Raw genomic sequence first — 66,382 nt, forward strand, 5'->3', positions numbered from 1 at the left:
TATACACCGAAAAATAGAGCCGAAGCACTACACATAAAAAAGAAACATTGTTCATCTAAAGCAATAAATCACATTTTAAAGTGTATGCAGTTCTTTTCCTTCATCAATTTTTGACTACATACTTACGGTAAGACACCAACAGGTTTCCACCAGACCAGAGTATAGTCCCTTCCATATTATCTTTCCCCCATCCCGAGCTGCCTAAAACATGTCAAACCTCTATAGTTAGTCGCGGTAAGTCAATCATCGGTTTGCTTATGTTGGATCATAACACAAATTGATTCGAGGAGAAACTACCTGCACTCGAGTTTTGATTGTATCAATCGGGTATAGAGCAGCTTCCACCACAACACAGCTAACCCTCCTGTTATCAAAGACTCTGCAAACAAGATCTAACTCTTACTCTATATACAAATACAATCATTCATTAACTTGAAGAAAAAAGCGGCTGGCTATATCAGTAAAAACACAGACACGTGCAACCATACCATAAATAACACGCAAGAAATGGCCTGGATCATCTTGTCTAACACAGATTGAACTACAACTATTGATCTGTTTCTTCATAGGACTCTTGAATGCCAACGTCTCTACAAGTAATATAAACATGACCAATCAATATATTGCTCTGAAATTGATTCGCTTTAGAGAAGAAAGATATCAAATTTCAATCTTTTTTTTTTTTTGATGCAATGTTGTGTTGATAACCACAACTACAAAAAGGGGGTTTATGAACAAGTTTCAAAAACAACAATGTCTCCAAAAAAAATCCAACCTTTTTAACACTAAACGTAACCAAAATGATCATAGAGTGGGACATTTATTGGAACAATGGTTGATTTAAAAGTAGAAACTTTTACCAGGCATAGCTGTCCGAGATTGATCTACGCTACTGGAAACAGTGTCACCGTCCATCTAAAACCATTAGAAGAAACAAAAGAATCAAATGAAGCTGAAGAAGAAGATCACATATTGAGTAGCAGATTAAAAAATCATACGTTAGATTAGAAGACGAAGATCTAAAACTAAGTGTGAGAGTGTAAAGCGAGGGTAGATCAACAAAATCCAGAGCTTTCGTCATAAACCTTTCATCTAAAAAGAACTTACTATTCAAACCGAACCGGACTGGCCGGTTCGGCCGGTCAAACCAATTTTTTGGGTGTTTTAGATAATTTTTAGATAAATTAAATTATGTAAAAAAAAGATCTCATATCACCAATATTCGAAATGTGTTTTTTTAATACAAATCTTCTACAAAATAAATTGAAAGATTGTGTTATTTTGACCAGAAAAAAAAAAATACAAAGATTTTTGTATTAGACAATAGGGAAAAATGCCAAACAAAATCTCAAGTTATTTTTATTTAGACATTTAATACCCAATGGTTTTCGGTTGGAATAAAAATACCTGATATGTTAAATTAGTGTCAAATAAAACCTTATTTTTTAAAGATTGATTGAATCGAATATACGACTTAGCAGACGTTAACTTGGGTGACGGAATGCTAAACCGGTTTAGTTTTTAGTCACACATTTTCGTAAATAGATATATATGATATGTTTACTAAACTAAACGATTATGTTAAAGTAGTCTACCGGAATATGGTATATTTACAACATCAGAATGCCGGTTTCGAACCCTACCAACAACACTTTTTTTTGTTTTTTTTTTTTTTTTTTAACGCCGATGTCATCGCCTCAACTGCCGGAAACAAGCAAAAGTCAACCGTTCCGTTGAATTCACAACCACTGGTTAACAGAGCTCCGTTGAATTCACAACCACCGGTTACCAAGTCTGCTGCTCCGTCGAAGTCGCAGCCATCAATTAACGATCCGTCGAAGTCGCAGCCACCAATAACGTTCCCTATCCAGATCTGCTGCTGACTTATTTGAATTTACCAGAAAAGCCTCTATATGAAGCTTCAGACCATAGCAGCATCCATCGTTATCATCAATCTAGGAAGAATGTTTCCGATCCATCGATTTGGCAGCTGTCGTATCAACCTATGAATCTCATCGCCATTTTCATAGCAACTCCAGCTCTGGCAATGTTGAAAAAAAAAATCTTAGAACAAAAAAAAATTCGAGGTTCAGGAAAAAAAAAAACAAAATCGAAAAGCATCCAGGGATGCAGGTTGAACCCACGTTAGGATGATCATAGAACAAACCCTTCACCACTAGACTACTATTTAGACAAACACGTTTATTCATGTAACCCTATTATATATATCTGTTTAAAAACGTGTGATTAAAACTTAACCCGGTTTAGCGATTCCGTTACCCAAGTAAACGTCTGTTAAGTCGTATGTTCGATCCAACCAATCTTTAAAATACAAAGTTTTATTTGACACTAATTTAATATATGAGGTATTTTTATTTCAACCGAAAACCATTGGGTATTAAACGTCTAAATAAAATAACTAGAGGTTTTTTTTGGCATTTTTCCCTTAGAAAATAACGATGACAAGCTATTTCCCCTCTATGCACATAGTTCCATCGAAGCATGTAAGCGGCCCAAATCCATAACCTTATTTTTTTGTCAACTGTCCATAACCTGGTAAAAAAGTCGAAAAATCCCCCAACTATCTTTTATTTGAATATTTAATATTGGAAGAAAAATACCTCATTTATTTATTTTTAGTCACTTTTTAATTCTTAGCAGATTCTCATCAACGATTTAACAGCCGTTACCGGCATTACATAAACAATAAACGCCGTTAAAATTTTATATATAGAGTTTCTATTTACAAAAGCAATGTTTATTGGAATAGTCTGTGGTATAAGTGGGTTTTTCCCTTGAGGGTAATAGGTTCGAACAATCTCTTAGACGATTTTTTTTTATTTTCTTCGTTTTTTTTGCTGATAATTGAGGAGCAAATAAAACTAAAACCCTAAATCCAGATTTCAGATCCTCTTTGTCTCTCCACCTCAAGCTTCTGACGCTCTTTCCTAGTTAAGTGGCATGATTGGGTGTTATGTTTCAATATGGAAAGCCACAACGGAAGAATCAATCTACATGAGAGACGGAAGACTGCAACTTGAGGTGGACGAACTCTAGCCGCCGCCACGAGTCTCATCGCCTCCGTTATTTTCTGGGTATTCTTCACGTTGTCGATCCGTTAACAACTCATGGATTTCAGATCGAATTCAAAGTGAAACTCAATGATTGAAACGAATAATAGCGAATTGGTTTCAAGGTGGCTATCAAAGAGATGAGTCTGAGCCTGAAACCGATATAGAATTCGAAGGAGACAACAAGAGCCAAGAGGTCGAGATCAAACCTGTCATTTTTGTTTGGGGGAAGAGAATTAAAACCAGAGTCAATAAAAAAAACCATTATCGGGGAACTCGTCGAACCTGTGACCTTCGAGGGAAATAAAATAACGCCTCTTATAACACGAGACTATTCCAATAAAACTGGTCAAATATAAATAGAAACTCTATATATATAGTTTAACACGCAGAGATAAAATTTTAACGGGGTTTATTGTTTAAGTAACGCCGGTAACGGCTGTTAAATCGTTGATGAGAATCTGCTAACAATAAAAAAGTTGAAGTATTTTTAGACCAAACAAAAATAAATGAGGTATTTTTCTTCCAATAAAAAAATAAAGTATTAAACGTCCAAATAAAAAATAGATGTGGTATTTTTCGGCTTTTTTCCCTTTAACAAAATAGTCATTAAAACATTAATTAACAAAGAACAAAAATTATGTTCATAATCAAAATTGAGGATTTATATATAACAATAAAACAAATGACCTGGACTATCAGCGATTGTCAATTTTACACAAGATTCTAATTTTCAAAGAATAAAATCTTACTAACTCACCAGATCATGACATTTGTCAATTTTAAAAAGTACTAACTCACTAGATCGTGACAAGTGTCAATTTTACACAAATTTCTAATTTAAAAAGAAAAAATCTTTAAAAAAAATTACTAATCATAAAATAAATTATAAAGATAATCTTACGATAAAGATACATGTAGTTCCTAAAAGAAATCCTTCTACAATAATTATATTTATACAAAAACAATCCTATGTTATATTGAATAAATGTCCTAATCTTAAAAGAAAAAAGAATCTTATTATATAAAATTGGGTTTTCAAAGCTAGTGATTAACAAGATCATGACACATGTCAAGTATACTGAAGAGATGTTGACATATGTCAAAAATTATTATTTTACAAAACAGCTAATTAAGAAAATAACATTAAATCTACATAAAAATTACATGTTTATATCTTAAAAATATTCCTAAATCAAAAAGAAAAATTAAAAAACTAATCTAGATATTTTCCATTGTACGCTAATTATATTATATCTTTTTCTCAATTAGATTTTAATATGTATAAACAAAAAAAATAATTCATTAAGCATGTATATTATTATTAATCAATAAATAGTGAATAACAAATTTAAAAAGAATAACATAAGTTATGTCATAAGAAATTATTATTTTTGAAACGTAATAGTACAGCTAATTAAGAAAATAACATTATATTTACATAAAAATTATGTTTGTGAAATGACCTTAGTGCAGTGACCATTGGTAAGTCCAATTGTGGAAGGCACCATCACTCCAGGGATCGACCTCCCGTTCTTTACGAATGTATGGATTTGGCTAATGGACCGGCCTGTTGTGGCCCTGATGTTGACCATTGGTAAGCTTTGATCTTTGATTTTTTTCTGATATAATTTTGCCGATCTATTATGTGGGTCTTTGATTTGTGTGGGTTCTTCAATGGAAGCTATCAGATGCAATGAAATGGAATCGAAGTATATAAAGCCAGCTAATTCAATCGAGGATGGAGACACTGATGGAGATTGCAAAAGTGATTTTACAGTTAGTAGCATTATAAGTTTGGAAGATAAGTCGGTGACTGATGTTTCTGGTCAAAATCTAGAGTTTTCTCTTCTGAATAATGTTGATGAATCCGGTACTGAAACAAGAGCTGCTTGATCGAGTAATTGAGAAGCGATTTTCAAATTTGGGAAGTTGGAATGGTAAACATTTTTAAAATTGGTTTCAAACAGGATTTATGTGGTTTTCTATCGGATTTGGTTAGTAAATCGTTTAAACCCAGGTATATGAGAAATATATGAGAACTTTTGATTCGGGTAGAAATAAGTTGAGAATTTACGATTCGAGAATATATGAGACGAGATCATAGTTTTAAGTAGTTTGGTACAATGTGATACTTCTGAGGAGTAAATAGGTCGTCGATCCTTAACGTGATTATGACATATGTCATGTTTGGATTGCTTATAAAGTTTTTTTTTGTATATTTGAATTATCTAAGACATATATATACCAACGTGATTATAATTTTCAAATTTAAATTTTTATTATGTTTTTTTTCAACCAAACATAAATAAATTAAAAGAAAACTCCACGATTGCTGCCCAAACACGAGGATAAGAATTTACAAAAGTAGATTCAGAAACTAAAGGTCTTGAAGACCGAGCAAGACAATCCGCCCTGATATTGGAATCTCGAGAGATCCTGGTTAGGGTGAAGGAAGGGAAGGATGTTCTGAGCAGTGAGAATTCCTCCAACAGGTTCATAAAGGCGGACCAATCATCCGGCGTCTGCACCATCGCAACTAGCTCTGCACACTCGATCTCAAAAACTTGACAAGCAACTCCGGCCACCAGTAGAGACTCCATAGCCCAGATCAAAGCTTGTAATTCCGCATGTAAAGGAGTAGGACCGCGTCTAAGACTCCGTGCTCCCAAAAGAAGCGTCGAATCTTCACCATTACAACACCACCAGCCCAGACCTTGAAAAGGGTCGGTACCTTTCCATGAACCATCAACCTGACAACGGGGAAAAGAACCCCTATCCTCCATTAAAAGTGGAGGATTCAGATAAAATTCTCTGAATAAGATTTGGCCTCCTCCCACAATAATTTATCATTAACCGCTTGATTTAAGATATCAATTGGCTCCATCTCTAGCCTGAAAAACATTTTTATTCCTATCTTTCCAAATTGACCATAAAATCCAGGAGAGACGAGAAGCTATATCAGGAACCTCGGATTGGGAAGAAGTTCACCAGAAAATAAAGTCTAAATTCGCATAGATGGAAGCGTATGGAAAACCCCCCGGGTCCAGCACCACTGAAGACATCTCCCATATACTTCGCGATCGAGGACACTCAAAGAGAGCATGATTTATAGTTTCTGACACAGAGGCATAACGCTTGCACAAAGTATCACAACGTACACCCCGATACGCAAGCCGTTCCACAACAGGAAGAGTACCCGAGGCAATCTGCCAGAAGAAGTGTTGAATCTTTGGGGGAACGTCTAGTTTCCAAGCCTGAGCCCGCAAAGCCATATACGTCGGCCCATACTCAACTTCCGTAATTAATTCCTGGGCTAGCGGATACCTTGATTTTACGAGTACCTCCCGGACTTAGTAAAGTGCCATAATAATCAATCCGGTTGATGAGTTTTACTGACCACCATACTCCGAATAAGTGGTATATCCACCGGATCGAAGAACTCCTCAAGGATAGGCAATGCTAATCCTTTGTAACTGGATTAATTAAATGGTTGACCATCAAGCTTGGGAGAAACAACTTCCCCCAACCGTTTGCTGGTCTTGGACGAATATCCGGTAACCACGGATCTCGCCAAACTGAAATAGAGCAGTCAGAACCTACCGCCCAATTTTTATTATGTTATATTAACTTTTTCTCACTTTCTCAACTTTTATTAGGTTGGTCATAAAATCATTGTGATAGAGTAGATAATTTTCACCATTAGTTCATCCAAAATACCTTTGGAGTAAAAAAAATTCATGGTTAAAGAATATGTCACAAAATGATTTTAGTAATTAGAAGAACTATAATTTTGCCAAAATGAAAGTAAAGCAACATAAAATTGTTTAAATTGTTCATAAGATATTTTATAGGTGGTGATAAAGAGCATACTTTATAAACAAAATAATTTTGGATGTAAGAACAAATTTTTAATGGTAAAACATAGAGTAAAATTGTACAGGCTTACTAATTAGATGTTGCTTTGAAGAATTATTTGCATGTAAAATATTTGTGAATAGTTGTGAAACGTTTTTAAAATTTGACAATAATAATATTCGTAATGATGAGTATTTGGCAAAAAAATATGTGGGATATAATTTAGCTTCAAATTATTGTAATAATTATTATAATATATTAAAAATATATAAATATGAATAAGTGTATGAAGATAAATACAAATATGATTTTTTCTCTAACTAAAATTATTTAAATGTTTAATTTAGGAAATAAAATTTCTTTTAATATTTTAAAATTTGTTTAAGATTTAAGATTTATTTTCTTCAACAATTATTTTAAACCCGCACATCTTGCGGACCCTTATCTAGTTAGTAATAAAGTGTGGATTTAAAGTATAGATTAATGTATATTATTACATTTTTTATTTAATTAAAAATAAATACTTTTTTATATAGAAATTAAAAGCTAAATAGATAAATAAAAGAGAGTGAAACGTTACTTTTGTATATATGATTAGAGCAAAAAAATAAAACTGCTTCAAAAAAAAGATAGGACAATATCTTTAAATTTTATTATTCGAATCACAAGGTGATTGATTATTCATATGGTTTGTAAAATCATAACAATCTTTTTTTTGTCGTCTAATCATAACAATCAAACAAAAGCAAACGTATTATTAATCTATGGCGCATTTTTTTTAGTGGCACGGCATGTAACGGGTTGGTCTTCTGCAGTGTGAGCCCAAGGTCTCATCCATGTCCAAATCTTCTGAACCGACGCTGTTTGGAAGCTTCCAGTCAAATGAATAGAGAAGAGAAGCAAGCATGAGAGGCACTGTTTTCACAGCCAAAGGCATTCCCGGACAAATTCTACGTCCGGTCCCAAACGATGTAAGCTCATAATCTCTACCTTTCACATCCATTTCCTTATCCAAAAACCTCTCTGGCTCGAACCTGTTTGGGTTTTCCCATGCATTCGGCATTCGGGTCTCTTCCTATGGCCACACGTTCACAAGAAACCTGAGTGTTTTTAGGCACATGGAAACCAAGAATATCAACGTCCGTTTCCGCTTTACGTGGGAGGAGAAGTGGAGTAGCCGGGTGTAATTGGAAATTTTCTTTAACGACCGCTTGTAAATACGAAAATCTGAAATATCAGACTCTTGAATGACACTGTTTTGGTCATCACACGATTGATCTCATCTTGAACTTTTGTCATTGTTTTTGGGAACGATCGAAGTATACCATTGCCCATTTATATGTGCCCGCTGTAAACAGATTCTGTCACATAAAAGCACATATTATATATCTATAATATAAGATCATGTTATGCAATATAAGCTATAAGACTTACGAGAAGTAGGTGTTCGATCTCGTTAATGTTGATTTCAGGTGATCTCCTTGGTGGAGATCGATAAGTGCATCCAAGAAGTCGTTGCTCCAACATCTTTCTCGTCTGTTCGAGATGATTTTTCAACAATTCGAGTATTGTAAAACTCTCGAAATACCTGAAACAACTTCTCCGAGCAGTGCTTCATCTTCTTACTATTTCCTTGCAAGTCAAGAAACCTCGTAAATGGGAAGAAGTTAGCAAGGTCTGGGTTTCCATAGCTTCCATTGATAGTCTACAACAACCAATGTTTTGGGCTCAAACCAAAACATCACAGGCCCAGCACTCAAAGGAGGTCCATCAGTCCAACAAGTTCTTCCCGCTCTGCAACTAGAAGGCAAAACAATGAAACATAGGAAGGAGGCTAAGAAAGTGACAAAAACACCAGCTGGAGAAGGCTGTGAGCCTGTACTATCCAACCGTTATGATTCTCTCCTATCATTAGAGGATGAGTAGATGATCGACACTTGTCAGCAAATCTTTAGGCTAGTCAAACAAGTCTAGAATGTTCTTTTTCATGTATAAATATAGCCTCTCTGTAATTGACAAGGTGTGGAAAATAATACAGTAAAATTCAGTCCTTAAAATTTTTCTTTGTTTCTTCTCATGGTATCAGAACATCTCTAAAACCCAAACAGGTTGCTGTCATGGCAGAGAGGCGCGATCCTTATCTGTTCCATCTAACATTCATGTGGCTAGCTCTGTCACCATCAAGCTGAGCGACACAAACTACATCTTGAAGACTCAGTTTGAATCTCTTCTCCGTTCTCAGAAGCTGCTTGGTTTTGTCAATGGTCAGATTCCCGCACCTTCAGCTACTCGTGTTACTACTGTCAACAATGTCCAAGTCACAAGTTCTAACCCAGAATATGAAGCATGGGTCTGTACTGATGAACTCATCAGATCGTGGTTGTTTGGAACCCTCTCTAAAAAGGTTCTTGGTCTAGTTCACGCTGTGTCTACCTCTGAAGAGGTATGGTACTCTCTCGCATCCAGTTTCAATCGAAGTTCTGTAGCCAGAGAGTGTGAGTTATTGCATCGTCTTAATCTTCTCAGTATGAAAGATAAGAGATTTTCTGTGTATTGTCGTGAGTTTCGTGTTGTTTGTGACAACCTCAGTTCGATTGGGAAGCATGTTAATGAATCGATGAAATTTGTTCTGTTTCTGAATGGTCTAGCTTGAGAATATGATCCCATAGCCACTGTTATCCAGAGTTCATTGTCTCGTTTACCATCTCCTACCTTTAATGATGTGGCTCTTGAGGTCTCTAGTTTCGATTCTAGGCTGCAAACGTATGAAACTGCTTCGGATGTGTCACCGAATCTGGCTTTTCAAACCCAAAGAGGCGGTTTCTCATGTTATCGAGGACGTGGCTCAAATGGTCGTGGTAGAGGTGGCAGAGGCAACTACTCTACTCGTGGCAGAGGGTTCTCTCAAAAGTTAACAACTCAGGCTGGAACTCATCTCAGTCTGGAGGATTATCTAATGTTCGTCCGGTTTGTCAAATATGTGTTTGGGTTGGTCATGTGGCTCTGAAGTGTTGGAATAGATTTGACAACTCCTACCAGAGTGATGATGTTCCACAAGCTCTTGTTGCTCTTCAGGTTTCAGATTGTGGTCGTGAATGGGTTACAGATTCTGGTTCATCAGCACACATCACTTCTACAACAACTCAACTGAACAATGATACACCATACAATGGTTCAGAAAAGTGATGGTCGCTGACGGTACTCACTTGCCTATCACTCATATTGGATCGTCAGTCCTCACCACTAATACAGGTAGTCTTCCTCTTCTAGATGTGCTTGTTTGTCCATCGATGCAGCAGTCATTACTTTCAGTATCTAAACTTTCTTTATGACTATCCTTGTGGAGTGTTTTCTGATGCTAATGTTGTGTATGTGATTGACCTCCGCACTCAGAAAGTGGTGACCAAAGGACATCGTCGTAAGACTCTTTATATGTTGGAGAATCAGGAGTTTGTAGCTTGTTTTTCAAATCGACAGTGTGCGGCTAGTGATATGGTTTGGCACCAACGTCTTGGACATGCAAACTTCCAAATTCTTCAACTTCTCAAGAACAGCAAGGCTATATCTATCAAAAAGAGCAGCACATCTCCTGTTTATAGTCCTTGCCAAATGGGAAAGAGTAGTCAATTACCGTTTTTTAGTTCTGATTTTAGTGCAAAGAAACTCATTGATCGAATACATTGTGATCTTTGGGGACCCTCTTCAGTTGTATCAGTTCAAGGCTTCAAATATTATGCAATTTTTGTTGATAACTTCTCTCGTTACTCTTGGTTGGTTCCTTTGAAAAAGAAGTCTAATTTCTATGATGTGTTTCTTGTGTTCAAAAAAAAGTGGAGACCTTGTTGGCAAGAAAATAAAGTGTTTCAAAGCGATGGTGGTGGAGAGTTTATGAGCACCAGGTTTAGAACACACTTGCAGAATCATGCATCAAACACTTGGTGTCATGTCCATCTACACCGCAGCAGAACGGAATTGCTGAGAGGAAGCATCGTCATCTGATAGAGCTTGGTCTTTCTATGTTATTTCAGAATAAAACACCTCTCCGTTTTTGGGTTGAAGCATTCTACCTCTGCAAACTTCATCAGCAATATGATTCATTCTTCTTCATTAAATCAGAAAAGTCCAACAGAGTGTTATACAACAAGCAACCAGACTACTCTTTTTTAAGAATCTTTGGTTCAGCTTGTTATCTGTGTCTTAGACCATATGCTCAACACAAATTTGAGCCAAGATCACTTCAATGCGTTTTTCTCGGCTATCATCCACAATATAAGGGTTATCGGTGTCTCTATCCACCCACTGGAAGAGTTTCTATCTCACGCCCATTTGATCTTTGATGAGCAGTGCTTCCTGTTTGAAAATCAATACAAACATCTGGTGACACAACATAACAATGGTTTGTTACAAGCCTGGCAACAAGCTACAGATTCTTCTTCCATTCCACATCTACTTCCGTCAGTTCCCACACAAGTTGTTGAGTATCCTCAAGAGGATCTAATGCTGCAGACATATCAGTTCGCCATGAGTTACAGGTTCCTCTTGAAGACAACAGAGTATTAGCAACAGAGAATGTTCTTGAATGTCCTGTGTGAAGACGGTTCTCACTCGATGATTACTAGATCTAAGCATGGGATTCGTAAACCAAATCCCATGTATGCTCTTGTTGCAAGCAAAACTCTGCATCTTTACCTCAAAAAGTCATTGAGGCACTAGCACACCCTGGTTGGCGTCAAGCTATGTTGGATGAACTTGATTCCATTATAAGAATCATACATGGATCTTGACTCCTGCTAATGCTGATATGAATATTCTTAATTGTCGCTGGGTGTTCACTGTGAAACTAAATGCTGATGGTTCCCTCAACAGCTCAAAGCTAGATTGGTTGCCAAGGGTTTTAATCAGGAAGACGGGGTAGACTTTAATGAGACTTACAATCCTGTGTTCGAACATCAACCATTCGCATTTTACTAGCAGTGGCTACCTCTAAAAGTTGGCGCATTACTCAACTAGATGTTAAAATGCTTTCTTACACGGTGATTTACAGGAGGAGGTTTTCATGATTCAGCCGCCGGCTTTGAAGATGCTGCTAAACCGGATCATGTTTGCTCCCTAAAGAAAGCCATTTATGGGCTCAAGCAAGCTCCACGAGCTTAGTTTGATAAGTTCAGCAACTTCCTTCTTGAATATGGCTTCGTGTGCAGTAAGGCAGATCCTTCTCTCTTTGTCTACCATCATAATGGTGATACTATGGTCCTGTTGTTATATGTGGATGGACATTCTGCTTAATGGCTTTAATCCTGCACTATTTAAGTCATTAATTTCAGAACTCAATAAACGGTTCTCTATGAAAGATTTGGGCAATCTTCATTACTTCTTAGGGATTCAGGCTCAGCTTTCTCAAACGGTTTGTTTCTCAGCCAGTCTAAGTATGCTGAGGAGATCCTTCATCATGCGAGTATGTCAACCTGCAATCCGGTTCACACACCACTTCCTCTTCGACTGGATAAGGTGTTTAAAGACAAACATTTGTTCTCTGAGCCAAGCTACTTTTGCAGTCTTGCAGGTAAACTCCAATATCTAACACTCACACATCCAGATATTCATTTTGCAATGAATTTTACTTGTCAGCGTGTGCATGCTCCAACTGAATCTTATTTTCATTTGTTAAAGAGGATTCTACGATATATCAGAGGAACATCTACAATGGGTCTACACATGTATAGAAACAGTGACTTGTCCGTGGTATCCTACAGTGATGATTTGCCATTGGTTTCTTATAGTGACAGTGACTATGCTGGTTGTCAGGAGACACGACGATCTACAACTGGTTTTTGTGCTCTTCTGGGCTCAAATATAATCTCTTGGTCTGCAAAAAGGCAACCAACAGTCTCTCGGTCTTAAACAGAGGCTGAATACAGAGCTCTTGCCACGGCTGCATCAAAATTAACTTGGATATTGTTTGTTCTCAGAGACTTGGGAATTGTTCAAACCATACATGCAGTTTTACGGTTTGATAATCTCTCTGCAGTGCATCTCTCCGCTAATCCTGTATTTCATAATCGCTCAAAACACATTGAAGTCGACTACCACTATGTTCGAGAGAAAGTAGTACTTGGTCTTCTTGAAATCCAACATGTCCCTGCTGCTTTACAACTTGCAGACATATTTACTAAGTCTTTGCCTCGACCAGCTTTCTAGCACCTACGTTACAAACTGAGTGTTGGTAAGTCTCCCACCATCACTTTGCGGGGGAATGATAGTCTACAACAAACAAATGTTTTGGACTCAAACCAAAACATCACAGGCCCAACACTCAAAGGAGGTCCATCAGTCCAACAAGTCCTTCTCGCTCTGCAACTAGAAGACAAAACAATGGAACAGAGGAAGGAGGCTAAGAAAGTGACAAAAGCACTAGCTGGAGAAGGTTGTGAGCCTGTACTATCTAACCGTTCTGATTCTCTCCTATCATTAGAGGATGAGTAGATGATCGATACTTGTCAGCGATCTTTCGGCTAGTCAAACAAGTCTAGAATGTTCTTCTTCATGTATAAATATAGCCTCTCTGTAATTGACAAGGTGTGGAAAATAATACAGAAAAGTTCAGTCCTTAAAATTCTTCTTTGTTTTCTCTCATCCATGACACCAGTCATCAACTCTTGAAACACAATAGAATTTTTCGAATCGTAGCTATCGGAACCCAGACCTTGCTAACTCTAAGAGTTTTTGAACGGGAATGACATGTATGTAACAGATTGTTTTTATGCAATGTGAGACCGAAGCTCTCGTCTATGTCCAAATCCTCAGAAGTGATAACATTTGGAAGTATCCAATTAAAGGAATAGAGAAGAGAAGCAAGCATAAGAGGCACTGTTTTCACAGCCAATGGCAAATCCGAGTCAATTCTCCTTCCGGCTCTGAATGGTGTAAGCTCATAATTTCTACCTATCACCGTCTCACGTCCGTTTAATTTCTTTTCCCAAAAACCTCTCTGGCTCGAACTTGGTTGGATTCTCCCACACGCTTGAGTCTCGTCCAGGTCCACACGTTCATAAATTAATTTGTATGTTCTTTAAAACACTTTCAAATTTTTAAAATAAAAATAAAAAAAAATGCATATTTCTACACAATTTACCGGTTTACCCTCATTCAAAAGGTAGTTAATTACAATTTTTAATTGTAATGTTTTCATTATGGATAATTAGGGCTTTCATGAGGAAGAAACTGAGATCAAAAGGAAGAAGAGCAAGACAGTGGGAGAAGAAAGACCAAGAGAAAAATGGCTAAGGGTGAAAGAACCTCGGAGTGAAGCAGAGGGTTCGATAATAAAGTAGTAGAAGCTTTGTTGTGTCTCTTACCAAAGCGGTGTCGTTTTATTAAAGTTTAATGTGTTAGAGTATTAAACATTGTATCCCCTTTAGGATAAGGTTATCCAAAGGAAATAATATCAACATTTATCCTCCTGCCTCCTTCCCTTCTCTCTCTCTCTCTTCTTAACCTAATCTCTCTTCTCTCTCCTTCCTAATCTTGTTCTGGTGACGTTTCGTTAGGGGTCCACTCTAACACATGTGCATTGAAGGTTTCTCACAAAAGTTTCTCAGTTAAAAAATAAATAATAAAATATAGTATAATATTTTTTTATTATGAGAGTTTTTTATAGAAGTTGAGAATGATTCTCAAATGAGAATTTTCGAGAAACTTTCTCCTTTGGTTTGAGAAACTTTTATAATAAACAGTTATTTTTTTATATTTTATTATTTCTTGTGTTAATGAGAAACTTTGTAAGAGACTAATGTAGAGAGACTAAACCAATGCACATAGTCGTTACTATGTTTTACATCAGTTTTCAACCAGAAAGTTTTGTTACCCTATTAAATTCACTTGTCAAATACTTCCTCTGTTTCAAAATATAGGATGTTTAAAGTAAGGCACAAATATTAAGATAGTTTATTTATTTTTTTAAAAGTATCATATATATATATTTAAATTAAAAAAGAATCAACCAATAATAAAGAAGACTGCATAAATAATGATTACAGATTATTAAATATATATTAAATTTTGCATAGAAAGTTACAAGACATCTTATATTTTGAAACAGAAAAAGAGGCCAAAACATCTTATATATTGAAACGGAGGGAGTATTAAATTTTAGTTTTTTTTTTCTTTTTTTTTTCCAACCAAACATTAATTAAATTATATTTCAGTTTTTAGTGTTTGTAAGTTGTAATTAACGTAATTACTCTTTTATCCTTTGAATTTAGGGTTTTAGTTATAACTTAGAAGACATGCACCTAAAATTTCGGCTGGAATATATAACACAGTGACATATAGACATAGACAGTGAATTAAAATTCATCTCGGCATTGAAACAAGGATTACCCTTGTTCAACTGATTGCCTTCTCAATCCTTTTCTTTTTCTCTTTATAACTCCCAATGTTTCGGAGAGCAGAGAGCTTCTGTCGTAAACTTCTTACAATTGCGGAGGAGACAGAGAACAGAAATGTTGGGTTTGATCCCAATTTCATCACCAGACAGTCTAAAGAAAGTACTTCAAAACACTGTCTGGAAAATGGGGAGACGTAGTGGAAGATCTCGAGAGTCTCTCAAGTGAAACCCATTGAAAGGTGCAATGACCAACGAAGTTTACATGGTGAAATGGCCAACAAAGGATAATAATTTGCGCCATAGGAAGGCTTCTCGTTCGTGTTTATGGCGAAGGAGTTGGTGATCTGTTGTTCAACAGGAAAGATGAGATTCGTACGTTCGAGGTTGTCTCTCGTTACGGTCACGGTCCTAAGCTTCTTGGCCGATTTGCTGGCGGTAGAATCGAGGAGTTTATTAATGCCCGGGTATTCTATATGTTTCTTGTGCAATAATTCACCAAACCCATTTGATTTTAGATGCATTAAGTTGCGACTTCCCAAGATATAATAGTGTTTGGTCTGAATTTAATCATGAGAAAGATAGAACATTAACAACCTCTGATTTGTGTTTTTTTAGAAGATTTGGTTTTGGGATTAATGTTGAAACAGAGTGGACTTCATCACCATGACTTGAGTCTATCTATTTCAATTTGAGTAACTCACTTATATGATTGTCACAACATATTTTTGTTACATGTACACCTCTTCAACAGACGTTATCAGCGGCGGATCTACGTAACACCGAAGTATCTGCTCTCACTGCATCTAAGCTAAGAGAATTTCACAGTATAAACATTCCCGGTGATAGAAACGTGCTCCTTTGGGATAGGATGAGGTGAGCAATCGATCTATCTCCCTAATATGAAGCATAAAAGTGGGCAGAGCAGAAGAGCATAACAGAGTCTTGCATAACATATGAACAGGAATTGGCTTAGACAAGCCAAGAGTCTGTGTACACCTGAAGATTCAGCAGAGTTTGGTCTTGACAACATTGAAGCTGAGATAAACTTGCTGGAACATGAGCTGCACAATGAGTATAAGCAACAGAAGATTGGGTTTTGTCATAATGATTTGCAGTATGGTAACATTATGATTGATGATGACACCAATGCCATTACTATCATTGTAAGTTTCTCATTACTCTTTAAGGTCAAAATATCATCACATGTAGACCAATATGAGATTTCTCTAACAGGACTACGAGTACGCTAGTTATAACCCAGTTGCATACGACATTGCAAATCACTTCTGCGAAATGGCAGCAAATTACCATTCTGAGACTCCCCATATCTTAGATTACACTCTATACCCAGGTACTCAACTCACTGGTTAACCCTGTCTGAGATCTCGACAAGTCGGAAAGTGAAAATTACATTTGTATTTGACTGATTGGTTTGGGAATTGCAGGAGAAGAGGAACGAAGAAGATTCATCCATAACTATCTCAGCTCTTCAGGTCAGTTTCTCAAAGAAACATACAATAGTTCCTTCTTCTTCTGATCATAACAAAGTCTCATGGACTAATACGCCTTCTTCTTTTGTCAGGCAAAGAACCAAAGGAAGAAGACATTAAACAGCTCTTGGAGTGTACTGAGAAGTACACATTGGCAAGTCATCTCTTGTGGGGCTTATGGGGAATCATCTCTGTAAGATTCTTCCTTAATCCATTCCTTACATAAAGTAATGTAAGAGAGCAATCTAAAAACAGTGAAATGTGCAGGGGTACGTGAACAAGATCGAGTTCGATTACGCTGAGTACTCAAGACAGAGATTCAAACAGTTCTGGCTTCAAAAACACAAGCTCTTATCTTCCTTCTCCTCTTAATCATATGCTTCAAACACCAAATGTTGTAACCAAATCTAATCAATTCTAGAAACCAATCCAAAAACCTGAAACGTTCCCAAATTGTAAATTGAATGCTCTCAAATTCCAACAAAATTATCCATACAACAGGACATTAAACTAACACTGATACTTCTAAATATGTACAAGAAATCTCAAAACCTTACCAACAAATTCTCAACCAAATTTGACCTAAATCAAGAAACAAGAACAAGAAACACAATCACCACTGGTTATGAAGAAGAAGGCTTTATAAGAGGCTGAGATGTTTTCCCCCATTCTTCAGGACTACACTTTACCTCCATTAACAACGTCACAACTTCCTTCATCGTTGGTCTTTCCACAGGCGACGGGTTCACACAGAACATCGCGATCCCCAATGTCTGAAGCATCTCTTGAACTATCTGATCCGGTAAGCCCTGAAGCTTCACGTCAAGTACAGATAAAGCTGGTTCGAAGCTTCCCATCTTCTTCTTCACCCATTCCACTATGTGAAGCCCGTCGCCGATCTGAGGCGCCACGGCGCTCCGGCCACTCAGATAATAAAACGACGCCGTAGCTGTAGACGTCACTCTTCTCTGTTATGTTCATCGTGTATCCATATTCTGCGGAAATTACACAAAATCCTCTTACTTTTAATAACTTTATCAACAAACCCCAATACTTTTAACAAACTCATTTGCAAATCCCCCCAATATTTTGTAACAATGCAAATGAAAACCCTGATTTTTAACACCCCAATATTTTGTAATAATGCAAGTTGAAATCCTGATTTTTAACAATTTATTAAAAATACCTAATTTGTCAAAAAAAAAAATATATATATATATATATATATATATCATTTGTAATAAATAATAATGCAAATGAAACCGTCAATTTAAACAAATTCAGTTAAATTTCCCCCAACATTTTGTAACAATGCAAATGAAACCCTAATATTTTGTAACAACAATTTATTACAAACACCTAATTTGCCACAGACACAAAAAAAAAACCCTAATATTTTGTAATAATGCAAAATAGACTCTTATTTTTTTCAAAACAAATTAATTTTAAATTTCCCCTAATTTCTTGTAATATTGCAAATGAAACCTGCACTTTAGCAAATATATCTTTTAAAAGAGTGCAAAACAACCCTCTATGACAAAAGGGAGAAACTTGCCTGGTGCGATGTAGCCATAAGAACCAGCGACACGAGACATGGCATTATGATAATTCGGCGAGTTCATCATCAGCTTCGCGAGTCCAAAATCCGCAAGAATCGCTTCGTACTTGGAATCCAAAAGTATATTATTACACTTGACATCTCTATGAAGAATCGCCGGAACACAATCATGGTGAAGATAAGCCAAACCCTGGGCAGATCCAATCGCGATCTTGTACCGTGTTTCCCAATCCAAGTTTCGATTCCCTTGCAACAACTGCTGAAGATTCCCATTAGGGAAGTAATTGTAAAGCAGCAGCTTCACCGACTTGTTCGAACAGTAACCTAGAAGCTTCACTATGTTCCTGTGTCTGATGTTACCAAGTATCTGAATCTCAGCTGCGAATGAATCGATCGTTGATTCGCCTCCTTCGTCGTTGTCTTTAGTTTTCCAAAGCTTTTTCACCGCTACGGTCTCTCCGTTGGGCATCTCGGCTTTGTAAACGACTCCTGAGCATCCTTTGCCGATTACGTTGTCGTCTACTAAGCAGTTCACAATGTTGTTGACGCTTATACCGAGTTTTTGGAATGGTATGAATGTCCAAGGGTATGAGAAGTCTTCAGCTGTTGATTGTGATGAAGACGAGTTCTGAGATGTTTTTTGGGTTTTGTAGCGGTGGTTGTTTCGTAAGACGAGTAGCCAAGCTGCGAGGATTGCGATTGTGATTGATGCGATGATTACTGCGATTAAAGCTACGATCTTTGGTGATCTTACTCCGTTGCTCTGTCCGTTGTGTGATGAGCAAGTGACGCCGTCGAGTGAGTGGCAGAGGTTTGTGTTTTGGAGATATGATGTTGTGGAGATTGTTTTGAAGAACGGTGTGGATGGGATTGGACCTGAGAAGTTGTTGCAGGAGATGTTGAGTGAAGCTAGGCTTGTGAGTGAACCTAGGACTTTGATGTCGCCGTGTAAGGAGTTGCGTGAGAGGTCGAGTGATTGTAGCTGCGTGAGGCCTGAGAAGGTTTCGGGGATGTCTCCAGTGAAGGCGTTGTAGCTCAAGTCGAGATTTATAGTCAAGCTTGTTACTTGGCCGAGTTCTTGTGGGATTTCTCCTGATAAGCTGTTGTAGCTTAGATCAAGAAGTGTAAGCTTCTGTAAATTCTTGATTGATTTTGGGATTTGACCAGTGAGGAGATTGTTGTTGAGGATCAGCTTGTTTAAGTAACTTAAGTTGCCGAAACTCAGGGGTATGTTTCCGGTGAAGCTGTTTCTGCTTAAATCAAGCTGCTCTAGATTCACAAGGTTCCCTAGCTGAGCAGGAATATCTCCAGTGATGTAGTTGTTGTGCACATCTAATAGCTCAAGGACAGTGATGTTAGAGATCTCGTAAGGAAGCCCACCAGAGAAATGGTTCATGTAGAGATCAAGAAACACCAAGTTCTGTAACTCGCCTATCTCTTTAGGTATCTGACCTGAAAGTTGGTTCTCTCCCACCCTTAGCCTCACAAGCGACTGACATTTTGATACACTCTTTGGTAATCCACCGGATAAGGAGTTTCCTAGAAGCAGAAGCTTGCTGAGCCTCTTTAAGCTGAAAAGCTCTTCTGGGATTCTTCCTGTTAGCTTGTTCCTAGAGAGGTCCAGGGCCACTAGGTCTGTGCAATTGCCAAAAGAAGACGGAATTGTTCCTGAAATCGAGTTCTCCCACAAGAAAAAACTCTGCAGAGACTTAAGACTTCCGATTTGGGAGGGGATGGAGCCTGATAACTTGTTCTTATCCAGCTGTAGAGCAATGAGGCTGGAACAGTTGCTTAATTCCCAAGGAATCTGACCGGTAAACATATTATCAGACAACTGAAGCTGCTCCAACCAAACAAGCTTACCCAAATCTCCAGGAATCTCACCGGTTAGATCGTTGGCCGAAACATCAAACACCACAAGGGAAGAACAGTTGGAAATCTCGGGTGGGATGACCCCAGATAAAGAATTCCCCCATAGAAGCAAGCTAGTGATCTTCTGGAGCTTACCCAGTTCCTTTGGGATGAATCCAGTGAGCTTGTTCATGTGCAAATACAAATTCCTAAGCTCTGAGCACAAACCCAGTTGAGGAGGAATGGTACCAGAGACCTCAGTGTCATACAGAGCCAAAGTTTGCAAATTTACCAAGTTGCCAAATGTGGAAGGGATTGAACCTGACAAACCACTGGCTGCAAACCCCAAAGTTGTCAAATTTGTCAGAAACCCTAGCTGGGCAGGGATAGGGCCTCCGAGATTAGGGTTACCACCAAGTCTGAACTGCTGAAGAGAGACCAAAGAGCCAAAACTTGAAGGAATCGAACCATTCAACAGATTGTCCTGAAGACAAAGAACTTGCAAGGCAAAAAGATTTGAAATCTGTGAAGGGATTGACCCAGAGAGCTTGTTGGCATTCAAGATAAGGAACTGGAGAGAGGAGAGGCGGCCAAGCTCTGATGGGATTGAACCAGAGAGAGAGTTTGAAGAAAGGTCAAGAAGCCTGAGGTGGGTGAGTTTTCCAAACGAAGGAGGGATTGGACCAGAGATGTTGGTGGAGGAGAGGTTCAGGAACTGAAGAGAGGAGAGAGAAGAGAGGTCTGGGATTGAAGACATGTTAAGGAAAGTGTCGGGGATAGAGACAGAGATCACTCTGTTGTCTGCAGAACATGTAATGCCATACCATGAACATGGTGTCTGGTCTCGTGGGTCCCATGAAGAGAACAAGGATGGTGATGGCCTCTTGAGAGAGAGAAGAGCTTGGCCATCTGATGAAAGAGAAAGAATGGGTTGGACCATGGAGACCCATGAACAAAAGAAGAACAAAAACAAGAAGAAAAAATGAGGTTGTTCTCTCTCCATGGAATCTCTCTGGGGAATAAACGAAGTTGATAGGTTTACGAAAGCGTTGTTGAAATGATTGGTGTAAATGGAGAGGTTGAGGAAGAAAGCAAAGTTGTCTTATCCTTTTTATTTGTTGAACCTTGAGGAGACAAGAAGCATGTGTAAGAGCTTTGTGATTGCTTAAGGTTCACACTAAACCATTGCAGAACAAGAACAGCAAGAGCAATAACTGTAGATAACAAACCATGTGGAGCTAAGAGTGAGGTCTTCACACTCTCTCTCCCATTGAGAAGAAACTCTCTAGCTGGGGAGATAAAAAGGTTGAAAATTGAACAGGCAAAGGTGGTGGTGAGTGTAGCCGGAGCTGAGAGGTTGAAGAAGGTGACCTTGGACTTTGAGTTTTTTGCTTTCTCTCTCTGTCTCTTTCTTCTCGTTTGGTGTTGTTGCCTTGCCTTCTTGGGAAGACTAATAATAAAAAGATTGAATTACTCTGATTATTTTATATTGTTATAAAGTTTTTTTTAGATTATTATACTGCAGTGATTTGGGCGCCACCGGATTTTCTTCCGTTTTTTCGTGGATGTGTGTGCTATATAAATTACTACTAATAAGTGTATTCTTTTTTGTGAAAATATTCAAACTTTTTAACATTTCTACAATAAACAAAACTCTATCTCCATGATATATATATATATATTTTTTCAATACCCATTGTATTTTATTTAAGTCTCCCTCCCAAAAATCAAGGTTAGTTTATATGCTTAGTTTTTTATAAAGTTATTCACGGACCAATGATTTTTGTGTAAATTTAAATTAATTTGTGGTAATCCATATTTTTTTTTGTTAAACATCAGTTTCAAGAAACCATTAATAAGAACGCAATACATTTTTTATGTGAAAACTACTACATTTTTTGTAATCCATTTTTTGCCGTGAATGATGATTGCTCAAGCCGATCCGAATTGGTCGAGTAATGCATCATCTAGTATCATCAACGTTTGATATAGACCGCTATTGAGAAGTGAGAACAATATACCAAGTTTAGCAAGAACGGAATGAGAGAATTCACAAACGGTCTAGTCACTCGACGAATTACCACATTCGCTTGATAAGACTAGTAATGTACAATAAAGAAGAACAAAAAAAGGAGTTTTACTTTGCACAAAATTTAAGTTCGATTAGTCACATGTTCGATTTCTTAACGTCTATTTATAAGATTTTTCAATATATATATAAGCAAAAGGTGCATGTGAATATTGAATAGTGAAATACACATTTCCATTGTTGCTCAATTCCGGTTTTAACTTTTTATGTTTAAACTTAATGTCTCTTTATAAGATCGATCATTTTTCATGTAATCTCGCCGTATGTCTTGATTTGTAATCTACCAATCTCCCAAACAAAAAAATTGAAGAGAGGATCTCTCAGTTTTTTGTTAAAGGATCTTCAGTTGTGACGTATAAGCAACAAAGTTATTATATATTTTGTTTATATGTATAATGCTATCCACACATATTTTAGAGGTTTAGGGTATGATAAAATCAATCCACGAAGTAATGTAGCTAACAAAGTAACAATACATGTTATTGCTCTTGTCTTCTTCTCCCATCTTCTTCTCCTTTTGTCGGCCAGTCCCAACCGTTGGATCTTTATAGCTATCTTTTTTGCTCTTTACGTTAGATGATGAACCCATACGGCCATACTATACGACAACTATATAAGTTTATCAAAACTGATGATCCACTAATAGGTTGCACTGCTATATATAGTTTGTTGGTTTCTTATGAGAGAGCAAAACTGATCTATTTATATTGGCTGATGATATCTACATAATTTTAACGAATTGGATTGTTGGATTTGGATCAGACGGATCTGATCACCAAAAAAATGGTATTTGCAAAGGTATCACATTATGGTATTTGCCTTCGTACCCAACATAGTCTTCTATAGTTACGATCTGATCACCAAAACTGATCTATATATATTGGGTGATGATATCTAGTTATTTAGCACGAGGAAACGATAACAAAAGATCAGAGTTATCTTGATAATGAATAAATTAGGAGTAGTAATAGGGAACACACAAGTGTTTGGAAGCAGCATGGCCTAGGAGACGGTGAAAGTTAATAAAAAAAAAAAAAAAAAAACTGAAAAAGTGATTTTAGAGGGAAACCCCTTTTGTTCTTGTCGTGTTTCTTTGATTAATCAGATTGGGTGTTTAGTTTTATTTTATAAATGTCCTAAAATAAGTGTAATTTGATTAAAAAAACTATCGTAAACATAAAAGAAATTATACTTCATTAAAACGATACGTAAAATTCAAAATTACATTACCAAGACAGAGGAGGTGGGTGCGTTTTGGGAGGTGAGCAGCATCAAAAGATTGTTTATAGAAAAAACACTCACATGAAGGAGAGAGCTATGAATATATAAAAAATAATACTATATTTTTAGACTTTGACCTCTTTTTACTACCCATTTAAAGTTTTGTACTCGATAATTAAGTTGATAAGATATGCTTTAGCTTTGCTTAATATATATTTCAGTAATGGTGAAACTACTACAATATCACATGTCCCTAGTTAACTCATGTCTCACAAACTTTGGTATATGTACTATATAGCAAATAAATCAACCAAAAGAGATCATATTAATAGCTAGGGTAACTAATGATTTAATTCACTTTCCATGGATTCAAATAATTAAAAACAATCTTTTAGCACTTAGCTAATCAGATCAGAGATCTAAAAATATATAAATAGTGGTTTAGCAAAAAAAAATTGTTTGAATCCTAACAAAAAAACAAAATGTTTAAATAGTGTGATATTACTTTTTAAATTCTTTTTATCCTAATCAATGTAGAAAATAGAACAAATGAATTAAAAAAATTTAACATATTAGGGAACAAATTAACGAGTTAGATAAGCAGTTTATAATTGAGTCCTTAATCGATTTTTCTAACCAACATCACAATAGAAAAGATGCATTATCTCCTTTTTGGCTTGTTTGGCGTATTTGGAAAGCTAGAAACAGGTTAGTCTTTGATGGGGTTCGAGAGGGAGCAACAACTACTAGTTTGAAAGCACTTGCTGAAACAAATGATTGGATATGTAATGTAAATCAGACAGGAAAAAAATGCAGTCCGACTACAACAAGTAACATGCCATCATGGTCACCTCCTATATTTCCGGCACTAAAGTGTAACTTTGATGCAGCATATGATACTAGTGGTCACCATACATCAGGAGGATGGATTTTAAGAGATCATTTGGGTGAGCCTATTGTGTGGGGAGCGATGAAACTATCACGTTCTGATTCAGCTTTGGAGGTTATGGCAAAAGCATTACTATCGAGTTTACAACTACTATGGAGCAGAGGTTATGGTTCTAGAGTGATGATTTTTGAAGGTGATTGTGTGAACCTGATTAATATGATTAATGGCCGGTTTTGTAATGCATCCCTCACAAATGTACTTCGTGATATTCAATTATGGCTTTCGAAATTTCAGAACGTTTCTTGTCTTTATACAAATAGAAAGAATAATGAATCGGCTCACTGTCTTGCTAAACTAGGCTGCGAAACAATAGATTTTTATGTGGAGTCTGTATTGAAGCCAGATTGGCTTATTGATTCTCTTTGTACAAACTTTGGTTAATTCAATATAATTACTTATTGCGCAAAAAAAAAAAAGATAAGCAGTTTATAGCGCTGTCAGCAAATGAGAAATCCGTTCAAAATGACAGTAAATTGTTAAATGAATTGTTTTAACAAGTATCATGTATGTCTTCCTAAACAAAAGAAAAAAAAACATACATCTAATAATAATATAGATAACAAACAATTGGTGATATCAAATTTTACATGTCAAAAATTGAAACAATCAATCATAAGAAAAACTGTATTGTAGCATGAAAAGTTTAAAGATTCAAAATATTCAAAACTTTGAAATACTTTTTACGAAGAAGCTAACTACTAATGAGAATTATATCGAGCTCAATACTCACTAGCTAGTATTTTGAAACTAAAACAAATTTTAACTCTGACTAATCAATTTATCCAACAGTTTATCTAATTTGCTCAAACTGGAATATTTTCATACTGAACATTCATATATGATTTGCAGGTATTGAAGCAAATCCCAAATTTTTTTTTTCTATTTTTTTTTTCTATTGGCACACATCATAAAGAAAAGAAAAAACCAACCTATTTATGTTAGTTGACCTTTCTAAACCGATTTAACCCGAAATTTAATCAATTTACTAAACCGCCGGTTATAACGTAAGAAAGAAATAAAAATGATATCTGCATTTTCAATCTGTCTCCCACCAAAGGGTCGTTAAGTCTCAACCGCGTCTTCTTCTTCTTCCTCCTCCTCTCTCAGTTTGGTTTGACCGGCTTTAATGGCGGAAGTACGATCACGATCACGACGAACGGAGGTACACGGATCTCTATCTGCTGCTATATCATTGTCGTATATTTGATTGAAGTAGGGGTTTTTTTTTTTTTTTTTAATTGGGGATAACTCAATGTGGAATTTTGCAGAGCAATTGGGCTACAATATGCTGCTCAGCTTTCTCCTGTCTCCAGCTCTACTGGGCACGTCTTGTAATCCGCAAATGGTTCAACGTTTCTGCTATTGAATCAGATTATAGCGCTGATAGTGACGATGACTGTCAAGAGAGAGTCCAAGGTCATCTTATCCAGATTCTCCGGGAACAATTAGATTTTATTTATTTATTCCATACTCTTTTTGTGGCTGAATCTGAATTTGGTGTTAGCAGAACTTGACCCGAGTAGCTCTGGAGTTACCAATCAACGTGTTGATACTGATGGTAATGTGATTTGTAACTCTCAGCTCTCAATTTATGTACCTTGAATCGTTATAACTTTGTTGTTTAGGCTAATTTTATAGTGATAGCGTTTGCGTTTGATGAATAATACTCTCTACGTAGGTTTTAAACATTATTGCTTATTCAGATTCAGTTTTCCTAATTTTTTTCTATCCAAAACTAAATTTCAGATGTGCCTAAGCTTAGAAGACGAAATTCAGAAACTTTCAGGGTGCAGTATATGGATACCAAAGCAATCAGGTCTTCTGGATTTCTCTGCTTATCTTTGCATCCTCAATGTTGTCTTGCTGATTGTTAATGTTTCTGTTATTTTGTGAGTTTGTAGACAGATATTTTGTTTCTTGTCTCTCTTTTCTCCTGTAATGCTATGTTGTCGAACATTTGCTTTAAGAAGTCCCACTGTTTCATGTGTAAACAGTGTTGCTTACCGTCAACCGTATTGAGTCCCTGGTATGTGGTTTTGATGTAGCTAGAATCTGTGCTGGGACATGGAATGCTGCAGGAAGAGTTCCACCAGCTGACTTGGATATCGATGGTTGGCTAGACACTGCTGAACCTGCTGACATTTATGTTCTTGGGTATGTATTTTTTATTTCTTTCTGAATCTTTTGTTTAACTACCTTGGTTAATGATTTCTATATTCAGTATTTATGATTCATTTCATTTCAGTCTTCAGGAAATCGTTCCCTTAAATGCTGGAAACATTTTTGGTATGGAGGATGACCAGCCTGCTTATGAATGGGAGAACTTGATACGGGAGGCCTTAAACCGAGTTCAACCTAGAAAGCTGAAGATTATAAGTCACAGTGGTCCCCCTTCTCCATCGAAGTTTAAGCAATCTGAAGAGGTCTCTTACAGCGTACAAGATATGTTTACCAGTCATGATGCTTGCGATGCGATTCATTCAATGGATAAGAAACCCAGTTGTAGTGAAAGCACGGACAGACCAGTCGTAGGTGAAGATTCACTTACTAATATAGACGTTTTGGGTTCTACCAATGACAACGCATCTTGCTTGCCCATACAAGAATATTTACCAAGGCAATTTTCATCAGCAAATACGCCAGACCGCTCTCTCTCAATGCAGATTAATAGTGATTCCCAAAGGGAAGAAAGATTTTGTTACACTGAAAGAGTTGGTTTGAGGTGGCCAGAGCCTCCACTGAAACTGCTTAATCAATATGTTTCGGAAAGACGTAGTTCCTTCAAGTCAGTGAATCTAACTATCAAGAATCTGAGAAAACCTTCGTATGTACGGATTGTGAGCAAACAGATGGTTGGAGTGTTTCTCACCATTTGGGTTCGGAGGAAGTTGCGCAAGCACATAAGCAACCTTTGTGTATCTACTGTTGGTGTTGGTATTATGGGCTACATTGGTAACAAGGTCTTGATTTCTCATACTAGCTACTCTGAATAATTTATTCTTAGGCTAGCAAATAACTAACGGTTTCTTATTTTATTATAGGGATCCGTATCGGTAAGCATGTCAATCTATCAGACACCGTTTTGTTTCTTGTGCTCCCATCTGTCATCTGGGGAAAAGGATACAGATGAAGAGAAAAGAAATGAAGATGTACGTGAAATTCATAGAAGAACTCAGTTTCTTCCTCATTCTTTAAATGAGGATGAGCTTCCAAGAAGCGTCCATGATCATGAGTACGTTTAATTTCTCAATTGATACATTCAACTACGTTTAACTATTAAGTTTTGAGCATAACAAGATAACCTTGTCCTTGTGTAGAAGAATAATCTGGCTGGGAGATCTGAATTATCGGATTAACTTGTCATATGAGGAGATACATGAACTTATTGCAAGAAAGGAATGGCAGAGGTTGGTAGAGTATGACCAGGTACCTTCATTGCATTGTTTAGGTTTAATACTAAGAGACAAAGTTCTAACTCTTATGTTTTTAAAGTTAAAAGATGAAGCAATCTATTGATAGAGGGTCTAAACCACGTTTGCAATTATATGTTTTATTCTCTGGTAGCTTTCAAGAGAGATGACAAAAGGGAACGTATTCGAGGGATGGTCAGAGGGAACTTTAGATTTTGCACCAACATACAAATACGAAATCGATTCAGAAAACTACATCGGAGATGACCCGGAATCCGGGAAACGTAGACCGGCCTGGTATTTTCTTGATAAACTGTGATACAACATTTTTCCATAATATGCACAAAAAGGCAAAAACAATGAGTTTGAAGTGACTGTGATTGATCTCAGGTGTGACCGCATCATTTGGAATGGGAAGGGAATGAAGCTTTTTAGTTACAGAAGAAACGAGATTAAACTATCGGATCACCGGCCTGTCACAGCCACGTTCTTGGCCGAGGTTGAGGTTTTGTCTCCAAGGAAACTTCATCGTGCGCTTGCACTCACGTACTCCGAGATCGAAGGCCATGTAGACTTCTAAATGCATACCCTCTCCGGTCAGATTCTGTTCTGTGTAGAGTAATTTTACAACTTATATTCATTTCGTACATTCAATAATTCCCATTGAAGGAAATGTATAAATAGTGTTCACGTAAAAACGTAATCATACTTGCTTTGTAGATAAAATACAGACGAAGTCTTCTATAGGGCTGTTCGACAATTACACTAACCAACACCATATTCCATGACTAGACCATGAGCTAATCACGTGATCAGTTAACTTAGTTACTAGTCAGCCGATCTAGTACGCGAGGAGTAACCACTTACCATTGTTCATAAAATTACATTACAACCTTGTCTGTATAAACCGAGCTTGCGTTTTATACCAAAAACAAGTGTTGTTGTTTTCCTGATTCTGAAAACAAGGGAAGCCTCGTTCGTGCTTAAAAATAAGAATTGTAGGATTAAACGTACTATTGACGAAAGAAAAATTAATTGACAATGGGCTCAGTGAAGCCCAAAAGATCTGCCACTCACTTCACTTCTCTACTGACTTTGATTTTTCTATTCTTAAAAAAAAAAAAAAAAAAAAAAAATCACAAATCCCCATGAACAAAACTCACAGAGCTTAACCGAGCTTTTAACACTCTCTCTACACAGACGACTTGACTCAGATCATCACCGTCGGAGATCGCGCTACTTTATCGATTTCAATGGGAGGTAAATCAGAGCCGGCGAAATCGGAATCCATGGCGACGACGACGACGAGTCCAGATCTGATCAACAGTAGTTTCTTCTCTTTCAAATCCCTAAAATTGAAGACGAAGCAGCAAGAGCTCTTACTCCGTATCTCGATCCTTGGTCTCGTCTACATCTTAGCCTTCATAGCTCGTCTCTTCAGTGTTCTCCGATACGAATCCATGATCCACGAATTCGATCCGTATTTCAACTACCGTACCACTCTTTTCCTCACGGAGAAAGGCTTCTACGAGTTTTGGAACTGGTTCGATTCCGAGAGTTGGTACCCTCTGGGTCGTATCATCGGTGGGACGCTTTATCCTGGTCTCATGGTCACCGCCGCGTTAATCTACTGGGCATTGCGGTTTCTCCGATTCTTCGTTCATATCCGTGAGGTTTGTGTGTTGACGGCTCCGTTCTTCGCGTCCAATACGACTCTCGTTGCGTATTTCTTTGGTAAAGAGATTTGGGATACAGGAGCTGGACTTGTTGCTGCTGTTCTTATCGCTATTTGTCCTGGATACATTTCTCGGTCTGTTGCTGGTTCGTATGATAACGAAGCTGTGGCGATTTTCGCGCTTTTGTTGACGTTTTATCTCTTTGTTAAAGCGGTGAACACTGGCTCGTTGGCTTGGGCTCTTGCTTCTGCGTTTGGTTACTTTTATATGGTTTCGGCTTGGGGAGGGTATGTTTTTATTATTAACTTGGTTCCGCTTTACGTCTTGGTGTTGTTGATCACGGGGAGGTATTCGATGAGGCTTTACATTGCTTATAACTGTATGTATATCTTGGGGATGTTGCTTGCGATGCAAATTCGGTTTGTTGGTTTTCAACATGTTCAATCTGGTGAGCATATGGGTGCAATGGGAGTGTTCTTATTGATGCAGGTTTGTTCTCTTTCCACCACCTGAATTTGAGATCTTGTTAAGAGTATAGTGTAAAGATAAAATATTGTTGATCTACTTGTACAGGTTTTTTACTTCTTGGACTGGGTGAAGTACCAGCTCAATGACACTAAGTTGTTCCAAACCTTTTTGAGGATAACTGTGACATCGGCTATTATGGTTGGTGGTATTGCTTTGGGTTTAGGAACAGCGTCTGGCTATATATCTCCATGGACTGGTCGATTTTACTCATTGCTTGACCCGACTTACGCGAAGGATCACATTCCCATTATTGCATCTGTTTCTGAGCATCAGCCTACGGCTTGGTCATCTTTCATGTTTGATTACCATATTCTGCTCTTCCTTTTCCCAGCGGGACTTTACTTCTGTTTCAAGCGTTTGTCGGATGCTACAATATTTATCGTCATGTATGGTCTCACTAGCTTGTACTTTGCTGGTGTCATGGTTCGGCTTATTCTCGTCGCTACTCCAGCAGTTTGTCTTATCAGTGCCATAGCTGTCTCTGCCACTGTCAAGAATTTAACTTCTCTGTTAAGGACGAAACAAAAGGTTTCCCAGACTGGTTCCACGAAAGGAGCTGGTAGTTCAAAAGCCTCTTCAAAGGTGAATCTTTAGTATCCTTGTCCCCACCAAATTTTGATAGGTTTTGGTTTAAACTATTCTACTACTTGCCAACTACTTTGAATTTTAGCATGCTTCTCTAGAAATTTTAATCCTTGTCTCCTATGTCCTAGCAGGTTACACTTGATCAGTCTCAGCCTTTCCAGAAGAATGGTGCCATTGCTCTTCTTGTTGGAGTATTTTATCTGCTCAGTAGATATGCTATTCACTGCACATGGGTGACATCAGAGGCATATTCATCTCCCTCAATTGTCCTAGCTGCAAGAGGAGCCCATGGGAACAGAATCCTTTTTGATGATTACCGTGAGGCCTACTACTGGCTTAGGCAAAACACTCCCACTGATGCTAAGATCATGTCATGGTGGGACTATGGGTACCAAATCACTGCAATGGGAAACAGAACCGTCATCGTTGATAACAATACCTGGAACAATACACATATTGCTACTGTTGGACGTGCTATGTCTTCTAATGAAGACGAGGCGTATGAAATCATGAGGTCACTTGATGTGAACTATGTATTGGTCGTCTTTGGTGGTGTTACTGGTTATTCCTCAGATGATATCAACAAGTAAGTCTCTTTACGTCTCTCATGAATTCATGTATGCTCCTCGTCCCATTTATTACTGAAAATCTGGTTATTGTTGCGTGTCAATCAAATATGTCATTAATTGGTGGTGGCTTGCTAAAGAAATACTCAAACTTTTACTTATCAACATTCTCAATTATATAACTGTGGGTTTGTGGTCACTAATTTTTACTACTACTAGTAGTGAGAAAATGAATGGCTTGGGCTAGTATTAAGTGGATACTTATCAACCAAATATGGAAGTGGCTGGTAATTTAGAAACTAGCTGTTATGGGTAGATTCTACATGTGACTTGTGGCAATTGGTTTGAGTCGCCCAATTAAGATTTAGTTGTTATAACGTACATCTCTACTATACCTGGCACGTTAATACCTTCAATGGTCTTCCAGTTCTTAGGAGTCGTAAGAAAACGTTCTTGTGCTAGTGTATTTACTGATCCTCATAAGAAAATTATGTGAGTTAGGTTCTTGTGGATGGTGAGAATTGGAGGTGGAGTATACCCAGTGATCAAGGAACCTGAATACCTTGTGAATGGTGAATTCCGTGTAGACAAAGGTGCATCACCAAAGATGCTGAACTGTCTCATGTAAGTTCACACTCAAGACTCTACTTTTAGCTTGTTAAAATTTTGAAGACGATGCAATTCATCTTAAATGTATTTTTCGTGTATAGGTACAAGTTATGTTATTACAGGTTCGGTGAGCTGACCACAGAATATGGCAAGCCACCCGGGTATGTTAAACACGCGTTTTGCATTTAGGAGATAGTTTTAGTTTATTATAGACACATTAATTTAGTTTATGTATGCAAAAAAGTTGAGTGGTGGAAATTATTGGCAGGTATGATAGAGCAAGAGGGGTGGAGATAGGGAACAAAGACATCAAACTTGAACACTTAGAAGAAGCTTACACAACATCCAACTGGATAGTTCGTATTTATAGAGTCAAACCTCCGACGAATAGGTTGTGACGCTTCAGTGTTACAAAAATGGCTTTAGATAGTTTATAGTTTTGAGGATGAACCATACAATTTCGGATTTTCTTGGACTTAGTTTTATTTTTATGCATTGACAATTTTCTGTAGTTTTTCCATCACTCAAGTTAAAACATATTTGCATTGGCTCGTTCGTCTTCTTTTGAAACAGGTTACGTAATTTAAATTTGGTTTGATCGAGCTCAAAGTAAACATGTGTTGAAAATTAGAGATGGAAGAAACGGTAGCCATATTAAAACCAAAGAGTAAATCCTGACATAACTTAAAAAAATTCCACCACGACAAAATAAAAGAAGACCATCAATCCAGTTCGTCTTTTGGAAGCATAATGTTAATTCCCATCAGCTACTAAATTGTTACAGGGTGGGTTTAATAGCTTCGGTTGTAGTAGTGGCATTGTGGCAAACTAGGGTGGAAGCTGACAGGAGGACATGGGTATAGTGTTGGACGAAATGGTTGTGGCACCATGAAATTAGGGATAGGTATTGGAGGGCAACTGTTTGGCAGTCTTGATCCACACATGAAATACGGTTGGAAATTGTTGTATCCTCTGCCTGGAGGTTGCGGAAATAACATTGTTGCGGGAGCGGCGGCTTGACTAAAGAAAGGATGTTGGTGAGGACTTGATGTTGTAGTTGATGACGAAACAACGTTTTGCGGGAGGTTATTAAATCGAGTTTGTAAATCATGAAACCTACGTTCCTCTTTACATTGTGCCAAAGAAACATAGATAGGTTGGTTTCCCACCATCTTCCCATCCATCTTGAGCATCTATGTTAAAAAAAAAAAAAATGATTAATAACAATTAGACGTGAGTTTTCTTGATTGAAAAGGCAACACTAAAAAAACATTACTTGGTTTACAAACTTACAGCTTCAGAAGCTTCCTCGGTCGTTGAGAACTCAACAAATCCAACACCTTTGCTCATACGATTGGAATGTACCATGACCTACAAAACTCATATGTTAAATTCACAAGTCAAATGAAAAGATTTACTAAGAGATTGCATACGTACCTTGCAGGAAGTGATGGTTCCAAACTCGGAGAATAATTCTTGAAGCTTTTTGTTATCAACAGAATCCTCAAGATTCTTCACATAAAGATTCAACCCTCTACTTGTTCTCACATCCCGTTCTGTTTTCTCTACTTTGAATTTGGCTTTCAAATCCTCAACTCTATTATTTTTCCTCTGAGCCCTCCCTACATACAAGGTTTTCTCATCGACTATTGTCCCGTTCATCTTCTCTATCGCACTAACCGCGTCCTCAGCATTGTCAAAGTTCACAAACCCAAACCTTCTAGACCTACCTTCTCCGTCTTTCATCACCACTGCACTAGTTATCTCCCCAAACTCCCCAAAAAGCATCTTTAAATCAGCATCCGTCGCAGTCTCAGCCAAGTTTTTAACATACACATTAGTGAAAACCGGCGATTCATCCCATTGACGACGACTAACGAATGGACAAACGTATATATGTTGATTACGCACGAGTTTGCGATTGCTAACATTGCATGCGATATGGACTGAAAGCTCCGAGTAGAACTGGACGAACCCGTATCCTTTCGAAACTCCAGAAGCATCACAAACCACTTTGCTAGATAGAACTTTTCCAAATGTAGAGAACATGTCGCAAAGTTGCTTGCTGTCGACAGATTCGTGTAGATTCTTGACGAACACGTTGCCTCGACCGCTCCTCCTCTTGCTAGGATCACGTTCTGAAAACATTATCCTCATCGGTTTCCCCTTTAACTTATGAAAGTTCAGCACATCCATCGCGATCTTTGCTGTTTTATCCACGCACAAAAAAAAAAAAAAAAAACACCAAACAAGAAACAATCAAATTCGTTAATGAACTTCACATAATTCAAAAATCCAAACATGCACACGTTTGCCAAAATCATGCAATAGTCACCTAAATAATAACGAATAAAAAACTACAAGTGTTTTAGATCAGTGACTTAAAACTAAACTCTTTCTCAAACGATTAAATTAAACACTAGAAAAATCCAACATAATTGATTGAACAATTTACGAACATATATAGAATATTTTTACCTTGGGAACTATCATTGAAATTAACATATGCATAACGTAGAGATGAGCCGGTGTTTCGGTTGCGACAAATTTTAACTGAAGATACATCATGAGTTATCTCTTTGAATTTTGTGTATAATTCGTCCTCTTTAACACTCGAATCAAGATCTCCCACGTATAACGTAAGCTTATCATAGTCGTGTTCATAGTCGTTTTCTGAGATTATACTCTGAATCTGATCAAGACTACTAGTTCCCATAATTGAAACGAAAATAGGAGACGTCTGGTGCTCTGTCGCTTGTTAAGAGAAAGCAACAATAATTATATTGAATTTATATAGAAGTTTCTTTGTTAGAATTAGGGTTTTCCTTATACTAAGACTAAAATTATTAATAATTTCTGAATTTAAATATATAGAAAAATATTTTTAAAAAAAATTTTGGTGAGAAGAAAAATACTAAATTAAGCTTTCCTTAACTTTTTTATTTAGTTAAAACACTAGATTATAAAATATATCATCATAGTTTTAAGTTTTAAGTACAAAATCGAAATTCAATAGATCGTCAAAACCATTATCCCTATCATCTTAATGACTTAAACTAGACAAAAATAAAAGGGAAGGGTTATCAGAGAAATATCAAATAACAAGAGGGACTAAAATGTAAATAGAGAAACATAAGTATCTCTGTGTCTGTGACCATCACAAAACCCAAACTTGTTTCTCGTCGACGCCGCGTTGAATTCTTTTCCAACCGGCGTCGAATCGTTTCCTCGCCGTCATACGAGCAACCGTCTTAAACGGCGCCGCTTATTAATGACTAAGTCCGATGAAAAATCCGATCCCGGCGGCGATGACCGAGACTCTGAAATCGCTAAAGAAACCGAACTAGTGTGTCTCCGTAATCGCGTGAAGGTAGAAATCTCCGAACAACTTGTTATCTTCGATTCTTCAACTTTTTCTGTTCTCCGTAGTCTCTTCGCCATACGCTTGTTCCCTTCGTTGTTGGTTAAGCATTTTTTTTTTTTTTTTTTTTTTTTTTGTTAGTGGAACGATCTGAATACACAGTGCTTGAGGTTGAATTTTAAATTTGTGTTCAATCTTAGGTTAATTCCTCCTGTAGAAGTGTTAGATGGTGTTTTAGTGTTGGTAATACAAAATTTGTTGATATATTCATTGTTTGTTCTATATATCTCAACAGGAGTTAGAAGCGGAAAATGCTGAATTGTTGTCTCAGGTTTCAAGCTGCCAATGCCAACAGGTGAACATATTCTTAACCTTTGATTGAATTCAAACTAGTTCGTTGTTCGAGGTTGCTTAGAATCTCTCCTCGATGTTTATGTTGTAGATGGAGGTGAAGGATGATCGGTTAGTTAGGAGAAGGAGAGTTAGAAAGGGAGATAAGAATAGTATACCGAGTCATCTTATCTCAAGGAGATATGTTGCACTGAAAATCATGTATTTTGGTAAGAGGTATGCCATATGTTCTTATTATAGGTTATTTTATCTTCTCCACGCCATGTCATTGTACTTCCTAATCGTAGACATTTCTTTATTACAGATTTTATGGCTTTTCGGCTGAAGCACAAATGGAACCAAGTATTGAGGTTCTCTTTGTGTTGTTTTGTTTTGTTAACAGATAACTGATGTGTATTTTACATGATGAGTAACTTCTATCTTTCGCACAGTCAGAAATTTTTAAAGCACTTGAAAGGACACGGCTTTTAATTGGTGACAAGAAAGACTCTTGTTACTCGAGATGCGGGAGAACAGATAAAGGTGTTTCGTCCACAGGGCAGGTGGATTGCTTGGCCCTCTTTTGATTGTTTTTGCTTAGGATCTCTTGTTTCAGTCTTACTTGGCAATCTCACTGGTTGTCTGTAGCGAATGAACTAGTGTGCCAATCATTTATCATATAATCTCACGAATCATTTTCTCATTGTGCTCATGTTCTTCTAAAACACTGTAATATGAGCATTCCCAAATATCTGTAAGGTAGCGTCATGGAATCTCAAATATTTGATTGTTGATGCAGGTGATTGCTCTGTTTTTAAGATCCAGACTGAAGGCACCTACTGGAGACTCTGAAGGACAAGTTAATGGGAGAACGGGTGAAAGTAAGTTCACTCTGAGAATGTAATTCATTTTGGTCATTTCCCTTTTCTTAATTTTGTTGTTGTAACTCTCTGCTTTCTCTGGTTTAGGACCAGAATATGATTATGTGAGAGTTCTGAATCGTGCTCTCCCTGATGACATACGAGTCACTGGATGGTCTCCGGCTCCTATTGACTTTCATGCAAGGTTTTTGTGTTACCTTTTTTGTATCTCCTTCGTTGACTATTCCCGCTCTTAAGACTGCAGAATACCTTGTGAACTATTACTGGTGATGGTGCGTGCTTATCGTCTTTAGTTTCCTTGTGTACAGGTTCAGTTGCTCTGCTAGAGAATACAAATATTTCTTTTGGAGACAAAATCTTAATCTCTCGGTGCAGTAATCTCTACTCTTTGTTAATAAAGTTAAAGGAATTCAAAAGTGAAACAATGTAGATGATCATTTTTATTCACATCTTCCTCTAGGCCATGGACATTGCTGGGAAGAAGTTCATCGGAGAGCATGATTTTAGGAACTTCTGCAAGATGGACGTGGCAAATGTGCATTGCTATACACGAAATGTTACTTTCTTTGATGTCTCTCCTTGTCAAAATAGGTCGGCTTTGGTAAAAAGCACATTCAAGCAAATCTTTTTTTCCTTATTTGATGACTGCTGACTGCATTAGTATTCTTTAAACTGATTTTGGATGCTATAAAGGATGAGGTTCAACTACGTAAGATTTTTCAGGAACGAATGGTAGACCATTAGGTCATAGGGTTATGACTAATAGAATTGGATAAATTTTAGGGCAGACCAAATCATGTTCTAGAAGTCACAGGAACAATAGAAATTTTTGCACCCTCCAGGGCACAATGGCACCCACTGTTAACCTCACTCCAGTCGCTAGTTTATATACCCCTATTATATTATCTGATCTTTTACTTTTTATTTTTGTCTTTTGGTCCAAAAACCTCCAATGTCCTTGTTTTTCTTTGTGAAGTCATGAGGGTGATCAGCTTTGCACATTTACAATGAGAGGCAGTGCTTTCCTGTGGCACCAGATCCGCTGCATGGTTGCGGTGCTATTCATGATTGGGCAGGGCGTTGAATCGGTTGATGTATGTACTTGTTGGGGGCCTTCATGTTTGTTCCAATTTCCATTTCCAGTTCATTCCAACCCTTACTTAGGTGTTTATATTTTCTTCAATTGTTGTTTCTGCAATGAATGGTACTTACGCAGGTGATAGACACATTGTTGGACACCAAGAAAACGCCAAGAAAACCTCAATATCTGCTGGCCTCTGAGATTCCCTTAGTCCTCCGTTCATGTGAATTTGAAAATGTTGACTTCATATGTTCTACAGGTAAAGAAGTCTGATGGAGATATCTTGGAAGTGGTTTTAGATTCAGTAGATATGATACTAACAACCCTTATTTCATGCCTAAAGGCGCTGCAGAGTCACTTCGGTCTCACTTCAAGAATGAGTCTTTGACATACCAATTAGAGTCTGTGATTTATCAGGAGGCTCTCCGGAACTGTTTACCACCATGCAATGGTATGATATATAAGTAGTATCTCATTTACCGTAAGTATTAAGATGACTTCTATGAAAGAGAGAATCAACTCAAAATGTTTAGTTTCAACAGAACAAAGCTCATGCAATGATGTAGAAAAAAAAAAGAAACGAGCAGAACACGTTCCCCTATTATCTCGACCAACTGAGCGTAAGTCTTCTTCGATTTCTCGCTGCAACATGTACATATAGAAAGCTCATATGTCCTCTTGCTTTTTTTCTTGTTCCTGCAGCATCGTACGAAGAACGAGCTACGAAATTGAAACCAAGGAAACAAGAAACTTGTCATGTGTAGTGTAAGTGTAAGGGGCATGTCGGCGACCGTCCGTCATCAAAGAATAGAGAGGTTTTCAGTCTGTTGTTTTGTTGTATCAGTTGATTGTTTTACAGTTTCGATTGATTTCATATTAATTCCAATTCATGATTATAATTTACATGAAAATTTATTAAAAAATGTGTATAGTTGTGGTAAGTATCAAGGCTTCTATTATGTTTAACTAGGGTTTCATATGGTCAAACCGATCGGTTTCAGTTTTAAGTCGGTTTGAACCCACCCGAACGGTAAACCGAACAAAATAATGGTCAATTAATGCATGGAAGTCGAAATCCAACCAAATTAACCAAACCTTGATTTGGTTTAGCATAGATGCCTAACTCTATAGTATATCTATTAGAGTCTCTCGAGCAAATATAACACAATCATGAATAGAGAAGAAAACTCAGATTCCATCCCTATTGATGATCTCATTCCTGATATACTCTCGAGGCTGCCTGCAAAGTGTCAATAGCGAGGTTTCGCTGCGTGTCAAAGCTATGGGGTCCTTGCTTCGGAAGCCATACTTCACCGAGTTGTTTTTGACTAGGTCCTCTCGGTTCGTCCACGTCTCTTAATTGGGGTCAAAAATGAATGGGAAGGTGAGTGGGTTTTCTTTTCGTCGCCTCAGCCTCAGAATCCGTCCTCTCTTGTTGTCGCCGCTGATTTTCATATGAAGATGTCTTTTGACTTAAATCACTACGAGAGTTGTAGATATGCCTCTGGTTTGCTCTATTTCCCTAGAATACATATCTCCAAGGAGGATAATTATAAGGATGCAATGCAAGTGATATGTAACCCTAGCACCCGACAGTATGAGATCTTACCTAAATCGAGGGGAAAGTACAGAATGGATGATGGCTTTTTAGGGTTCGATCCGATTGGCAAGCAATTCAAGGTTTTGGTCATGCACAGTAGTGTCAATTGTCATCATATCCTGACTTTAGGAACTGAAAAACTGAGGTGGGTGTTGGATATGGGCTTTGCCCCCAACACTTATGAAGGCCTAAGCAGAAGATTTCATGAAGATTTGGGCCTAAAGTCTTGGATTTAGCCCAACAGGCCGCAGGGGCAAAATCGTCATTTTGCCAGGAGACAGAAGAAACCCTAGGTCAAGGTCCCACTATAAATACCTGACGTCATTGTCAGGAAAAGAGATCCAAAATTTTGGGCAATTAGAGAGAGAAAAGGCTTTAATTTTCGTATTAGGCATTTTAGCTCTCAAATTGTCATTTTCTGTAAACCCTTGACTAAGATTCTTAAGTTAAATAAAAGGACCAGATCCGATTCGTCCTACTTGATTCATATATTTATATTGTCGATTTCGTACATCAACAATTTGGCGCCCACCGTGGGGCTGAACGGAATCCTTTCATTTTGACGAGAAGAATTTGAAGAACAAGGCGTTTTCGGAAACCATAAGCATGTCTCAGACCAATCACTCAAGCAACGAAGTTGTCAACTCACCTGCAGCTCGCGACGTGTCTCCCAGGCGAACTGTATGGGGATGCACCCGTGCAAGGACGGGCCAACTCCAAGGCGTCAACGGAACCGAAGCAGTTACGGGCGAAGACGCAACACTCACTGACCGCGCAGCCGTAGGCGCTACGCGTGTCGCTCAAACCAACGGCGTAGCCATAGGCGCTACGTCCCCTGCTCGTGAAACCACTGGAGTCAATCCAACCGACCGTGAAGCCATAGGCGCTACGCGTGTCGCTCCGACAAATGGCGGAACCAATGGAGCAATCCTTCCTGATCAAGTAGCTGTTGAAGACGCTCCAAATGGCCGCGAAGCTATGGGCACTACGCGCGACATTTACCCCCGTCGATCATCCAGACACGTGAAAATCAGTCAAGCCGCGCTTGACGAAGTTGTACGATGAACCTTGGATAAGATGAGCGGTCAAGCGGCGCAGATAGAATCGCCAGGACGAAATGACCATGCAAGGCATCATCGGCGACAGGAAGATGACGCGTTGGCACCACGCACTCCGCGAGCTGACCTCAACGCTCCGCGAGCTGACCTCGACGCTCCGCGAGCTGACCTCCACGCTCCGCGAGCTGACCTCAACGCTCCGCGAGCTGACCTCGATGTTCCGCGAGCTGACCTCAACGCTCCGCGAGCTGGCCTCTACGCTCCGCGAGCTGGCCTCTACGCTCCGCGAGCTGACCACCATGCTCCGCAAGCTAACCATTACACCGCTAACATACCAAGAGCTGAGCACAACGCTAATGGAAGGTCCCGTCTCTCGTCGATCATCGTTGGACCCAATGGTGAGCAGCCAAGGGTACATTTTCAGGCCAGTCAGGTCTCCGCAGATCAGCGTGCTGACCCAAGTCGCTCCGAGAATGCTGAGAATCACGCGCTACGGCAAGAACTTCAGCAGATGCAAGCTCAGCTGCAGACGCTTACAACTCAGATGCACCGAGCGACGAGTGCAGCACCAGAGCTAGAAACCGTGCTAGCAGAAGCAAGGCGTTCACCTTTCACTGCAAGGGTTTCAGGAGTTAGAGTCAAGCACAATCCTGACAATAGCAAGAACAGACCAATTCCGTATGATGGAAAGGGCGATCCCACCGTCTTCCTGAAGTCAATGACAATCCATATCAGTCGATCGTATTTTTCACCTGAGGAAGCAGATGCGGGGAGCTGTCAGCTGTTCGTCGAGAGTCTTTCCAGCGAAGCGCTCAATTGGTTCTCTAGACTTGAAGCCAACTCAATCGATGGATACGAGGCATTAACAAGCGCGTTCCTTCAACATCACCAGTGCTTCATGCGCACACCTGCGTCAAATGCTGATCTATGGAGAATGTATCAGAAACGTGACGAGTCATTACGGACTTTCATGGATAGATTTAAAGATGTCGTGTCCCGATTATCTATAAGTGACGAATCTGCAATCGGCGCATTGAAAAACGCGCTCGCCTGGGGTACCAGATTCAAAGACGATCTAACAATCCTGCCTGTCACAAGTTTGGGCGAAGTACTCGCACGTGCCAACCGATACATTCTGGTCGAAGAAGACAGAGGTAAGAGGAACCCCAATCAACCTGGTACAGTAGAAAAGGCATCTGAGAAGGCTCAAGATTCAAAAGGCAAGGCCGTAGATGAGTATTACGAACCGCGCCAACACTACAACAAGGACTTCGCCAGAGGCGAGAAAGGAAGAAAAGCGACGATGTTCGCTATCGATGGGAAAGAACAAACGAACAAGTCCTGGAACAAATGGCACCGCGAAGCCGATAATCCCAGATTCAAAGGCAAGCGACCGTACTGCGAGTTCCACAGGTTCAACGGACACTCGACTGAGGAGTGCAAAACACTTCAAATGCTGCTTCTGAATAAGTACAAAAAAGGTGACGTCGCTGTAGAACGAGAGCGGAGAAAAGTTGTCACACACAAAGATAACCAGTATTGCCTAAGAGATGAACAGCAGCACGACAGACGGCACGAAGAGGAAGCTGTCGCACAGGATGACCGAGCATGGGCACAAAATAACCGAGAACGGGAAGTCGCTCGTTTACCTCCTCCCCTCAAACGGAATCACGAAGCAGAAGAGCACAATGAACCACCAGCTCCTCGCCGAAGGATCAACATGATTATGGGCGGCTTGTCAACATGCCGCGATTCTGTTAGATCAATCCAAGCCTACTGTCGCGAAACCGAAACAAAGCGCAACATGCCTTCTCACAGCAACATGTTCAAGACATCCACCACACCAATTACGTTTACTGAAGAAGATGCGCGCAACGCTAGTCCGAACAATGACCCACTTGTCGTAGAAATGGTAATTGTTGAAAGTTCAGTGACGAGAATCCTTATTGACACCGGAAGCTTGGTCAACGTGATATTCAAGTATGTACTGATCCAGATGGAGATTGATTTGCGCAACACAGTCCATGAAACGCAGCCTTTGACGGGATTCGATGGAGACACCATCATGACTGTCGGAACCATCACACTTCCGATCTACGTCGGCGGGACGATGCAATGCTTTAACTTCGCAATCGTGGACAAACCCATCGTCTACAACGTCATTCTGGGAACACCGTGGCTCCACAAAATGCGCGCTGTCGCTTCTACGTACCATCAATGTGTGAAGTTCCCGAACGCATACGGAATCTATACGCTGCGTGGAGACCCTTTGATGGCACGAACTTGTTTCATCATCCAGAAAAAGATGCGGAATGCACGGGCTTTCGTAATTGCTGAATCAACTCCACCGCGGGACCCACGCACACCACCTCCAAAAGAGTCCGTGATTCAAGTCAACATTGATTTGTCTGATCCCAAGCGTTGCGTCGGAATAGGCGCCGAGTTACCAATGGCTCTAAGAGACGTGCTCATCCAGTTTTTGCGCAAAAACGCAACCACATTCGCGTGGACAATAGATCATATGACCGGAATCGATCCAAGCATTACCAGCCACGAGCTCAACGTCGACCCGACTTACAAGCCTGTCAAGCAAAAGCGTCGGAAGCTGGGAGCAGAACGCACAACCGCGGTCAATGATGAAGTACGGAAGCTACTTGATGCGGGATCAATCACGGAGGTTCGTTATCCAGATTGGTTGAGTAACCCCGTCGTCGTTAAGAAAAAGAATGGAACATGGAGAGTCTGCGTAGACTTTACAGACCTCAACAAAGCTTGTCCAAAAGACAGTTTTCCTCTTCCGCGCACTGATCAGCTCGTCGAAGCCACAGCAGGAAACGAGTTGTTGTCTTTCATGGACGCGTTCTCCGGCTACAACCAGATAATGATGCACAAAGATGATCGCGAGAAAACTGCATTCATTACTGAACAGGGTACCTTCTGCTACAGAGTCATGCCCTTCGTACTAAAAAACACGGGTGCAACGTATCAGCGATTAGTGAACCGGATGTTCGCAAGTCAGCTAGGGAGAACGATGGAAGTCTACATTGATGATATGCTCGTCAAATCAGCTCAGGCCGCAGACCATGTCGCACACCTAAAACAATGTTTCGAGATACTCAACAAGTACAACATGAAGCTAAATCCGGCAAAATGCACATTTGGGGTTACTTCCGGGGAATTCTTGGGATACCTCGTCACGAAACGTGGCATAGAAGCTAATCCGAAACAGATTTCGGCTATCATCAATCTCCCCTCACCACGGAATACACGCGAAGTACAGAGGCTTACTGGGCGAATTGCCGCACTGAACCGTTTCATCTCTCGTTCAACAGACAAATGTTTGCCGTTTTATCAGCTCCTCCGCGGAAATAAACGCTTCGAGTGGGATGAGAAATGCGAGCTAGCATTCACACAGTTGAAAGACTACTTATCGTCTCCACCAGTCCTGGCCAAACCCGAGCAAGGAGAAACGTTGTATCTTTACATCGCCATCTCCTGTTCAGCTGTAAGCGGTGTGCTCGTCAGAGAGGATCGTGGAGAGCAACATCCAATCTTCTATGTGTGCAAAACTCTCGATGGCGCAGAACTTCGGTACCCAACTCTTGAGAAGCTCGCATATGCAGTCGTCATTTCAGCCCGCAAGCTCCGCCCATACTTCCAATCACACACTGTTGAAGTCCTGACAAATCAGCCGCTGCGCACGATCCTTCACAGCCCAAGTCAATCAGGTCGTCTGGCAAAGTGGGCAGTTGAATTAAGTGAGTACGACATTGAGTACAAGAATCACACATGCGCTAAGTCACAGGTTCTCGCGGATTTTCTCGTAGAGCTCTCTCCTGAACTCGAAGCTGACACCCCTCCACCCGAGATATGGTCTCTTCACGTAGACGGCGCTTCATCGAAAATGGGCTTGGGAGCAGGCGTACGCCTAACCTCGCCAACAGGTGAAATCTTGGAACAGTCATTCCGCCTTGCTTTCACTGCCACAAACAACGATGCTGAGTATGAAGCGCTAATCGCCGGTTACGTCTCGGAGTCAAAAAGATACAAGCCTACTGCGATTCACAGCTGGTCACGCACCAATTCAGTGGAGACTATGCAACAAGACACGCGCGCATGGATGCTTATCTGAAAGTCGTCCGCGACCTCTCACAACAGTTCGAGTTCTTTGAGCTCGTCAAGATCCCACGCAGCGATAATGCTCCTGCAGACGCACTCGCAACACTAGCCTCTACATCGGACCCAGACCTCCGCCGAGTAATTCTGGTGGAATGCATTGATCAACCAAGTATTGACGTCCAACTCCTTGAAGTCGCCCTTTCAACAGAAGCGTCAGCAAACCCGAGCGCTAACTCAGCAATCGTCTTAGCAGTCACGAGATCAGCCTAGACGGCCACAAACGCGAACACTTCCACCACGCATGTTCCAGCCCCAATAGCTGTGAATCTAAGCACTCCAGCAACTCCAGCACCAGCACCTGTTTCCTCCTCGCGAGACGATTGGCAAACTGAGATTATAGCATTCATAGCGGACGGAATTATGCCAAAAGACAAGTGGGAATCAAGACGTCTTCGCGTCAAGAGCGCGCACTACACAATGTTGGATGGAAGCTTGTTTCGATGGGAGGCAAATGGCGCTCTTCTCATCTGCGTTAATACAAAGGACGTCAACGACATCATGCGAGAGGTCCACGAAGGCGCCGGAGGTAACCACTCGGGGGGGGGGGAGCATTTGCACTTCGAATTCGCCGCAATGGGCATTTCTGGCCAACAATGGTTGCCGATTGTACAGCATTCGCAAGCAAATGCGAAAAATGTCAGCGTCATGCACCCTTCATCCATTCCCCGACCGAACTCCTGCGCACAACGTCACCACCCTATCCGTTCATGCGATGGGCTATGGATATTGTCGGTCCGCTAACACCATCTCGTCAAAAGAAGTATCTCCTAATCATGACGGATTATTTCACTAAGTGGGTGGAAGCAGAGTCGTACGCCTCTCTCGAAGCCAACGAAGTTCAGAATTTTGTTTGGAAAAACATCATATGCAGGCATGGACTCCCATACGAAATTGTATGCGACAACAGACCCCAATTCATCTCACTCCAGTTCGAAGGATTCTGCGCTGGCTGGCGAATACGCGTTAGCAAGTCGACTCCACGATATCCGCAGGGCAACGGACAAGCAGAAGCCACCAACAAGACAATTCTCGCTGGCATCAAAAAACGCCTCGACGAAAAGAAGGGACTCTGGGCAGACGAGCTCGACAGCGTTCTATGGTCTCACAGAACCTCACCGTGGACATCCACAGGACGAACACCATTCTCGCTCGCATACGGCATGGAGGCCCTCGCACCAGCAGAAGTCGGGATCCCGACGCTTCGACGCTCTATGCTAGTCCACGACCCGGAGTTGAACAACAAGATGTTGTGCGACAGACTACTTTTCCTCGAAGAAGAACGCGACCAGGCACTATTACGCATCCAAAACTACCAGCAAGCAGCGGCAAAATTCTACAACAAAAAGGTCAAGTCTCGTTACTTTGCCGAGGGAGATCTCGTCCTCCGCAAAGTCTACGAAAACACAGCTGAGAAGAACGCTGGAAAACTCGGAGCACATTGGGAGGGTCCAAACTTAGTCTCGAAAAATGTCAAGCCAGGAGTCCATCAGCTACTCGAAATGGACGGCACACCAGTCCCGCGATCCTGGAATTCCGCCAACCTCAAGCGCTACTACCACTAGTCGATCAATTTGGAGCATTTTTATAAATAAAAAAAAAAAAAAAAAAAAACCAGCTCGTCACCGAGCATTCTTATGTAATACGAACTACGATTGGTTTGATCCCTCTCGAGGGTACGTAGGCAGCCTTTCGCGAGGTCCAACTATTAATTTAATAAAAAATAAAATTTTCGAGCAAATCCTTCGTCTTCACACTGACACCTTGGCCATGTGCACAGTTCTACGTTCCGCATGAATGTAATGGTGAAATAATCCATACTTTACTTCAGTAAAGAATAAAAGCCGAGTCCATACTCGCAAGCGCTCCGCATGGGTGCCGTGGTGAAATAATCCACGTCCTTACTTCGGTAAGGACTTATAAGCCGAGCCCAGACTCGCAAAGCTAGCAGGGCGCAGAGTGAATAAGCCGAAGACCCCGACTCGCACACTCTCGCGATTCCTGCAGCACCCAAAGGGTAAGCCGCTCACGACTGAACGCACCTAACTAGTACGACAAGTTTGTCTTGTCTACTCTTGCAGTTACGGGGAATAACATATCCAGGATAAGCCAGGAGACGTCCTGCACCACAAAATATGCCCCGCAACGATAAAAGATAAATTCAAAGCAACTTCATCATAATGATGTCGCAAACGGGAGATAAGCAAAAATCAATATTCGCGCGTAAAGAAGCAAGCAGTCAAAGATCAAATCAACTAAGTTCGAAAATATCCAGAACAAAAGAGGTACAAGCAACAATCGGCAATCGAGTTTGCAATAACAAAAGGAAAAATCAAAAGCAAGAACAACAAGCAATAATACGAGGACATATCACTCGTTTGTGACATCATCAGCACCTCCACCAGTAACTTCCGGGAACGGCTCGAGATCATCATCGTGAAGCGGCGGCACCACAACCTTGTTTGATTTCGCCGTGTACTCCTTCTCGCCAGCAGCAAGACGCGCCATCCTATCTTCGGGAATAACAATACCCCTACTGATCAACTTCACCAAACATTGCCTAGTTCCGGTCACTTGGCTAAGAGTAAGTAAATGTGGTTGTTTCTCGCGTGTTGCAATCACGTGCATCCTCAAATGATCGATGCGTTCCTCGCGCGCCCTAATCACGACAGCGGCTTTGGCGCGCTCCTCCTCTCCGCGCTCATCCCTCGCTTTTCTGAGTTGCTCCGTTTCGGAGGTGAACTTGCGCTGAGATTGCTTGAGTGAAGCCGTGAGCTCCTTGACCATCGCTGCGTTTTCTTTGCTTGACCGCTCAGCCCGAACACACGCATCCTGAGCAAGCGAGGCCTCCTTCCTAGCGGCGTGCACCTTATCATCACAGTCGCCAGCGAGATGGTTGATCCAACTCATCGCCTAAAGCACCAAACAAAATAATCTGATTATGACTAAGTAAAATCCGTATCGGGGCGAACTGAGAGGTAGGACACAAACCTGAAATTGTCTCCGAACGGCTTGCTCGTACGAGTCTTGACAAGCCAGATCACGAGAAGTAAGAAGCAAAACAGAGTCACCGTCAATCCTGCTGGCGAGGTCTGCACAAGCTCGCGAGTTCCCAACGAACGCCTGGTCCTTCACGTCGTAGCGAAATGAGAAGGAGCGATCATCTTCACGACCACCTTCCGTCTGCGGGTCGAATTCCCCGCGCCCATCTTCTGCGTGGTGAGGACGCCTAGAACTACCTCCAACATCACTCCGAGGACTCGAACGTAATGATCTCTTCCGGGAGCGATCGCCACCAGCTGCTGAAACACTCTTACGAGACCCCGAGGAAGGCTTCTTCGCGGCACGAGCAGCAGCGACCTCGGCAGAACGGGATCTGCGGTCAACCTACGGGAGCAAGTACCTCGCCATCCTCGAGCTCCACAGCAACGACCTCCAAGCCGATCTCGGCGTTTGGCGCAACAGCCTCGGTAGCAACAGCTGGCATCTCCTCAGCATCGAACAGGTCAGCGTAACATGACATCAGACAGTCCCCCATTTGCAATCCAGTCCGCGAACCTGCAGGATAAATAGACGCCTTAGTCACAAAATCACATAAATCCCGAAAATAAGGAGACTAGCGAAACTCACAAGTCTTGAGATGAGAAACAACTCTCGTCCACCGCAAAGCCTTACACCAGAGAAAAGGAACACCTTTGTCGACAATACTCAAATCGCGCCTAGCTGAAGATGGCGGTTTTCCTGCAAAAATAAAACGAACGGTCAGAAAACAGAGTTAGGAGCACCAAAACGATAGGAACCCAACCCAGCAACGGCTACCGGGGGTGAAGTTCCAAGAAGTAGGACAGGTCGTGCCGGGATCTTCGACCGATGCGTCGTTTATCTCCACGAAGTAAAACCTCCTCCGCCAATCGTGGATATGACTCCTCTGCCCGTTCATGATCGTGAGTCCGGCTGCACAACAGGCAACGCATAGCCCCGATTTGTCGCGTAGAAATCGAGTCAGCAACTCGAAGAGATCCATGCTCATCTTGACTTTCATATGGCTACCAATTATCGCAAGCCCCACTGCATTACGGACGCTGGAAATCGACAACTGCGAGAGCGCAATCTCTCGACGCGCACAAAAGCTCGTCAGAAATTCCGGGATAGGAAACCACAGGCCGCCATCGGTAAAATAATCTTCGTAAACGAAGAGGTGACCTTCAGGGCAGTCCCACGGGCGTTCGTCTTCACTCGGCAGCACGAACTTCAGACCGTTTGGCGTTGGGAAAAGATCAAGGACGCGGGCTATGGAATCCTCATCGCATAATGTACTCCCTGCGTCACGGGAAGTGCGTTCCTTATTTGCCGTACGGTCTCTACGGTGCCTTGGAACTCCATCACCAACGGCTAGACCAGCGACCAGAGATCTAGGAGAATCCTCCACAACAGTTCGTTCTTCGTACGGAAGAACCTTCCCGCGACGCCGACCCGGAGGAAGAGGAATCAGACTGAGCGCTTGGTTACCCGTCGGGAACATTACTTCGAGCTCCCGGACCTCATCTACCGAAAGATCCGCCAAATCCGTCATAACACCACTTCCTTCAGATGGCTCCCACCAAGGAAATTCCCTTCCCGTCTCGTCGAGGTCCCCATCTGACGCGCCATACTGGTCATCTTCGAGCTCTTCCGGAATATCACCAAAGAAGTCATCTCCCGAGACCATGGTGTGGTACCTGGTAAAGCCTACCAAGCAATCGGTCAGTATCGAAACCACATCGAGAACGCCATGGTATGCAATACAAAACGACCACACCCGAGTTACAACGTCCAGCAATGTGCATAATACACACCATCTTGTGCCCTCTCCCAAACGCGGCAATCTCGACCTCCCCGAAGGCTCCGTACGCAGATGTGATCTCGTCAATCTCGCCATCTTGCCCAATTCCCGAAGCTATCCTTGATCTCACCAAGTCACGCACACCAAGCTCGCCAAACGCGTTATCACCTTACCTTGCGCGAGCTCGCCAGTCCCACCTCACCTCTGAAGAGTTCCACCTCACCTCCACCTCGCCGAATTCCAAACACGAAGCATTCCAGCATGTCATCTCGCCACTCTAGCTCAGCAGTTAGTCAACATACGATGTCCCGAATTTGAGCTCACCAAGGCCCCATACGCGGCAATATCGACCTCCACAATGTTTCCGTACGAAAAGTGTTGAGCTCCATCACGTCAAACTTGTTTTCGTCAAGCCAAGCTCGCCGCAATCTCGTACTTCTTTGGTAGAGCTCGCCGAACTGATGGTCACACCGATCGAATAAGCATCCAGCTCGGCACTCCATCTCGCGGGCATAATTGAGCTCGCCACTCAGTCCAATCAGTCCATCTCGCCACTATCTCAGCGTCGCCAAGTCACGAGCTCGTCAGTCCCCCATCTCGCCCTGGAGCAACATCCATCTCGCCATTCTCAGAGTCTCACCAAGTTACGCGCATACCACCTCGCCATGTACTGCTTGCTGCGCGTCAACCTCACCAACCCGCAAATCGTACTGCATCACTCCCCACCTCACGGGAACAAAGCCAAGCTCTCCGCTCAATACGATCTCCATTCGAGCTCGCCCAAGCCTTGACCTCGCCTCGGTCATGACCTCGCAGCCATTCCCGCAAACGCAAATTCAAGTTCACCACCTTATGACCTCAACAATACAACCACTTCGCCACCTAGAATTTTGGTCTCACCAGCCTCTAAGTTCATTACCACGATCTCGCAGACACACCATTGCGCGAGCTCATCAATCCCGATCCCGTAACTCTTATGCGAAATCGCCAACCTTAGCCTCGCACAACACCATCACGCCAAACATTTGCCGTAAGTCGACTATCTCGCCAACCTTAGCACCACTGTGATCGTCGATTTCGCCATCTCCCCATGCCAACATCTCGACCTCGCCACGTCGCATCAACGAGGGTCAATCTCGCCTCTGACTTCGCTGCCGATAAGAGCATCTCTCCCGTCTTGGCAACACCTTCATCTCGCCTCGAACCAAGGCACCTTGCCAAACCCTTGAGCATAACATCGCACGAACCAATCCTTGCTACGCCATCTCGCCGCATCATCACACGACCACGTCCATCACCTTACCAGAATCAAGCTCGTCTCCGTACCAAGGTACCGCGCGCCACGCCCCCAATAACTTGAGCTCGCCCTCGAATTCGCCCGTGAGCTCCCTTATCACACCGACCTGGCCTCGTCAATCGCGCACATTAGCATCCTGCGAGCTCCACCATAACGCTAAACTCGAGCTCGTCCACCTCCGTCTCGCCAAACCGAGCTCGCCTGCCTCGACCACAACCGTCCACGCGTGTATCACCCTTGATAGCATCTCGCAAACATGTCACGAGCTTACCACTGTCGCGTCACGAGCACGGCGTTTCCCTCAAACCAAGCACATCGCCACTCCGTCGCCGCACCAACACGATCCGGGTGGAGGCTGGGCCGAGACACCTAATGGTCTCGTCCAGATCTGGCGAGCAAAGAGACGCGGCGCGTCGGGACTCCAAACGGACTCACCACGGGAATTGAGCGGCGCAGTGGACCAGGACGCCTAGCGGTCCAGTCCAACGGCGAGAAGGTAGCCACGGCGGTGGTGGAGAGAGAGAACGGCGGAAACACGGCTGGACGACAAGTTCAGCGGCAGGCGGCGCATCGTCCAGGACGCCTAACGGTCCAGTCCGACGGTGAGAAGGTGGCCGTGGAGATGGTAGGGCGAGCAGCAGAGACATGGCACGACAAGTCGGCGGCGAGACAAGTGACCTCCCACTGTGGCAAAGACCAAAGCCGGCGAAGAAACCACGGCGGCGGTGCTATCGGCGGGGATTCCGGGAAGTCCCACCGGCGAGAACAGACGGCGGCCGGGAACTGAGTCCCACACGGCGGCGGCCTCATGGTCTTACAAACCAAAAAAAAATATATAAGAAAGAGAGATAAGGGAAGGAGGAAAGAAGTATACCTTTTTGGAGAGAAGAAGATTAATGAGTAAAGACTAGGTCAAAGACATATATATATGGGGGACCAGCACGTTGACCGAGAAAACCCTAGTTTCTAAGTTGTCTCTACTTCCCGCGCCTCGGGAAACGTGCAGAATACTCAAAGCTCCCGTTTAAAGCCCAACGGACCTCGAGAAACGTGCCCGACGCACTGTTCATCCCGGAATCTCCCGGATACCTCGAAAAATGTGCCCGACGCACTGTTCATCCCAGAATCTCCCGGATACCTCGAAAAACGTGCGCAACACACTATTCATCCCGGAACCCTCCGGAAGGCGACAAAACTCCCGAAATCTTCTATCCTTCCCGCAAGACGGACCTGAAGACGCGTAGTCGGATCCGACGGGCTCAAGCAAGCCATCGCACATCGGACTAGGGGGGGGACCATTGTTGGATATGAAGACCTAAGCAGAAGATTTCATGAAGATTTGGGCCTAAAGTCTTGGATTTAGCCCAACAGGCCGCAGGGGCAAAATCGTCATTTTACCAGGAGACAGAAGAAACCCTAGGTCAAGGTCCCACTATAAATACCTGACGTCATTGTCAGGAAAAAAGATCCAAAATTTTGGGCAATTAGAGAGAGAAAAGGCTTTAATTTTCGTATTAGGCATTTTAGCTCTCAAATTGTCATTTTCTGTAAAACCCTTGACTAAGATTCTTAAGTTAAATAAAAGGACCAGATCCGATTCGTCCTACTTGATTCATATATTTATATTGTCGATTTCGTACATCAACAATTTGGCGCCCACCGTGGGGCTGAACGGAATCCTTTCATTTTGACGAGAAGAATTTGAAGAACAAGGCGTTTTCGGAAACCATAAGCATGTCTCAGACCAATCACTCAAGCAACGAAGTTGTCAACTCACCTGCAGCTCGCGACGTGTCTCCCAGACGAACTGTATGGGGATGCACCCGTGCAAGGACGGGCCAACTCCAAGGCGTCAACGGAACCGAAGCAGTTACGGGCGAAGACGCAACACTCACTGACCGCGCAGCCGTAGGTGCTACGCGTGTCGCTCAAACCAACGGCGTAGCCATAGGCGCTACGTCCCCTGCTCGTGAAACCACTGGAGTCAATCCAACCGACCGTGAAGCCATAGGCGCTACGCGTGTCGCTCCGACAAATGGCGGAACCAATGGAGCAATCCTTCCTGATCGAGTAGCTGTTGAAGACGCTCCAAATGGCCGCGAAGCTATGGGCACTACGCGCGACATTTACCCCCGTTGATCATCCAGACACGTGAAAATCAGTCAAGCTGCGCTTGACGAAGCTGTACGAAGAACCTTGGATAAGATGAGCGGTCAAGCGGCGCAGATAGAATCGCCAGGACGAAATGACCATGCAAGGCATCATCGGCGACAGGAAGATGACGCGTTGGCACCACGCACTCCGCGAGCTGACCTCAACGCTCCGCGAGCTGACCTCGACGCTCCGCGAGCTGACCTCCACGCTCCGCGAGCTGACCTCAACGCTCCGCGAGCTGACCTCGATGTTCCACGAGCTGACCTCAACGCTCCGCGAGCTGGCCTCTACGCTCCGCGAGCTGGCCTCTACGCTCCGCGAGCTGACCACCATGCTCCGCAAGCTAACCATTACACCGCTAACATACCAAGAGCTGAGCACAACGCTAATGGAAGGTCCCGTCTCTCGTCGATCATCGTTGGACCCAATGGTGAGCAGCCAAGGGTACATTTTCAGGCCAGTCAGGTCTCCGCAGATCAGCGTGCTGACCCAAGTCGCTCCGAGAATGCTGAGAATCACGCGCTACGGCAAGAACTTCAGCAGATGCAAGCTCAGCTGCAGACGCTTACAACTCAGATGCACCGAGCGACGAGTGCAGCACCAGAGCTAGAAACCGTGCTAGCAGAAGCAAGGCGTTCACCTTTCACTGCAAGGGTTTCAGGAGTTAGAGTCAAGCACAATCCTGACAATAGCAAGAACATACCAATTCCGTATGATGGAAAGGGCGATCCCACCGTCTTCCTGAAGTCAATGACAATCCATATCAGTCGATCGTATTTTTCACCTGAGGAAGCAGATGCGGGGAGCTGTCAGCTGTTCGTCGAGAGTCTTTCCAGCGAAGCGCTCAATTGGTTCTCTAGACTTGAAGCCAACTCAATCGATGGATACGAGGCATTAACAAGCGCGTTCCTTCAACATCACCAGTGCTTCATGCGCACACCTGCGTCAAATGCTGATCTATGGAGAATGTATCAGAAACGTGACGAGTCATTACGGACTTTCATGGATAGATTTAAAGATGTCGTGTCCCGATTATCTATAAGTGACGAATCTGCAATCGGCGCATTGAAAAACGCGCTCGCCTGGGGTACCAGATTCAAAGACGATCTAACAATCCTGCCTGTCACAAGTTTGGGCGAAGTACTCGCACGTGCCAACCGATACATTCTGGTCGAAGAAGACAGAGGTAAGAGGAACCCCAATCAACCTGGTACAGTAGAAAAGGCATCTGAGAAGGCTCAAGATTCAAAAGGCAAGGCCGTAGATGAGTATTACGAACCGCGCCAACACTACAACAAGGACTTCGCCAGAGGCGAGAAAGGAAGAAAAGCGACGATGTTCGCTATCGATGGGAAAGAACAACCGAACAAGTCCTGGAACAAATGGCACCGCAAAGCCGATAATCCCAGATTCAAAGGCAAGCGACCGTACTGCGAGTTCCACAGGTTCAACGGACACTCGACTGAGGAGTGCAAACACTTCAAATGCTGCTTCTGAATAAGTACAAAAAAGGTGACGTCGCTGTAGAACGAGAGCGGAGAAAAGTTGTCACACACAAAGATAACCAGTATTGCCTAAGAGATGAACAGCAGCACGACAGACGGCACGAAGAGGAAGCTGTCGCACAGGATGACCGAGCATGGGCACAAAATGACCGAGAACGGGAAGTCGCTCGTTTACCTCCTCCCCTCAAACGGAATCACGAAGCAGAAGAGCACAATGAACCACCAGCTCCTCGCCGAAGGATCAACATGATTATGGGCGGCTTGTCAACATGCCGCGATTCTGTTAGATCAATCCAAGCCTACTGTCGCGAAACCGAAACAAAGCGTAACATGCCTTCTCACAGCAACATGTTCAAGACATCCACCACACCAATTACGTTTACTGAAGAAGATGCGCGCAACGCTAGTCCGAACAATGACCCACTTGTCGTAGAAATGGTAATTGTAGAAAGTTCAGTGACGAGAATCCTTATTGACACCGGAAGCTTGGTCAACGTGATATTCAAGTATGTACTGATCCAGATGGAGATTGATTTGCGCAACACAGTCCATGAAACGCAGCCTTTGACGGGATTCGATGGAGACACCATCATGACTGTCGGAACCATCACACTTCCGATCTAAGTCGGCGGGACGATGCAATGCTTTAACTTCGCAATCGTGGACAAACCCATCGTCTACAACGTCATTCTGGGAACACCGTGGCTCCACAAAATGCGCGCTGTCGCTTCTACGTACCATCAATGTGTGAAGTTCCCGAACGCATACGGAATCTATACGCTGCGCGGAGACCCTTTGATGGCACGAACTTGTTTCATCATCGAGAAAAAGATGCGGAATACACGGGCTTTCGTAATTGCTGAATCAAATCCACCGCGGGACCCACGCACACCACCTCCAAAAGAGTCCGTGATTCAAGTCAACATTGATTTGTCTGATCCCAAGCGTTGCGTCGGAATAGGCGCCGAGTTACCAATGGCTCTAAGAGACGAGCTCATCCAGTTTTTGCGCAAAAACGCAACCACATTCGCGTGGACAATAGATCATATGACCGGAATCGATCCAAGCATTACCAGCCACGAGCTCAACGTCGACCCGACTTACAAGCCCGTCAAGCAAAAGCGTCGGAAGCTGGGAGCAGAACGCACAACCGCGGTCAATGATGAAGTACGGAAGCTACTTGATGCGGGATCAATCACGGAGGTTCGTTATCCAGATTGGTTGAGTAACCCCGTCGTCGTTAAGAAAAAGAATGGAACATGGAGAGTCTGCGTAGACTTTACAGACCTCAACAAAGCTTGTCCGAAAGACAGTTTTCCTCTTCCGCGCACTGATCAGCTCGTCGAAGCCACAGCAGGAAACGAGTTGTTGTCTTTCATGGACGCGTTCTCCGGCTACAACCAGATAATGATGCACAAAGATGATCGCGAGAAAACTGCATTCATTACTGAACAGGGTACCTTCTGCTACAGAGTCATGCCCTTCGTACTAAAAAACACGGGTGCAACGTATCAGCGATTAGTGAACCGGATGTTCGCAAGTCAGCTAGGGAGAACGATGGAAGTCTACATTGATGATATGCTCGTCAAATCAGCTCAGGCCGCAGACCATGTCGCACACCTAAAACAATGTTTCGAGATACTCAACAAGTACAGCATGAAGCTAAATCCGGCAAAATGCACATTTGGGGTTACTTCCGGGGAATTCTTGGGATACCTCGTCACGAAACGTGGCATAGAAGCTAATCCGAAACAGATTTCGGCTATCATCAATCTCCCCTCACCACGGAATACACGCGAAGTACAGAGGCTTACTGGGCGAATTGCCGCACTGAACCGTTTCATCTCTCGTTCAACAGACAAATGTTTGCCGTTTTATCAGCTCCTCCGCGGAAATAAACGCTTCGAGTGGGATGAGAAATGCGAGCTAGCATTCACACAGTTGAAAGACTACTTATCGTCTCCACCAGTCCTGGCCAAACCCGAGCTAGGAGAAACGTTGTATCTCTACATCGCCATCTCCTGTTCAGCTGTAAGCGGTGTGCTCGTCAGAGAGGATCGTGGAGAGCAACATCCAATCTTCTATGTGTGCAAAAATCTCGATGGCGCAGAACTTCGGTACCCAACTCTTGAGAAGCTCGCATATGCAGTCGTCATTTCAGCCCGCAAGCTCCGCCCATACTTCCAATCACACACTGTTGAAGTCGTGACAAATCAGCCGCTGCGCACGATCCTTCACAGCCCAAGTCAATCAGGTCGTCTGGCAAAGTGGGCAGTTGAATTAAGTGAGTACGACATTGAGTACAAGAATCACACATGCGCTAAGTCACAGGCTCTCGCGGATTTTCTCGTAGAGCTCTCTCCTGAACTCGAAGCTGACACCCCTCCACCCGAGATATGGTCTCTTCACGTAGACGGCGCTTCATCGAAAATGGGCTTGGGAGCAGGCGTACGCCTAACCTCGCCAACAGGTGAAATCTTGGAACAGTCATTCCGCCTTGCTTTCACTGCCACAAACAACGATGCTGAGTATGAAGCGCTAATCGCCGGTTACGTCTCGGAGTCAAAAAGATACAAGCCTACTGCGATTCACAGCTGGTCACGCACCAATTCAGTGGAGACTATGCAACAAGACACGCGCGCATGGATGCTTATCTGAAAGTCGTCCGCGACCTCTCACAACAGTTCGAGTTCTTTGAGCTCGTCAAGATCCCACGCAGCGATAATGCTCCTGCAGACGCACTCGCAACACTAGCCTCTACATCGGACCCAGACCTCCGCCGAGTAATTCTGGTGGAATGCATTGATCAACCAAGTATTGACGTCCAACTCCTTGAAGTCGCCCTTTCAACAGAAGCGTCAGCAAACCCGAGCGCTAACTCAGCAATCGTCTTAGCAGTCACGAGATCAGCCTAGACGGCCACAAACGCGAACACTTCCACCACGCCTGTTCCAGCCCCAATAGCTGTGAATCCAAGCACTCCAGCAACTCCAGCACCAGCACCTGTTTCCTCCTCGCGAGACGATTGGCAAACTGAGATTATAGCATTCATAGCGGACGGAATTATGCCAAAAGACTAGTGGGAATCAAGACGTCTTCGCGTCAAGAGCGCGCACTACACAATGTTGGATGGAAGCTTGTTTCGATGGGAGGCAAATGGCGCTCTTCTCATCTGCGTTAATACAAAGGACGTCAACGACATCATGCGAGAGGTCCACGAAGGCGCCGGAGGTAACCACTCGGGGGGGGGGGGAGCATTTGCACTTCGAATTCGCCGCAATGGGCATTTCTGGCCAACAATGGTTGCCGATTGTACAGCATTCGCAAGCAAATGCGAAAAATGTCAGCGTCATGCACCCTTCATCCATTCCCCGACCGAACTCCTGCGCACAACGTCACCACCCTATCCATTCATGCGATGGGCTATGGATATTGTCGGTCCGCTAACACCATCTCGTCAAAAGAAGTATCTCCTAATCATGACGGATTATTTCACTAAGTGGGTGGAAGCAGAGTCGTACGCCTCTCTCGAAGCCAACGAAGTTCAGAATTTTGTTTGGAAAAACATCATATGCAGGCATGGACTCCCATACGAAATTGTATGCGACAACAGACCCCAATTCATCTCACTCCAGTTCGAAGGATTCTGCGCTGGCTGGCGAATACGCGTTAGCAAGTCGACTCCACGATATCCGCAGGGCAACGGACAAGCAGAAGCCACCAACAAGACAATTCTCGCTGGCATCAAAAAACGCCTCGACGAAAAGAAGGGACTCTGGGCAGACGAGCTCGACAGCGTTCTATGGTCTCACAGAACCTCACCGCGGACATCCACAGGACGAACACCATTCTCGCTCGCATACGGCATGGAGGCCCTCGCACCAGCAGAAGTCGGGATCCCGACGCTTTGACGCTCTATGCTAGTCCACGACCCGGAGTTGAACAACAAGATGTTGTGCGACAGACTACTTTTCCTCGAAGAAGAACGCGACCAGGCACTATTACGCATCCAAAACTACCAGCAAGCAGCGGCAAAATTCTACAACAAAAAGGTCAAGTCTCGTTACTTTGCCGAGGGAGATCTCGTCCTCCGCAAAGTCTACGAAAACACAGCTGAGAAGAACGCTGGAAAACTCGGAGCACATTGGGAGGGTCCAAACTTAGTCTCGAAGAATGTCAAGCCAGGAGTCCATCAGCTACTCGAAATGGACGGCACACCAGTCCCGCGATCTTGGAATTCCGGCAACCTCAAGCGCTACTACCACTAGTCGATCAATTTGGAGCGTTTTATTTAAAAAAAAAAAAAAAAAAAAAACCAGCTCGTCACCGAGCATTCTTATGTAATACGAACTACGATTGGTTTGATCCCTCTCGAGGGTACGTAGGCAGCCTTTCACGAGGTCCAACTATTAATTTAATAAAAAATAAAATTTTCGAGCAAATCCTTCGTCTTCACACTGACACCTTGGCCAGGTGCACAGTTCTACGTTCCGCATGAATGTAATGGTGAAATAATCCATACTTTACTTCAGTAAAGAATAAAAGCCGAGTCCATACTCGCAAGCGCTCCGCATGGGTGCCGTGGTGAAATAATCCACGTCCTTACTTTGGTAAGGACTTATAAGCCGAGCCCAGACTCGCAAAGCTAGCAGGGCGCAGAGTGAATAAGCCGAAGACCCCGACTCGCACACTCTCGCGATTCCTGCAGCACCCAAAGGGTAAGCCGCTCACGACTGAACGCACCTAACTAGTACGACAAGTTTGTCTTGTCTACTCTTGCAGTTACGGGGAATAACATATCCAGGATAAGCCAGGAGACGTCCTGCACCGCAAAATATGCCCCGCAACGATAAAAGATAAATTCAAAGCAACTTCATCATAATGATGTCGCAAACGGGAGATAAGCAAAAATCAATATTTGCGCGTAAAGAAGCAAGCAGTCAAAGATCAAATCAACTAAGTTCGAAAATATCCAGAACAAAAGAGGTACAAGCAACAATCGGCAATCGAGTTTGCAATAACAAAAGGAAAAATCAAAAGCAAGAACAACAAGCAATAATACGAGGACATATCACTCGTTTGTGACATCATCAGCACCTCCACCAGTAACTTCCGGGAACGGCTCGAGATCATCATCGTGAAGCGGCGGCACCACAACCTTGTTTGATTTCGCCGTGTACTCCTTCTCGCCAGCAGCAAGACGCGCCATCCTATCTTTGAGAATAACAATACCCCTACTGATCAACTTCACCAAACATTGCCTAGTTCCGGTCACTTGGCTAAGAGTAAGTAAATGTGGTTGTTTCTCGCGTGTTGCAATCACGTGCGTCCTCAAACGATCGATGCGTTCCTCGCGCGCCCTAATCACGACAGCGGCTTTGGCGCGCTCCTCCTCTCCGCGCTCATCCCTCGCTTTTCTGAGTCACTCCGTTTCGGAGGTGAACTTGCGCTGAGATTGCTTGAGTGAAGCCGTGAGCTCCTTGACCATCGCTGCGTTTTCTTTGCTTGACCGCTCAGCCCGAACACACGCATCCTGAGCAAGCGAGGCCTCCTTCCTAGCGGCGCGCACCTTATCATCACAGTCGCCAGCGAGATGGTTGATCCAACTCATCGCCTAAAGCACCAAACAAAATAATCTGATTATGACTAAGTAAAATCCGTATCGGGGCGAACTGAGAGGTAGGACACAAACCTGAAATTGTCTCCGAACGGCTTGCTCGTACGAGTCTTGACAAGCCAGATCACGAGAAGTAAGAAGCAAAACAGAGTCACCGTCAATCCTGCTGGCGAGGTCTGCACAAGCTCGCGAGTTCCCAACGAACGTCTGGTCCTTCACGTCGTAGCGAAATGAGAAGGAGCGATCATCTTCACGACCACCTTCCGTCTGCGGGTCGAATTCCCCGCGCCCATCTTCTGCGTGGTGAGGACGCCTAGAACTACCTCCAACATCACTCCGAGGACTCGAACGTAATGATCTCTTCCGGGAGCGATCGCCACCAGCTGCTGAAACACTCTTACGAGACCCCGAGGAAGGCTTCTTCGCGGCACGAGCAGCAGCGACCTCGGCAGAACGGGATCTACGGTCAACCTACGGGAGCAAGTACCTCGCCATCCTCGAGCTCCACAGCAACGACCTCCAAGCCGATCTCGGCGTTTGGCGCAACAACCTAGGTAGCAACAGCTGGCATCTCCTCAGCATCGAACAGGTCAGCGTAACATGACATCGGACAGTCCCCCATTTGCAATCCAGTCCGCGAACATGCAGGATAAATAGACGCCTTAGTCACGAAATCACATAAATCCCGAAAATAAGGAGACTAGCGAAACTCACAAGTCTTGAGATGAGAAACAATTCTCGTCCACCGCAAAGCCTTACACCAGAGAAAAGGAACACCTTTGTCGACAATACTCAAATCGCGCCTAGCTGAAGATGGCGGTTTTCCTGCAAAAATAAAACGAACGGTCAGAAAACAGAGTTAGGAGCACCAAAACGATAGGAACCCAACCCAGCAACGGCTACCGGGGGTGAAGTTCCAAGAAGTAGGACAGGTCGTGCCGGGATCTTCGACCGATGCGTCGTTTATCTCCACGAAGAAAAACCTCCTCCGCCAATCGTGGATATGACTCCTCTGCCCGTTCATGATCGTGAGTCCGGCTGCACAACAGGCAACGCATAGCCCCGATTTGTCGCGTAGAAATCGAGTCAGCAACTCGAAGAGATCCATGCTCATCTTGACTTTCATATGGCTACCAATTATCGCAAGCCCCACTGCATTACGGACGCTGGAAATCGACAACTGCGAGAGCGCAATCTCTCGACGCGCACAAAAGCTCGTCAGAAATTCCGGGATAGGAAACCACAGGCCGCCATCGGTAAAATAATCTTCGTAAACGAAGAGGTGACCTTCAGGGCAGTCCCACGGGCGTTCGTCTTCACTCGGCAGCACGAACTTCAGACCGTTTGGCGTTGGGAAAAGATCAAGGACGCGGGCTATGGAATCCTCATCGCATAATGTACTCCCTGCGTCACGGGAAGTGCGTTCCTTATTTCCCGTACGGTCTCTACGGTGCCTCGGAACTCCATCACCAACGGCTAGACCAGCGACCAGAGATCTAGGAGAATCCTCCACAACAGTTCGTTCTTCGTACGGAAGAACCTTCCCGCGACGCCGACCCGGAGGAAGAGGAATCAGACTGAGCGCTTGGTTACCCATCGGGAACATTACTTCGAGCTCCCGGACCTCATCTACCGAAAGATCCGCCAAATCCGTCATAACACCACTTCCTTCAGATGGCTCCCACCAAGGAAATTCCCTTCCCGTCTCGTCGAGGTCCCCATCTGACGCGCCATACTGGTCATCTTCGAGCTCTTCCGGAATATCACCAAAGAAGTCATCTCCCGAGACCATGGTGTGGTACCTGGCAAAGCCTACCAAGCAACCGGTCAGTATCGAAACCACATCGAGAACGCCATGGTATGCAATACAAAACGACCACACCCGAGGGCTCCGTACGCAGAAGGCTCCGTACGCAGAAGTGATCTCGTCAATCTCGCCATCTTGCCCAATTCCCGAAGCTATCCTTGATCTCACCAAGTCACGCACACCAAGCTCGCCAAACGCGTTATCACCTTACCCTGCGCGAGCTCGCCAGTCCCACCTCACCTCTGAAGAGTTCCACCTCACCTCCACCTCGCCGAATTCCAAACACGAAGCATTCCAGCATGTCATCTCGCCACTCTAGCTCAGCAGTTAGTCAACATACGATGTCCCGAATTTGAGCTCACCAAGGCCCCATACGCGGCAATATCGACCTCCACAATGTTTCCGTACGAAAAGTGTTGAGCTCCATCACGTCAAACTTGTTTTCGTCAAGCCAAGCTCGCCGCAATCTCGTACTTCTTTGGTAGAGCTCGCCGAACTGATGGTCACACCGATCGAATAAGCATCAAGCTCGGCACTACATCTCGCGGGCATAATTGAGCTCGCCACTCAGTCCAATCAGTCCATCTCGCCACTATCTCAGCGTCGCCAAGTCACGAGCTCGTCAGTCCCCCATCTCGCCCTGGAGCAACATCCATCTCGCCATTCTCAGAGTCTCACCAAGTTACGCGCATACCACCTCGCCATGTACTGCTTGCTGCGCGTCAACCTCACCAACCCGCAAATCGTACTGCATCACTCCCCACCTCATGGGAACAAAGCCAAGCTCTCCGCTCAATACGATCTCCATTCGAGCTCGCCCAAGCCTTGACCTCGCCTCGGTCATGACCTCGCAGCCATTCCCGCAAACGCAAATTCAAGTTCACCACCTTATGACCTCGACAATACAACCACTTCGCCACCTAGAATTTTGGTCTCACCAGCCTCTAAGTTCATTACCACGATCTCGCAGACACACCATTGCGCGAGCTCATCAATCCCGATCCCGTAACTCTTATGCGAGCTCGCCAACCTTAGCCTCGCACAACACCATCACGCCAAACATTTGCCGTAAGTCGACTATCTCGCCAACCTTAGCACCACTGTGATCGTCGATTTCGCCATCTCCCCATGCCAACATCTCGACCTCGCCACGTCGCATCAACGAGGGTCAATCTCGCCTCTGACTTCGCTGCCGATAAGAGCATCTCTCCCGTCTTGGCAACACCTTCATCTCGCCTCGAACCAAGGCACCTTGCCAAACCCTTGAGCATAACATCGCACGAACCAATCCTTGCTACGCCATCTCGCCGCATCATCACACGACCACGTCCATCACCTTACCAGAATCAAGCTCGTCTCCGTACCAAGGTACCGCGCGCCACGCCCCCAATAACTTGAGCTCGCCCTCGAATTCGCCCGTGAGCTCCCTTATCACACCGACCTGGCCTCGTCAATCGCGCACATTAGCATCCTGCGAGCTCCACCATAACGCTAAACTCGAGCTCGTCCACCTCCGTCTCGCCAAACCGAGCTCGCCTGCCTCGACCACAACCGTCCACGCGTGTATCACCCTTGATAGCATCTCGCAAACATGTCACGAGCTTACCACTGTCGCGTCACGAGCACGGCGTTTCCCTCAAACCAAGCACGTCGCCACTACGTCGCCGCACCAACACGATCCGGGTGGAGGCTGGGCCGAGACACCTAATGGTCTCGTCCAGATCTGGCGAGCAAAGAGACGCGGCGCGTCGGGACTCCAAACGGACTCACCACGGGAATTGAGCGGCGCAGTGGACCAGGACGCCTAGCGGTCCAGTCCAACGGCGAGAAGGTAGCCACGGCGGTGGTGGAGAGAGAGAACGGCGGAAACACGGCTGGACGACAAGTTCAGCGGCAGGCGGCGCATCGTCCAGGACGCCTAACGGTCCAGTCCGACGGTGAGAAGGTGGCCGCGGAGATGGTAGGGCGAGCAGCAGAGACATGGCACGACAAGTCGGCGGCGAGACAAGTGACCTCCCACAGTGGCAAAGACCAAAGCCGGCGAAGAAACCACGGCGGCGGTGCTATCGGCGGGGATTCCGGGAAGTCCCACCGGCGAGAACAGACGGCGGCCGGGAACTGAGTCCCACACGGCGGCGGCCTCATGGTCTTACAAACCAAAAAAAAAATATATAAGAAAGAGAGATAAGGGAAGGAGGAAAGAAGTATACCTTTTTGGAGAGAAGAAGATTAATGAGTAAAGACTAGGTCAAAGACATATATATATGGGGGGACCAGCACGTTGACCGAGAAAACCCTAGTTTCTAAGTTGTCTCTACTTCCCGCGCTTCGGGAAACGTGCAGAATACTCAAAGCTCCCGTTTAAAGCCCAACGGACCTCGAGAAACGTGCCCGACGCACTGTTCATCCCAGAATCTCCCGGATACCTCGAAAAACGTGCCCGACGCACTGTTCATCCCAGAATCTCCCGGATACCTCGAAAAACGTGCACAACACACTATTCATCCCGGAACCCTCCGGAAGGCGACAAAACTCCCGAAATCTTCTATCCTTCCCGCAAGACGGACCTGAAGACGCGTAGTCGTATCCGACGGGCTCAAGCAAGCCATCGCACATCGGACTAGGGGGGGGACCATTGTTGGATATGAAGACCTAAGCAGAAGATTTCATGAAGATTTGGGCCTAAAGTCTTGGATTTAGCCCAACAGGCCGCAGGGGCAAAATCGTCATTTTACCAGGAGACAGAAGAAACCTAGGTCAAGGTCCCACTATAAATACCTGACGTCATTGTCAGGAAAAAAGATCCAAAATTTTGGACAATTAGAGAGAGAAAAGGCTTTAATTTTCGTATTAGGCATTTTAGCTCTCAAATTGTCATTTTCTGTAAAACCCTTGACTAAGATTCTTAAGTTAAATAAAAGGACCAGATCCGATTCGTCCCACTTGATTCATATATTTATATTGTCGATTTCATACATCAACAGTGGAGGACGATCCACTCTCCCTCATATATTCATTATCATCAACCTAGAGGTAATGGGATATGCATCAATGGGGTTTTATAGTACGTTGGTAAGGGAGTTGATTTAAGTGACTGTTTTATAGTTTGCTTTGATGTCAGATCAGAGAAATTTAAGCAGCTTCAAGCTCGTCAATGCTTTTATGGTTGGTCTACTAAATTGATAAACTATAAGGGTAAGTTAGGTGTGATTGATTTTGACTTGAGGGGTGAATATGGTTGTGGATTTCCCCTTACGTTACATATGTGGGTACTAGAGGATACTGAGAAACGAGAACGGTCTAAATATGCCTACACTTTGAGGACTGAGAATAAAGTTGTTAAGGATGACGATCATATTAGGGTTGTTGGGGCGACGGCTTCAGGTGAGATTGTTTTAGCCAAATATGATAATGCATGTGAATCGTTTTGTATTTTCTATTTTACTCCCGAAAGGAACACTCTCCAATATGTTGAAATCCAAGGTCTTAGACAAGAAGGGGTAGAATGGTCTAACGATTATCATGAAGTCTTTGTAGACCATGTAGAGGATCTTCACTTTGATGTTATGAAGACACCATATACTGCAACATCTATAAGCCGACCAGAACAAAAGCACATCAACATCATCTGAAGAAGATTATCAAGTGAGGTTCCCTTGCTCACCTGCAACAAGATCGTGGTACTTTTGAGAGAGAAAATTAATATTATGTTCTGAGTTTTTTAGAAGATGATTAATTAATTATAGGTGTCAAAACTTGATAGCTCTCAATATCAGCTAAAATCTCTCTATTTTGGGCTGAAGTTGTCTTCTTAATATATATAATAGAGAGTCTAAGCTATTTTGCTTTTGGATGTTATACTTCTCATTTACAGATTTCATGTTAGATCTATCACTCTTGGCTTTGGTATTTTGTTCTTTCTAGCTTCGTGTTGTTGTCCATGTCCTCCTATTGAAGTGGGTATGATATAAAATAGAGAAGCAAGACCGAACCCAAAGACATGACTCGCGCATTCACCCATGAAGAAACCAAAATCCGAGGGTGCCTGGTCATGTAAAAACGACATTGATGTACGTAGTAGAACAAGAGCATCGATGTCCGCAATAATTTTTAGTTAGTTTAGTAGTTTTTTTTTTTTCTTTTTTTTTTTTTTTTTTTTTTTTTTTAGTTTAGTTTAGTTTTATGAACAAGAACGCAACAAGAGCGGACGATGGGTATGTATGTGCATGATAATGATGCAAAGTACGTATTTTTGCACCTTAGACATGCCATGTAGCCAAAATGAAAAAAACATAAGCAATCGAGCCATTCGTGAGATATCAAATAGCCTTAATTAGCATTGAATGTTTTTAGTTTTGGGTTTAATTTTGAAAATAATCAGTTTTACCCATTCATGATTGTATATAAAATATATTCCCTAAAAAGTATATAAAATTTTTCGATTTTCAATGAAAAATTGGTTTTTGGGGTTTTATATATGGTTTTCATCAAATTTTCAAACGTAATATTCTGGATATGAATGGCGATGGATTTTCGATTTTTCTCCCTTTTTTCATGGTTTTGCAAAATCTGAAAACCAAAAACCACATTTAATCCAAAAATTATTTAACAACTTACAAACATAACTGACATTCGTATATTCTTACAGAATTTTTAAAAAGTAAATAATCTACACATGCATGAAAATTTATTTATGTTTATTGTTGTGGTCAAACAGAATTATGTTTACTAGGGTTTTTCTTTTGGCCAAACCGAATTAACTAAATCCTTTATTTAATTTCTTTGGGAGAAGAGCCTGCGGTCCCAAACTCCATAAGCAAACACACGACACGATCATGAATAGAGG

At 42.6% G+C, this 66,382-nt stretch overlaps 11 protein-coding genes, 1 long non-coding RNA gene and 3 pseudogenes across 29 annotated transcripts in view; 8 read left to right on the forward strand and 7 right to left on the reverse strand.

Annotated features, from left to right (window-relative positions):
* LOC147923752 (putative S-adenosylmethionine carrier 2, chloroplastic) overlaps nt 1–1,067 on the reverse strand; it is a 2,629-nt pseudogene extending 1,562 nt beyond the window's left edge. Inside the window, exons 1-6 of the transcript XR_015587033.1 lie at nt 999–1,067; nt 861–915; nt 489–590; nt 298–379; nt 127–201; nt 1–27 (exon numbers count right to left, since the gene is read on the reverse strand). The exon at nt 1–27 is cut by the window's left edge and continues 64 nt beyond it. The product of XR_015587033.1 is annotated as a putative S-adenosylmethionine carrier 2, chloroplastic (transcript). The remainder of the gene's footprint in view (nt 28–126; nt 202–297; nt 380–488; nt 591–860; nt 916–998) is intronic.
* Nucleotides 1,068–2,676: 1,609 nt separating this feature from the next.
* Nucleotides 2,677–3,412, reverse strand: LOC147923753 (uncharacterized). Its single transcript, XR_015585649.1, has 2 exons — nt 3,357–3,412; nt 2,677–3,280 (listed from the first exon to the last, which is right to left on the reverse strand). It is a non-coding gene; the product is annotated as an uncharacterized LOC147923753 (long non-coding RNA).
* A 78-nt stretch (nt 3,413–3,490) lies between these two features.
* LOC147923754 (uncharacterized) lies at nt 3,491–6,346 on the reverse strand. Its single transcript, XM_087496537.1, has 4 exons — nt 6,063–6,346; nt 5,929–5,965; nt 5,435–5,824; nt 3,491–3,532 (listed from the first exon to the last, which is right to left on the reverse strand). Exons 1-4 carry the CDS (start codon nt 6,344–6,346, stop codon nt 3,491–3,493), a joined length of 753 nt encoding a protein of 250 aa, XP_087352663.1.
* Nucleotides 6,347–8,744: 2,398 nt separating this feature from the next.
* Nucleotides 8,745–13,127, forward strand: LOC147923755 (uncharacterized). Its single transcript, XM_087496538.1, has 12 exons — nt 8,745–8,807; nt 9,016–9,487; nt 9,599–9,896; nt 9,950–10,111; nt 10,226–10,689; nt 11,131–11,325; nt 11,436–11,515; nt 11,796–11,867; nt 11,974–12,029; nt 12,308–12,437; nt 12,558–12,805; nt 12,899–13,127. The coding sequence occupies exons 1-12, from the start codon at nt 8,745–8,747 to the stop codon at nt 13,125–13,127; spliced, it is 2,469 nt and encodes an 822-aa protein (XP_087352664.1).
* A 2,144-nt stretch (nt 13,128–15,271) lies between these two features.
* LOC104757755 (putative choline kinase 3) lies at nt 15,272–17,298 on the forward strand. 2 transcript variants are annotated; one of them, XM_010480527.3, is made up of 7 exons: nt 15,272–15,779; nt 16,067–16,188; nt 16,277–16,478; nt 16,549–16,666; nt 16,761–16,808; nt 16,898–16,998; nt 17,073–17,298. In XM_010480527.3, exons 2-7 carry the CDS (start codon nt 16,184–16,186, stop codon nt 17,175–17,177), a joined length of 579 nt encoding a protein of 192 aa, XP_010478829.2. In that variant the 5' UTR covers nt 15,272–15,779; nt 16,067–16,183; the 3' UTR covers nt 17,178–17,298. The 2 variants fall into 2 exon arrangements, with proteins under 2 accessions (XP_010478829.2, XP_087351454.1); XM_087495328.1 differs by lacking the exon at nt 15,272–15,779 and having other exon boundaries at nt 16,135–16,478.
* On the reverse strand, nt 17,259–21,217 carry LOC104757754 (LRR receptor-like serine/threonine-protein kinase RGI5; annotated as a pseudogene). Its single transcript, XR_015586796.1, has 2 exons — nt 18,361–21,217; nt 17,259–17,800 (listed from the first exon to the last, which is right to left on the reverse strand). The product of XR_015586796.1 is annotated as an LRR receptor-like serine/threonine-protein kinase RGI5 (transcript).
* A 3,142-nt stretch (nt 21,218–24,359) lies between these two features.
* On the forward strand, nt 24,360–24,854 carry LOC147923756 (uncharacterized). The gene has a single exon (XM_087496539.1). The coding sequence runs from the start codon at nt 24,360–24,362 to the stop codon at nt 24,852–24,854; it is 495 nt and encodes a 164-aa protein (XP_087352665.1).
* Nucleotides 24,855–25,501: 647 nt separating this feature from the next.
* Nucleotides 25,502–28,609, forward strand: LOC104757756 (type I inositol polyphosphate 5-phosphatase 1). 2 transcript variants are annotated; one of them, XM_010480529.3, is made up of 10 exons: nt 25,502–25,635; nt 25,742–25,889; nt 25,981–26,031; nt 26,220–26,289; nt 26,519–26,627; nt 26,719–27,433; nt 27,515–27,705; nt 27,791–27,899; nt 28,038–28,180; nt 28,274–28,609. In XM_010480529.3, exons 2-10 carry the CDS (start codon nt 25,866–25,868, stop codon nt 28,461–28,463), a joined length of 1,602 nt encoding a protein of 533 aa, XP_010478831.2. In that variant the 5' UTR covers nt 25,502–25,635; nt 25,742–25,865; the 3' UTR covers nt 28,464–28,609. The 2 variants fall into 2 exon arrangements, with proteins under 2 accessions (XP_010478831.2, XP_010478830.2); XM_010480528.3 differs by having other exon boundaries at nt 26,523–26,627.
* A 292-nt stretch (nt 28,610–28,901) lies between these two features.
* LOC104757757 (dolichyl-diphosphooligosaccharide--protein glycosyltransferase subunit STT3B) lies at nt 28,902–32,399 on the forward strand. The gene is made up of 6 exons (XM_087495326.1): nt 28,902–30,048; nt 30,133–30,669; nt 30,804–31,258; nt 31,740–31,862; nt 31,949–32,008; nt 32,116–32,399. The coding sequence occupies exons 1-6, from the start codon at nt 29,137–29,139 to the stop codon at nt 32,243–32,245; spliced, it is 2,217 nt and encodes a 738-aa protein (XP_087351452.1). The 5' UTR covers nt 28,902–29,136; the 3' UTR covers nt 32,246–32,399.
* A 199-nt stretch (nt 32,400–32,598) lies between these two features.
* On the reverse strand, nt 32,599–34,043 carry LOC104779078 (polyadenylate-binding protein 1-like). Its single transcript, XM_087495327.1, has 3 exons — nt 33,285–34,043; nt 33,141–33,218; nt 32,599–33,040 (listed from the first exon to the last, which is right to left on the reverse strand). Exons 1-3 carry the CDS (start codon nt 34,041–34,043, stop codon nt 32,639–32,641), a joined length of 1,239 nt encoding a protein of 412 aa, XP_087351453.1. The 3' UTR covers nt 32,599–32,638.
* Nucleotides 34,044–34,991: 948 nt separating this feature from the next.
* Nucleotides 34,992–38,441, forward strand: LOC104757759 (uncharacterized). 14 transcript variants are annotated; one of them, XM_087497082.1, is made up of 14 exons: nt 34,992–35,217; nt 35,504–35,563; nt 35,651–35,775; nt 35,864–35,909; nt 35,995–36,101; nt 36,338–36,419; nt 36,507–36,603; nt 36,728–36,788; nt 36,880–37,020; nt 37,396–37,513; nt 37,636–37,759; nt 37,844–37,951; nt 38,034–38,120; nt 38,203–38,441. In XM_087497082.1, exons 7-14 carry the CDS (start codon nt 36,552–36,554, stop codon nt 38,262–38,264), a joined length of 753 nt encoding a protein of 250 aa, XP_087353208.1. In that variant the 5' UTR covers nt 34,992–35,217; nt 35,504–35,563; nt 35,651–35,775; nt 35,864–35,909; nt 35,995–36,101; nt 36,338–36,419; nt 36,507–36,551; the 3' UTR covers nt 38,265–38,441. The 14 variants fall into 14 exon arrangements, 12 of the variants coding, with proteins under 12 accessions (XP_087353208.1, XP_087353211.1, XP_087353201.1 ...); XM_087497085.1 differs by having other exon boundaries at nt 38,043–38,120; XR_015587570.1 differs by having other exon boundaries at nt 35,007–35,217; nt 35,991–36,101.
* Nucleotides 38,442–40,217: 1,776 nt separating this feature from the next.
* Nucleotides 40,218–44,290, forward strand: LOC147923757 (uncharacterized). The gene is made up of 2 exons (XM_087496540.1): nt 40,218–40,257; nt 40,386–44,290. The coding sequence occupies exons 1-2, from the start codon at nt 40,218–40,220 to the stop codon at nt 44,288–44,290; spliced, it is 3,945 nt and encodes a 1,314-aa protein (XP_087352666.1).
* Nucleotides 44,291–46,704: 2,414 nt separating this feature from the next.
* Nucleotides 46,705–49,252, reverse strand: LOC147923758 (uncharacterized). Its single transcript, XM_087496541.1, has 5 exons — nt 48,154–49,252; nt 47,965–48,075; nt 47,738–47,892; nt 47,326–47,694; nt 46,705–47,247 (listed from the first exon to the last, which is right to left on the reverse strand). The coding sequence occupies exons 1-5, from the start codon at nt 49,250–49,252 to the stop codon at nt 46,705–46,707; spliced, it is 2,277 nt and encodes a 758-aa protein (XP_087352667.1).
* Nucleotides 49,253–59,534: 10,282 nt separating this feature from the next.
* Nucleotides 59,535–61,521, reverse strand: LOC147923759 (uncharacterized). Its single transcript, XM_087496542.1, has 4 exons — nt 60,633–61,521; nt 60,463–60,554; nt 59,805–60,200; nt 59,535–59,726 (listed from the first exon to the last, which is right to left on the reverse strand). Exons 1-4 carry the CDS (start codon nt 61,519–61,521, stop codon nt 59,535–59,537), a joined length of 1,569 nt encoding a protein of 522 aa, XP_087352668.1.
* Nucleotides 61,522–64,799: 3,278 nt separating this feature from the next.
* LOC147923760 (putative F-box protein At5g42430 pseudogene) overlaps nt 64,800–66,382 on the forward strand; it is a 2,150-nt pseudogene continuing 567 nt past the window's right edge.

Source organism: Camelina sativa, chromosome 17 (genome assembly GCF_030686135.1).
Source record: "Camelina sativa cultivar CO46 ecotype springtype chromosome 17, ASM3068613v1".
NCBI lineage: Eukaryota > Viridiplantae > Streptophyta > Magnoliopsida > Brassicales > Brassicaceae > Camelina > Camelina sativa.

Excerpts from the sequence above, each read along its gene's own strand:
- LOC147923754 (XM_087496537.1), bottom strand. The coding sequence starts at position 6,346 with ATGGCTTTGCGGGCTCAGGCTTGGAAACTAGACGTTCCCCCAAAGATT. Across the intron at positions 5,966-6,062 it reads AATTTAGACTTTATTTTCTG|GCTAGAGATGGAGCCAATTG; the intron begins GTGAACTTCTTC and ends AATGTTTTTCAG. Across the intron at positions 3,533-5,434 it reads TAGTTTCTGAATCTACTTTT|ATTCTCATCAACGATTTAAC; the intron begins GTAAATTCTTAT and ends TATTGTTAGCAG.
- LOC147923755 (XM_087496538.1), top strand. The coding sequence starts at position 8,745 with ATGAAACATAGGAAGGAGGCTAAGAAAGTGACAAAAACACCAGCTGGA. Across the intron at positions 10,690-11,130 it reads TTTTGTTGATAACTTCTCTC|ACCATATGCTCAACACAAAT; the intron begins GTTACTCTTGGT and ends TCTGTGTCTTAG. Across the intron at positions 11,868-11,973 it reads TTAATGAGACTTACAATCCT|GAGGAGGTTTTCATGATTCA; the intron begins GTGTTCGAACAT and ends GGTGATTTACAG.
- LOC104757755 (XM_087495328.1), top strand. The coding sequence starts at position 16,269 with ATGAACAGGAATTGGCTTAGACAAGCCAAGAGTCTGTGTACACCTGAA. Across the intron at positions 16,667-16,760 it reads AGATTACACTCTATACCCAG|GAGAAGAGGAACGAAGAAGA; the intron begins GTACTCAACTCA and ends TGGGAATTGCAG. Across the intron at positions 16,999-17,072 it reads GCTTATGGGGAATCATCTCT|GGGTACGTGAACAAGATCGA; the intron begins GTAAGATTCTTC and ends TGAAATGTGCAG.
- LOC147923756 (XM_087496539.1), top strand. The coding sequence starts at position 24,360 with ATGCCATCATGGTCACCTCCTATATTTCCGGCACTAAAGTGTAACTTT.
- LOC104757756 (XM_010480528.3), top strand. The coding sequence starts at position 25,600 with ATGGCGGAAGTACGATCACGATCACGACGAACGGAG. Across the intron at positions 25,636-25,741 it reads CACGATCACGACGAACGGAG|AGCAATTGGGCTACAATATG; the intron begins GTACACGGATCT and ends GGAATTTTGCAG. Across the intron at positions 25,890-25,980 it reads CTGTCAAGAGAGAGTCCAAG|AACTTGACCCGAGTAGCTCT; the intron begins GTCATCTTATCC and ends TGGTGTTAGCAG.
- LOC104757757 (XM_087495326.1), top strand. The coding sequence starts at position 29,137 with ATGGGAGGTAAATCAGAGCCGGCGAAATCGGAATCCATGGCGACGACG. Across the intron at positions 30,670-30,803 it reads GTTCAAAAGCCTCTTCAAAG|GTTACACTTGATCAGTCTCA; the intron begins GTGAATCTTTAG and ends ATGTCCTAGCAG. Across the intron at positions 32,009-32,115 it reads GAATATGGCAAGCCACCCGG|GTATGATAGAGCAAGAGGGG; the intron begins GTATGTTAAACA and ends AATTATTGGCAG.
- LOC104779078 (XM_087495327.1), bottom strand. The coding sequence starts at position 34,043 with ATGGATGTGCTGAACTTTCATAAGTTAAAGGGGAAACCGATGAGGATA. Across the intron at positions 33,219-33,284 it reads GAACCATCACTTCCTGCAAG|GTCATGGTACATTCCAATCG; the intron begins GTACGTATGCAA and ends TGAGTTTTGTAG. Across the intron at positions 33,041-33,140 it reads CCGAGGAAGCTTCTGAAGCT|ATGCTCAAGATGGATGGGAA; the intron begins GTAAGTTTGTAA and ends TTTTTAACATAG.
- LOC104757759 (XM_010480533.2), top strand. The coding sequence starts at position 35,119 with ATGACTAAGTCCGATGAAAAATCCGATCCCGGCGGCGATGACCGAGAC. Across the intron at positions 35,776-35,863 it reads ATCATGTATTTTGGTAAGAG|ATTTTATGGCTTTTCGGCTG; the intron begins GTATGCCATATG and ends TCTTTATTACAG. Across the intron at positions 37,760-37,843 it reads TGACTTCATATGTTCTACAG|GCGCTGCAGAGTCACTTCGG; the intron begins GTAAAGAAGTCT and ends TCATGCCTAAAG.
- LOC147923757 (XM_087496540.1), top strand. The coding sequence starts at position 40,218 with ATGACCATGCAAGGCATCATCGGCGACAGGAAGATGACGC. Across the intron at positions 40,258-40,385 it reads CGGCGACAGGAAGATGACGC|CTGACCTCAACGCTCCGCGA; the intron begins GTTGGCACCACG and ends ATGTTCCGCGAG.
- LOC147923758 (XM_087496541.1), bottom strand. The coding sequence starts at position 49,252 with ATGGCGAGATTGACGAGATCACATCTGCGTACGGAGCCTTCGGGGAGG. Across the intron at positions 47,893-47,964 it reads TGTTTCTCATCTCAAGACTT|GTTCGCGGACTGGATTGCAA; the intron begins GTGAGTTTCGCT and ends TTTATCCTGCAG. Across the intron at positions 47,695-47,737 it reads TGGAGCTCGAGGATGGCGAG|GTCGCTGCTGCTCGTGCCGC; the intron begins GTACTTGCTCCC and ends CGTTCTGCCGAG.
- LOC147923759 (XM_087496542.1), bottom strand. The coding sequence starts at position 61,521 with ATGGTCTCGGGAGATGACTTCTTTGGTGATATTCCGGAAGAGCTCGAA. Across the intron at positions 60,201-60,462 it reads CTTTGCGGTGGACGAGAATT|GTTGACCGTAGATCCCGTTC; the intron begins GTTTCTCATCTC and ends TTGCTCCCGTAG. Across the intron at positions 59,727-59,804 it reads CCGTTCGGAGACAATTTCAG|GCGATGAGTTGGATCAACCA; the intron begins GTTTGTGTCCTA and ends TTGGTGCTTTAG.